Source organism: Hermetia illucens, chromosome 5 (assembly GCF_905115235.1).
Source record: "Hermetia illucens chromosome 5, iHerIll2.2.curated.20191125, whole genome shotgun sequence".
NCBI classification, from domain to species: Eukaryota; Metazoa; Arthropoda; class Insecta; order Diptera; family Stratiomyidae; genus Hermetia; species Hermetia illucens.
Genome location: NC_051853.1, coordinates 49,678,653 through 49,747,169, shown reverse-complemented (window position 1 = coordinate 49,747,169; position 68,517 = coordinate 49,678,653). Strand labels below are relative to the sequence as shown.

Below are 68,517 nucleotides of genomic sequence, written 5' to 3'. Positions count from 1 at the left end.
GTCTTGTACATTACTAACTGCAGTTGTGCAATTAGGTATAAAATGCGCATCCATCAAATGAGGAGAAGAGAAAATGTAAAATCCGGTATGGCGACTGGTTCGTACTACCATTTTGGGCAGCACGTCATCCAAACAGCTAATCGTGGGCATCTAGACGGCATGATGGTCAGGAGCATGGGTCCACCTGTTTCAGCTGCTTCACACCACTTCAACGGCGGGAGCAGATACCGCCGCTTGTTACACCGAAGATCCGTCGAGCGTTCCCCGCAATACGCGCACGTGACTGTACAGCGAGTTGCAGACCAGTATTCTTCTGCACCAGCATCTCCGCTGAAATTCAAGACGAATTGCAACGAACCTGAATAGAATTTTCACAAAAAAGTCCTTTATTTAGTCCGGCGTTCTCACAGTCTATGCACCTCCAGCAATCCTGAAAATTCCATCTCAAGTCAATGACGATATTGCATCTCGTTACTGCAATCAGTTGTGTATTGTGCTGCAGTTGCGGCTATCAGGTTGCACGGTTAGAGCATTCGCTTGCATATTATCGATTTGAATGACCGAAAATATTCACCATAGAATGCAATGGAGCTTTTCCAGGTCTCTCAAAGAACCTCAACAGACCTACAATGCAGGTTGGTAAGTGCAGAATTGATAATGGCTATTACAAGTTAAGAAAGGAACTAGGTGATGTTCCTTATACTGTCAATATTTTTATTTTCCTTCTGCATACAATTGTTTCGGAGACCACGTGCCTCCTTCATCAATGCTAGTACCTAATTCTCTAAATTGATGAAGGAGGCCACCTACTTCGTTTCTATATATATATAATATTATATTAACTGTAAAAAAACATGGACATTAATTTCAACTTAATGGCTATTAGTTTATCTGCAATGCCCCTCCTGCATAGAGCCCATGTTCACCCTCGAAATTGACGAAGAGCAGGTGAAGCGTAAATCTAAGCTCCGCACACTGTTCTAAAGTGATTCGTGCTTCATTGATGTATTTAATCCAAGAGGATCAGGACCGGAATCCAGTCTGCTCTCTGTCTCAGAGCGGATCCGCACATTCAAAGCGGGTCCGCTTCTTTGAGGTCTTAACGATCATCCCCTTCTTTCCCTCTCTGGGAAAGGCCTAGGAATCTCAAGATTTCCGTGAGAGTAAAAGTTTCAGTTCTACAGAAACTGCAGGTACAGCGAGCGAACCGAGCGACTTTACTCCGTTTGAGTTCGCTTATGGTCAAAATGATTTCTCTTCTGCTTGGAGAAACAATCCGTATTCGCATGTTACGGTGCCTAGCCATTTCATCTACAAAAAGCGGAACTTCATCTGACGTGATACCATTAAGAACTGTGTTGAAGTGTTCTCTCTACTTCTTCAGGTGCTCGACATCGTGCATGAGGAGTCTACCGTTAAAGTGCTTCACAGAAGCATCGGAAGGCTGGCGAACCTCATGTAAGTTCTTTCATAATGTGGTTTACACTTCTGAAATCATTACGTTCTGCGGTATCTCTTGCTTCCCTGATCTGCGTAATAACAAATTATCTTTTTCCACGATGGAAACTACTTTGGACTTCCCGAGATTCCGCCTGGCACCGGAGTTCGAGTACATTACGCTCGTCATGTAATCAATAGAGCCTTTAATCCCTTCCTTTCTTAAAGGGGTTACTTATTGTATCTACCCTCCGATCAGCAACACATTTCTCCCACTGAAGTGAAGATGAGTCACTATCAAATGGTGATCCCTTTCGAGAGGAATGTCAGCACCTCTCTGGTTACGCATATTCAGAAGACAACTTCCAAATCCACTGCCGAAGGCAAAGTGGTTAATCTGATTGTTCAAACCCAACCGACTTTTTGCTTATAGGAGCTCTGGGCTCGAACAATCTCCAATCAATGACGAAATGCTGTGGATGCAGAAATCTACAAAACTCCCACCGTTATCGTTACGGTGACCATCACAATGTCACCTTTTGGAAGCCTAAATTGCGTATAATTACTCATAGTAGGGTTCCTTTACCACTATATCGAAAATTTCCGTTAGCACATAGCACTGTGCAAGTTGATGCTCCTTAACCTGAACCAGAATCTTGCAGTCAGAATCCTTTTAGAAATCGACTTCAAGGTCAATAGAATGCGCCTTTCGGTAGCCGTCAAAAACACTAGGCCTGCTACTTCTGGGCTTTCCAGAGTACAAAAACACATTGCAGAAAGAAGGAAAGGATTACTCTCTGCAGTCCCACCATCTTACTTCTTTAAGCCCAGAATATTCAGGTTATATCGTTGAAATTTTTGCTCATTTTGAAAAAAGGCAGCATTCTGGGGACCTTCGATAGCGTTGTAGAGGAGCGTGCGTTCATTTCAGAAACCAGTCATAGTCTATTTTCGATAGCCAAAGTCATAGCCGTGAAGTCCGAGGCGTTGTTGACATTTCGGTAGCATTAAGTTTCGGAATTTGCTGATTGCTAGCCTACACATTTCTATTCCTTTAATCGCCTTTTTCGACAAGCAGGGAAGATTTTGAGTGTATTCTTAGGCCTCAACTCATACCTCACATCAGACAAAACTAAAAACTCCTACACGAGGTGTACTAGATGTAGGTACCATCTATTTTATGATGGCAGGCGTAGGTCAGGATGTCAGACCGCTGCCAGTGTTCAATTGGTTGACTTCAGTGCAGAACCGGCATGTGTGGAGTTCTTGATTAAGGCAGGCCTTGAGAGGATGCTGGTTGTTACGCAGTTGATTATGATGATCTGGTGCCTCTTATTTGTATATCTCCTTTTCATTCCATTGTGGAGTATAGGCAACCCACACAGTCTCTTCTTCCTCATTATTATGAGTCAATGAGGATAAAGGAGTACTTCAGTTTCATTATCATCATACTTAACACTACCAAGTGATAAGACTACGGTGGCTACACAAGAACAAAGACGAGGTTCGCCCAACCAGTTCAGCCATCGTACCAACGCTACCGCCGTGCCGTTTGTAATATTTACACAGTCCCATTTATTATTGTTTATATATTTGATTCGACATGGTTCTTAGTCTAGACACAAATATCACATTAAACACGCATCAAACCGTAAACATTCTCATTCCCTTCCACCACAGTGCATGTCATCGCTATATCTCCAGCGAAACATTAAACCATTCTATTAGAACGAACGTAGCCATTTTGGGATATTTTTGAAATTGCCTTTCGATGTGGGAAATTGTTGCTGCTATCATCTGCGGAATATTTACAGTTTCCTTTGGATGTCGTTTGCGTTTACGCTTAATTTTAAGGAGTATATCAATTGCAGTGCGGCTTCACGCGATTTAATCGTTGACGTGAAATTGAATTGAAAGGTAGGTCGGCTACGTTCAATTATTTCATTATATTCTCGAAAAACCTGTAGCGTAGCGCTTTTCTGTTGCTTGACGGATCAACTGCAATAGTTGTCGGGAGAGTTGTATTAATTTTCAATTATTTAAGTTGTTTATGAATGATTTTAAGCCTCGCGATTGATGAGTAAAGTAGGTAGTGTCTAAATGTTTGGATTAGAATTTATTCTAGTTTGTAGATGCGCATAAAAACGCAATTGTTTTCCTGATCTATACTAGGAAAGTTTTGAGAGGGAGAAGTGAAAGTACGTGTAGTTAGCAGATATTATGCTGTTTGTAGTCCCTGGAGCTTGCTCAACGTATTTATGGACTCAATTCAGAGTTAGTTCGTAAATAATATGCAAATAGAAGATGTTTTTGTCAGATTTCGTTGCTAGTAACTGTTAGAATATTATGAACGTCATACTCACGGTGGAGTAGATCTACTTTCAAGGAACAGTGGTGTCTTTACGTCATTGAGTCCTGCATTGTCGTGCAGGAGGGCCTGATTTATGGTATATTATCGTGTTTGATTTGTTGGCCGCATATTATTCCTTTATACGTCCTTAACAACTCCTATTTTCGTCAAAATATTAAATACTTTATCTAAGAATTGTTGGCGCCACTGAGAGGAGGCCATTACAAACTGTTTGGAGTTCATTTTAGCCGAGCATGCCGGTCAGCCATCAAAATATATTAGAAGCGCTAATCCTCATTCTCTCATAAAAGCTTATATCTAATATAGCAGCTATTGCTCAATTAACACGAGATAAATACGTCTTGGTAAAAATGGCATTTCGTCTTGTACAAAATGCATGATAAATGCAATACCAATCAAATGTACTTTTTTATTTCAGGTCCTATTGCTATGCCCCGCTTGAAGAACATTAATCGTGAAGCCCGACTCAACGCTGATGGTGTTGGAACCCGCGTCGGTAGCAGGTTAAAGGTAAGATCTGCAAGAAAACGTGATTTTGACACTAAGTAACGAATATTTGTTGACAATTTCCAGAAAGCAAAAATCGTCTTCGATCCTTCAAATAATAATTTGCCGAAAAGATCTACACGTGCATTGAGTATGTGCAGCGAACCTCCACGGCAAAGAGTGAATAATTTTACCGAAATGTCAAAAAAGCCAGAGAAAAGGAGTACATCGCCCCCGAATTTAGATGCCAATGTGATCTTCTGCTGTATGATTTGCGGCAAAGTGGAGCCGAAAAAAGGCAAGAAGCTCATAGCGTGCAAAGATTGCAATTACAAAGGTAATTTTTCAAGTACACTTTGAAGAGCGTTGTTAATAATTTCAACTTCTTCAGTTCACAGTTCATGCCTGAAAATATCTTATTTAAATCATGCGTTACTGGAAGAGCATTGGAGATGTGACAACTGTCGAATGTGTGTAGTTTGCTATGAAACCGCCGAAGCTGTAAGTTAACTTATATAACCTTACGATTAACGCATCTGATCGTATTTATATTTGTTTCCTAACTCCCAGGGTCCTTTGGTAAGTTGTTGCGTTTGTGTCGATGCCTACCACCTTAGCTGCCATTCTCCAAAACTACAGAAAGGCATTAACAAGTTAAAATGGGAATGTTCGAAATGCCAGAATATAGAGAAAAACACAACAAGTCGGAAACTTACAGCTGATTCACGGAAGCGCTTATCGCCAATCCCATCGGAAATATACATTGGAAAGAAAATTGCAAAATCCGACAGTCGTGAGAAGATTGACAGCAATAGTTCGGGGAAGAACAACGGTAACCCTGTGACACGAAACGATGCCATCCCCGACATATCGGATTGGTCAAGTGAGCGGGTATCGAAATATTTTGAAAAAGAGTTCCCCAATGAAGCGAAAAAGTTTAAAGAACACGACATCGATGGAGCATCTTTACTGCTGGTCAAACGATCCGATGTTGTGAGCGGGATGTCACTGAAATTAGGACCAGCGATTCGAATATACACGCGGATTGTGCAACTACAATCAAAATCAAATGATCCACGATTAACATGGATGTAAGAATCTAAGGTTAACAACTGCCTTTCCTAACGACTGAATACTACATGCTGCTGCTATGAATCCTGTCATGGGCTCTTTATTTTCCCCTTTTGTGACATAAAAATGGATCGAATTCTGTCTACAATTGAAAGTTGACAAATAAATGAGTTTTAAATAAACTATTGTTGTTCCTTATTGGGCTTGGTCTCACACTTTATGTAAATTAATTATATGAAATTCCATGCACTAATGATCATTGATACACAGCTACTGTACTGTACTTAGGTTTTCCACTAGGTGGGACTCCGGATATTATAATTTTACCTCACCGAAGTTCAATCAGTTGATTGGCGCCCTTGATAATCGTCATGCTTATTTCTGCGTTAAAAGTAAGGTTAACGCCCCAATTACCAGCTTTTAAATATTGGTGGGTAGGTAGGTAGGTATCAGTGGCCGCTCCGAGGAGCCCAATTAGTGTTTTGGTGCACCGTTTTGACGCCACAAACTCCTAAGACCGTGACTGTTGTTATGGGAGCAGGGAGGCAGAGTCCAGCCGGCTCGGATCTTCAGAGCCAGCCCGTAGCATTCACGAAGGAAAGCAGCTCTCCGACCCTACAGCCAGAAATCTCTCTGAGGTCCCCAAAGAATGGTTTACACAGTGTCCGCAGCCTGACTCTAGCCAGAGCTGGGCAATCGTAGAGAAAGTGCATGAGGGTTTCCCTTCCTTCTCCGCAGCTTCGGCAATGCGAGTTGTAGGGTATGCCGAGCCTAGCGGCATGGTCCCCTATGGGTCAATGCCCCGTGCAGACCCCCGTAATCTTGAATGTATTTGCACGCGTCTGGCACAGGAGCTCTCGTGCTCGGGCTATGTTATAAGCGGGCCAAATTCTCCTTGACTTGGCACAGCTTGTAAGCCTTCACCATCTCAGGCCCGCGGCTGCTAGGTAGTGCGAGAGACTCCGCTCCCGACAGCCGCCAGCGGAGCACCGACTGTATTTACTGCTAGTCTGAGGTTATCATAATTATCTGTCCCCGCACTTGTATTGTGCCGCCTCATTTTTTCTTCCCGAGCGCCTCCTAACATTCCCTTCATCCATTCAAATTTCCGCTGTAGTTTTGAATACGTTCTTCTGCCCTGTTCAGGTGTCTTCTACGAGATATTTTGCGGTATAGGAGTCAACCGTTACCTCAAAAAAAAAAAATCAAAAATGAAAAGAAATCAGGTCAATATTGTAATTGCTAGAATAATAAAATACCGAAGCTCATTAATAATTTATTAATCTTCACAGCTTCCCCAGGCCAGAAGATCCACTGTCTAAACTAACTGCCCAATTATTCAAAAGTGAACGCTAAGCATCTCTATTGCGCTTTGTGGGTTGGAATTCGAATTGAAAGTTGTTGTGTCGTCACCTAATGTCAAGTTTGTCACGCTCTGTCTGCAAACAAACAAGTGAAAATAAGGCTCATGTACACTGCCTTGAGGATTCCTGCTCGCATATGGTGATGTAAGGGTTTTGTACTTTATCCGGAATATGTGATGGGCAAAAAGAATTCTTAATTGCTATGCATTTCCAAGAAATTTTCTAAGTTCCAGGCTAATGTGCATATACAATAGAAAAAGTCGGTGAAATATGATCATTTGGCAGTCTTTTAATCGTTTTTCTAGAAACATATTTTTTAATTGTGTCGGTAATCTGTTTGCTCTTGATAGGAGTAGATTTCTGTTGTCGGATAAACATTGTTTTTAGATAGTTACCAAACACCATGCTTTTTTCCACATCAATTCTTGCGTAAGAACAATCCTGTAGTTTTGTGTGCCAGATGACATTGCACCTTCATCCTTATAGTGACCTTCCAAAAAGAATAATCGGATGATGCTAAAAAGAACAAATGAATCAAGCACGTTTCAAGGTTTGAAACCTGGTTTACTGATAATTAGTTTTTCAGTAGTTGAGACCTGTATTTTGGCTTATGTAAGTAACTTTTGAATCTTGTTATCCTTTTGAGATGTTGACTTTACCTTGTTACTCTGCTATGCAGTAGAGTGCTTTGCTGCAAAGACTATTCATTTAAAGCAGATTTTTGTACACATCATCGGGCTTAAAAATCTTAGGATTTCCATCGTAGCTGAAGATTGGTTTGAAATAAGATCGTGGCCAATATCAACAATTCGTAATTTATGATTAAATTTTCACACGATACAGATCCGATCAAGTCCAGTGTTTCTGATGGTCAGTTGGTCAATATTTCTCAATTTTTCTTTAGAAATAATGTCTAGAGACCTTTTCGATTCAATGCAGTCTATAGTTGTTTTCTAGGGCCTATTTGTGATCTTTGTACGATGTGCTTTGTATTCTAATCCCTAGCATCCTTGTGCTACCATACCGAAAGAAATATTCAAACTGTTTCATATTAACGATATAGAAATTGATTCTAGATAGTAAACTCGAAACTTCGATGGAATAACTTTCTTTTTTGGAAAGGTATATTTTACCGAACAGAATCTTATATCTTATATAATGATAGTTTGCATAGAACTTTTGTGTCAAAATCCAGTTTTTACCACTGAAAATTAGGAGAGCCCTGTGATATATATTGGCATTATATATGTAAAGTGTCATATGCTGCATCCAGATTTCAAGTTCAAAGCGGAGCCCGCACGGGCCATTTTGTCACCGATATTATTTTTTCTTGCTATTGACAACGTTTTTCGTGCTGCCTTGGCTGGAAAATTCGGAGGGGTTCTGTGGACAATATCTTTCCTGAACACGGCAGTTGTGCTGATAGTCTGTTCCCTGACGGATTCATGGCCCAACCAGCTCTAAATTTGGAGAAGAAGGCAAGCAGGATCGGACTGAAGATAAACATCAGCAAGCACAAGTTTATCAAGATGGCAGAGTATTAAAAGCATTGATAAATTGATACATTTCGATAGCTTTCTGTTAACTGCGGAATCGAACTAATGCCACTCGACGCATTAACAACGCTAAATCCGCCTCCGCTGTTTTGTCCAAAATCTGGAAAGGTAACTATGCAAGTTGAGATCTTCTTTCTGTGCTGTTATTTGGCAACTACAAGCGTCATCGTCAATTTCGAAAGAAAAACTTCGTCATCTTACGGCCCAGATGATGGACGTGTTGATCAGAACGTGGAAATGCTAACACAAATTGCGGAGTCAGTCACATACAACCCCATTGCGGGCTATGTCATGTAATGGAATCCTCTATTCTAGGATGGCCAATTAGTCGGTCGTCCTAGAAATACATGACATAGAACAGTGGAGAAAGATTGCAAGCTTCTTAGGAAGCCAACGAATGAGTGGAACATATCCCAGCAAACCGCCATCGATCGAAGCAACTACAAGCAGCACTGATAGTTAGTAGTAGGCAGATTAGGACTTATTCGTCAATTACTGTTGTGATAATTGGGTTACCAACTACCCCCGCATAGGTGAGTGGGGTATATAAGGGAAACCCATGTAGAGAGATTTATCATCAGTGCCCAAAAAATACAAAAGAACATGGCAATGAATGACTCGCTGCCTATAAATTCCAGGAGCCTGGAACACGGCAATAATAAAAAAGTATAATCTTGACCAAAAGCGTACAGAGCAGCATCAGAGATATGTAGACAAAAAATAGGTTGCAACTTTCATGAAGGAGGATCCTGCGTGAAAGCACAAAATATGAGTACATTATCAAACTCTAAAGCGACTCATTCAACTTGCAAAGCACCACTTGCATATTTTTTTAGAAGTAGATCGAAGTTCTAGGTCATGTCAAATCATCAATCATATCAAAACCTTTCTTGCAATGGTAACCTACTACTCCTGCTTCGTTATTGAAAACATCTACAACTACGGCACTGCTTTGGCAGCTGTTGACAAAAGGGATGAAAACCTATCGGTCAAGTACATATATTAGGGCTCGTCGAGCTCAAGTGAGAGGTTGTAAGCAAGAGCATTGATGCCATACAATTCGATCCTACCACTGAAACTAATCTGCGATGCAGGCATTTCATATCTAACCGAAGGGCCGGAACGCTCTATTAACTTCGCATCCATACCAGTCGAAGAACATTACTTGCAACTGGACAGGAAAGCATTAGCGACTGTGTATTCCTAGATTATTTCCTTCTATACGTTTTTGGACGAAAATCCCAATTCGTCACATATAACCATTGTTAAGCATTCCCCACCAATACGTAAAAACACTTCAGCCAACATTAGTGAGATTTTAACCAGACATACATGACTTTCTCACAGGCTTCAACTGCTGTTGCATAAGAAACGAATTAAACACCACATTCGCAACAGTTCCTCTACAAGGTTACCATTACCATTAGCACGATGGAGCTGTCATTTGAATCAATGCAGAAGGCAGTTTGAGGCGATTAACAACTTGTGAAATTACTCCAGCAAATATATCATAAATGGTCCACCGTGCGATTTGGAATCTACAATCGACGAGAATGTTGTATTCTCTCGCTAATAGTTGATACCATCAGCATTTCAAGTATTTCCGAAAAACGTCCTGACGTCTAGTAATCGTTAAAAAACAGAGTCAAGGTAATATAAAAAGACTCCAGACCATTATGCGTTGCCTCTGTCCTAGACGAAACTATCAGCCATTCTTTTTAGTAGGCAAATGCAATTATTGTCTGCTAACTACTGCAAGTAGTTTTAATTTCAAGTATTTCTCGAATGATATAGTTTTTGTTTGGACCTGCATCGGACATGCGCAGATTTGATGAGGTGCGCGTGAAGATGTAATTACCGCTAAACTTTATATAATTACATAGTAATTTCTACAATCTACTTCCTGTTTTTTTATGAAAAGCTATGTTACCTTCACCTCAGATCAGAGAATCATTTCACATTAGAATAATCAACCGGGATCATCTTATAGTCGGTTCAATCGAAATGGTTTCTAGTGTCCACTTGATTTGGAGCTTCTTGATTAAGACGCTTTAATTTTCGCAAATTTCATTTGGAGAACCAGCTAATAAAACACACACAAGACAATTAATCCAATATTTATATTTCATATATCATATTTATGTCAATGGTACTAATAACATTAGATTTAAGCTAAATCCATTTAAACTTATGCTGAAAACATTATAAAAGGAATGCAGTACATATATAATAAAAAAAAAAACAAAGTTTAATGTGTGTATATGTATATAAAACAATAAAAATCAACAAAATTCTAAAATAAGATTAAATTTAAAATACAGTCATTAAAGCTGATTCATTTATGTATTGAGTACAGATTTCACGCACTTATCATCATCTTCGCTTTCGGAAAGGAAATTCTTTTCACTTTCGGAATATTTTGGCGGCAATACAGCAAGCGAAGGATATATTGTTTTATCGTTCAAAATTATTTCATGAGAATGATGAAATTCATCCCCGACATTTCCTGTAATAAAGGGTAAAAATATGAATATTATTTTTGCGACATTATTAAGTGGGTACAGCCTTTAAGAAGACATTATCCTACTAAACTACAAGGAATGTTGTTTATTTGAAGAAATTCTAAATTAAAAAAAACATCCGCAGGAAAATATAAACGATTCCTGAACTACACCAGGAATGTTTTTTTCGATATAGGTTTATCACTTGCACATGATTATAAAGATAAAACTAAACCATAAACTTCAAGCTTTTTTAAGGCCTCTCTGTATCGTACTGTATTCATCGTCTCCCGCTGAGGCCGAAATTTGATCAAAATGACTTCTCTTACAGACCCAAAATATAGTGGTCATCAGTTTTTGTTCAAAATTTGAGGTTTTACATTTTTCACCAGATGGGGAATTGATGTGGTGCCAATACTATTGTGTTCATATCCAGTATAATGATTTAATCTCCGGTTACAATTCAAGTCGGTCAGGTCAAGGAACTCGCAATACGGAGGTTTTTCTAAGCCTCTGATCGTCATCAATATCCGTTTCATACGCTCGTTCGGTTCATAACACCTTCGCCACAATACTGGTTGAGGACCGACTTATTGCGTTCTTCAACACTATGGTTAATCCATTCATCTAGCCGAAGTAATGAACAAGTTGGAGTTAGAAACAGAACAAGTTAACCCATATTAAGGACAAAAAAGTTAGGAAAAAGTGGAATCAATCTAGAGAGAGGCAGCCGCCAATTGGGGAAAGGACGAATACGTGATCAAATCGCCAATGGTAAAGCGCACTCTCGGCAAAGGCCACTATATCTCTAGAAATGACTTCACCGTACTAATGGAAGTCAGAGTCACCAAGAAGTTCGAAACATAATAATAATAAAAATCATTGGCGCTTCAATCCATGTTGGATCAGGGCTTTGAAGTGAGTTAGAGCACTTCATTCAAGACCGTAACGGTACACTAGGAGGCAATGTGGTCAGCATTGCGTTCGACCGAGATTATTACCCTGATTTGACTCAGGTACTCATTCACAGCTGAGTCGACTGGTGTCCGACGTCAAATCACGATACAAATCCCACTGCCACGAGCGAAATTTGAACCGCGACCTTCCGTACGACAACCTTGCGCTCTAACCACTCAGCTATCCGGACGAAACATATGAAACCCGAAAATCCACTTCAGCCAAGGATAAAAGTTTGAATAACGATCGTGGCAACGAATTCAGCGGACTGCTCAAATAATTTTACCTCGAATTCTTCTTTTGTTCCTCCATTATTTTTCTTTCCCTACATTGTTCCTTTACTTTGTAATGAAACCCCTTTTAAGGTTTTGTGAAACCTTATTAAAATCGGTTTCTGTCTGGCTGTCTGTCAATACACATTTTTCTCAGAAATGGCTGCACCGATTGACACAAAGGAAGCGTGAACGCACGCGCATACAGTTGGTTACATTGCTCTATGTGGAACTTAGGGGGGTCTCCATACATATAAAAGGGGGTGTAAAATTTTGTGTTATCAAATTTAGTCATGCTGGGTATTAAATGAAAGGTTTGGAGTAGCACTCTGAAAGTCTGGAAAAAATCACGAAGCTGCAACTACATGGTCCTAGGCTTTGAAATACCCTCCAAACAGACATCTGCTCAAATAAATTTAATAATAATATATTGCTATAATTTTTACTAATCGACTGTAAAAACCCCTCCTTAAGCAATATAGGTTACAATATAAAGTATGATCCTACCAAGTTAGGTGGAAATCGCACCATTATTAACAAAGTTATAGTAGGTCAAATTTGCCGCTAAGTGTTAATTCTAAGACTGAATGTCAGTATTACCTTAAAGTGAGTATCCTGACATAATATATGCTTGCATTACGTGTAAGGAACAAATGTTCACTCACAAATATTTTTATCTAAGAAAGACAAACGTTCAGCTTCCGATTTGTCGACTTGTTTATAATTATAATATAAAAGCCAAGAACTAATTTGATAGGAAACAGTTGAGAATACACTGAAAAAGCAGACAAGCAATCTGTGAAATGTCGTACTTGTTTTAATAAATAAATTACCCTCAAAAGGATTAAAGCAAGTAAGTGCTAAGAATTTCAAGGCCACCTAGACAATTATCTCCAAATCCGCTACCAAGGACTTTCTGGTTAACTAATCAGGAAATTCTCAAAAACGTCTTTAAATACAAACTTTCCCAAATCCAACTTGTTCAGTATCGTCGGCTATCACATGATATAATTGGTAATAAATTTAAGCAATTCAGGAAGTATGCAACGAATTTTTGCCAGCCTTTCACCTGGGCGATACCTTTTAAGAAATCCGCTACAAAAAACCCACAGCAAAGATTATTTAGAAGTATTCCTTCGTGAAGAATGAGATCCACAACCGCTTTCACAGTCACCTACCCTACATAAAACTCAACCAAAATACAAAATATCCCCGCGATTTGGCAGAGCTGCCTCCGAAAAGAAGCAAAATCCGTGAATCACTTTTTTAGAGTCCACCGCTTCACACTCCATATGCGTGATTAAAGTTTTGAAGACCACCGATTAACTTGTCAAACCAAAAATTGTCGTAAAATTCAATCGGCGATCGGAATTGACAAAAGCGCAATTATGGCCAGATATGCAGTACACACTTGTGTCTGAAGGTCAATATTGGTGAGAAAAATTTCCTCCACTAAAACCAATTATCGCAAATTTTGGAGGTGTTTCAAGGCCAAGTACCGCGGTGGATGAATTGCACATCCAATGGGAATCTATGTCGTTTCAACAACGGATAACTTAATCTTTCAGTCGCTATATTTTCGACGTTCCACACGCTTGGTCAAACCGTTATTTATTTTATTTATTATTTATTTTCATTTCCAGGTTAGCTGGCGTATTGATCTTTCGTTAGGTACGCATGATTTCCCTTGTTTGTTTGCTTTCCCGGTTCCGGTGCGACGCATTGGTTAGGGAGACGTAGTTTTCCTTAATAAGTGCTTCAAAGAAAATGTTAGAACAGTGTTGCCGCAGTTGTTTCATAGATATTTTGAGAACTGGGTTGCGCCTTACATTTTTTTGCGTTGATAGATGCAGATCGCGGATCGTTTTCGACAAAAGGAGACAGTGTTTTTATATTGTAGGACGTAAATTTTGAAAAAAAGGTTTTCGTTTAAGTATTTTCTGCGGAGCGAAATAACAAAATATTGGATTGTTGAACGGAGAGGTAAATGACTAAAACTTCTCAAGGCACCACCGGAGAACTCAATTAACATACTATACACCAATTGCAAAATAATGTCTTCAAACACCATCAAAATGAACATTTTGCATCTGCGTAAACCTTATTTTCTGGATTTTACTCAGCAAGAAATCGTTCGACCAACCCCTTTTTGCCAAAATTTACTGCCTAAAAAATCAAAGTCGTTGACGTCGTCAGTCGAAAATGATTCGCGATCCGTAAGCATTAACCCAAAAAAAATAAATAAGGCCCCGAGGAAAGTTTGCATTCTACTTCAGATTGCGCCTGATGCAGTGCGAATCTCAGCATTTCTATCCTCATCCGCCTGTGGACGATTTTCGAAGTGATAAGAACGTGATTCAGTCACAGAAGCACTTTCGTGTCCGAAACGAACGAACAGTCGTTCAAGCGGACCAAGACAGGACCCAATACATATTCTTTGTGAAGCACTTAAGAGACATCCATGAAATCGAGCACAAATCCGCAAGCCTTCTCACATTCGAATTTTTTGCTAATAGCAGAATATAAATAGAATACAAACTGAAAAGTACGTGCCTCACAACTGCCTATTAAATAACTAATTAGGTGGAGATGTATTAATTGTTTAACGGGGGACCATTAGAGCGCAATTGGGGAAAAAAGGTGTATTTCATTCAACATTCCTGCGTGGGCAATGTCTTTTTGTTGACCTGAAAACCAACGAATATACTCACTCGCCGACGAATCAATGTGGCAATCCCATAGCGCAATAATAAACATTACAATTGGGAAACACCACATCCACCAGGGCATGCTTTCATGACCGAAAAAGTCCCGTGAGGTACTCGCTTGTCTTTCCGTGATAATAGTGTCAGTCACAATGGTTTCCTCAGCGTCGTTCTCTCCATCTTGTCTCAGAAACGATTCCAGCAGCAGCCAGTCGTTAGCATTGAGCGTCTCTGAATCGCTGGGTAACAGAACCATTCCCTTATCTGCAACAACAGCGTTTGATAACCATTGGAAACAATAGAAGCAAATCAGTAAATAATTGTTCGAAAAGAACTGATAAGAGAACAATACCTGATTCACCCATGAAAATGATCCAGTTATTGATGTAGGGGGCCTGATTCTGGATCTCATACATTCGGGAACACCCCGCGAAGCAAGCGTTGAGTCGCTTCTGTTGGTCATAGGCTTCGGAGCAGGCTGTGAACAAAGCAGTTACGCTCTCAATCCGGTATAATCTCGTTATCTTATCTGCGTGTTTATTCGCTTCTAGCTTTATGCGTTCGACTTACATGTTTTGCATTTCGCCTCATAAGTATCGATACTGGAAACTTTGTTTTGGTCCGACACGGACACCAAGAACAGGATATTGAAGTACTGACATCCCCTCTGGCAGTCTGCCTCCAGATCCTTGAGAATGAACACAACAAAAATAGTGAGAAAGTTCACGGTCATAAAGTGGATTGGGGATGGGTGTGTAATGAAGGATTCGAGTAGTCGCGCACATACCCTTTGCAAATCCTTGCAATTATTGCAAATATTCTCACATCGCGACGGTGACTTGTCAATCAAATTTGCGGCACAAACTACACCAGAAGCAACAAAAACCAGAATTATCCACGCAAACACCGGCGAGCCATTCATTTCTCACGTAGCTAATAAGAAAATGACAACTTTGGCCGTGGAGAAGTGAAATAGCGTCGTCTGACAGGCGAGAGAACTTATGTTTACAAATATATTTTCTATTTATTTACATGATCTAGTACGTTTGGGCATTAACTTGCGCTCTCGCGGTTTTCGGATAAAAATAACGAAAAGTTGTAAAACAAATTGCAAAGAAATGTAATTCATCTATTTTACGAGTTGATCGTTGCCAGTATGTTTTTCTTGCTTGCTTTATTTTCTCGGTACTTTCCCCTTAATTACAAAAATGTAATGTATTCAAGATACCTTGATATTTTGTTGGAAAAGCAGCAAATGGAATGTACTATGATTTTTCAAATGGCAGTTGGATTTTTTAGGCTTCAAAATTTTGGCATCTTAACGTTTTTGTATTATATGTATTTACTCACTAGACCACTCCTTTTTTGTTTGCTCTATTGCTTAAAACTCCACTTCCAACTCGGGTATTTATAAAGCAAGTTTGCGTGCAACTCCTCCTGCCCAACTTTGAATCACCCTATCTGCGGTACTACATGACTACTACTCCAAGCTTCAACGGTTCGGATAAAAGCTTTTTATCAATTTTTTTTCTAATGTATCTAATCTCGTCCGGATAAAGTCTCGCAGCTGTGGTGCATTGTTTTTGTTAGCATCTATGCCACTACCTTCGTCGGCTACCTACAGTCTTTTGACTTTTCTCATTGTTGTGTCATTAGCGCACTTGTGTCCGAATCAAGGGAAGCTGGAGTTTTTCCGTCGCAGTTACCATCGGTCTTTCCTACAGAATTTTGGACAAATGGCTTGGCGTTCGATGGGGACCGACAATGCAGATTTAGTGAATCAGTTGAAGAGTAAGATGAATTCTAACAGCTGTTTTGGTAAATTCCCGAAATTTGTCGAATGTTCCCTTTCAGACAATGGCGTAATCCGAACCGAGGCTGTGGCCCGGGCAATGATGGCAACCGATCGGAAGTATTACACCGTCCGTTCACCTTACATAGACGCGCCGCAGAGTATTGGACATGGGGTCACAATTAGCGCACCGCATATGGTAAACAAAAATTCTGGAACAAGAGACTTTTGTACTGATGTTGCCTCTTAATCCTACTGCGTAGCACGCCTTTGCCTTAGAAATCCTGAAGGACAAACTTGTTCCCGGAGCAACAGTCTTGGATGTGGGCTCCGGTTCTGGCTATTTGACTGCATGCTTCGCTCGATTCATTAATGCTGCAGGGGGTGGAGGAAAAGTTGTAGGAATTGAACATCAGCCCGAATTAGTAAAAAAGAGCAAGGCGAATATTGCAATGGACGATCCCAACCTGCTGGAATCAGGGGATATTATTTTAGTTGGTAAGTTTCACTCTTGGCAGGAGATGGACAGCAAGCAGAAAAGCTTACATTTTTCACCAATTAATTAGTTTATGAATAGCAACAACTGAATGATTACTATAAATTTACCACGAATGCTTCCCGCCTGTTCCTTTTGTAACGAGTTTCGGTTAAGCAATAAGCGACGTGGTAAGCTCCAGCCCGTTTTTATCGATGTCAGGTGCGACAACCTTTATGGCACTATCACGGGAGCAATTTTAACGGGTGCGATTATTATAATGGGGGTTTTGAAGGTGTGGCACCCACAGCGGGTTTGCAAATGATTACTCAAGTTCATTAATTTGTTTCTCTTGAAATAAATGATGAATAACAAAACTACTCTGTTTGCGGTAATTATTTCTATTTATGAGAAATTATTATTAAATAACAGGCAAAGAATGTTTTACATTAAGCTGTGTGTCATTGAGCCACCACTTTGCTCACGAGTGTAGTGCGATCAGTGTTGTCGAAAGCGAAAAATGTATGTAAGCTACTAAACGATAACATTATATAAACGTATCTTAGATTCAAGCACGAAAAAAGATTTTCATATCTACACTATATGAAAGTTCTAGTGGGGTGAGGCTGAAGAGCGCCCATCTAAATATAAATGAAACGATCAATGGAAAAGAATAAAACAAAGCTAAAAATCAATTGTGTCAATGCAGACCAATTATATCTCTGATATGAAAAATAAATCTCGCTTCAGATTTTAATCATCATCATCAACGGCGCAACAACCGGTATCCGCTCCCGGTTTTGCGCCGAGGTCCACCAATTGGATATCCCTAAAAGCTGTCTGGCATCCTGGCCTACGACATCGCTCCATCTCAGGAAGGGTCTGCCTCGTTTTTTTTTTTCTACCATAGATATTGCCTTTATAGACTTTCCGGGCGGGATCATCCTCATCCATACGGATTAAGTGACTCGCCCACCGTAACCTATTGAGTCGGATTTTATCCATAACTTGACGGTCATGGTATCGCTTATAGATTTCGTCGTTATGTAGGCTACGGAATCGTCCATCCTTATGTAGCGGGCCAAACATTTTTCGAAGGATTCTTCTCTCGAACGCGGCCAAGAGTTCGCAATTTTCTTGCTAAGAACCCAAGTCTCCGAGGAATACGTGAAAACTGGCAAGATCATTGTCTTGTACAGTAAGAGCTTTGACCCTATGGTGAGATGTTTCAAGCGGAACAGTTGTAAGCTAAAATAGGCTTTGTTGGCTGACAACAACCGCGCGGATTTCCTCATCGGAACTGTTATCGGTTGTGATTTTTGACCCTAGATAGGAGAAATTATCAACGGGTCTCAAAGTTGTATTCTCCTATTCTTATTCTTCCTGTTTGACCAGTGCGGCTTGATGTTGTTGGTTGGTTGGTTTTCGATGCTGACGTTGCCACCATATATACTTTTTCTTGCCTTCATTGATGTGCAGCCCAAGATCTCGCACCGCCTGGTCGATCTGGATGAAGGCAGTTTGTACGTCTCAGGTGGTTCTTCCCATGATGTCGATATCGTCAGCATAGGCCAGTAGTTGGGTGGACTTAAAGAGGATCGTACCTCTTGCATTTACCTCAGCATCATGGATCACTTTCTCGAGGGCCAGGTTAAAAAGGACGCATGATAGGGCATCCCCTTGTCGTAGATCGTTGTTGATGTCGAATGGTCTTGAGAGTTATCCTGCTGCTTTTATCTGGCCTCGCACATTGGTCAGGGTCAGCCTAGTCAGTCTTATTAATTTCGTCGGGATACCGAATTCTCTCAGGGCTGTGTACAGTTTTACCCTCGCTATGCTATCATAGGTGGCTTTAAATTCGATGAATAGATGGTGCAACTGTTGTCCATATTCCAACAGTTTTTCCATCGCTTGCCGCAAAGAGAAAATCTGATCTGTTGCTGATTTGCCTGGAGTGAAGCCTCTTTGGTATGGGCCAATGATGTTCTGGGCGTATGGGGTTATCCGGCCTAGCAAGATAGCCGAGAATATCTTATAGATGGTACTCAGCAACGTGATACTTCTATAATTGTTGCGCTGTGTGATATCTCCAGATTCTAAGGCTTTGTGTAAATGGCGCAGCTGGCAATAACAGCTATAAAATAATAGGGTTTTCGGTAAATTTCATTGTCTTATAGCTGTAATTGGGTTGCGACTCTAATAGTATCAACGTGCATAGTAGAAATGGTTATGCTGGTGCCAAATGGGAAATGTGTTTGTTGTAGTTGTAGCATTTTATTTTATACTCAAGGCACCAGTGCTTTGTTATAAATTAAAGAAGTCGTTTATCTTCGAGCCGATAATTCAAGCCTATTGTTTGAAAATTTATTTTTCCTAGACGATTTTTTCTTTAATCTGAAATTTGTGAAAATTACGTAGTGATTATTATCAATTAATCCGAATATCGACCTATTTTTAAGGTTCTGTGTGGAAAAAAACCGTATTAAAATCGGTTCAATGTCTGTTTCTCACACCCGATTTACTCGGAAACGGTTAAACCGATTTTTACGAAATTTGGTGAGAACATGTGGTCTGTTATGTTATGCAGGGAGTGGCGCCATATATGCGAAAAGAGGATTAAATTTATTCGTAGAATATGGTCACGTGGGATATCAAATGAAAGGGCTCAATTAGTACTTTCCGAAACTGATCTTATTTCTGATATGGAGGAAACTTAGGGGAGATAGGGCGCAGAAGGTGTGCCTTAAAAAGTGGAACAGATTTCGTTTTCAGAATCTACCCAACCGAAACATCTGGAAAAATCACAGCGATGCAACTATATGAAATCTAGGCCTCAAAATATATCCCATTTCGATAGCTGGATAAATAAAGTTAAGGGGATCATCTCGTGTAAAGGCCGTTTTTTCGCTTTTTCTAGAAATTTTTTTGTGAAGAACTGGATGGAGGTACAAATACGAATTTGTCATCATATATTTATTCATATCTTGAGTATGCACAGTAATTTTTCCAGCCCAATAGCGTAGTTCTTTATTGAAATACAGAGCAACTTATAAACCCATCTCCAAAAAAAGGTGTTTTTGTGCTGCCACGCTAGAGGGCGACGTGATCATTTCAAAGACAAAATATAAACGGCATTTTAATGTGCGGACTACAGTCCGCAAAGTAGTTTTATTTAAAAATATTAAAAGGTAAATTTTTGGTGCCTTATTAAACTTTTTTTTTGTAAATTTTGGTGTTTTCTCAAGGCTTCTTTAATGAAAAAAAAACTACCGAATGAATCGCAATTATCCTAGTTTGTGGACCGTAGAAATATGTTCTGAATAAGTCATGAACATTTCAAAGATTTCCGAACGAATCGAGTATCACTTTGCCCATATATTCTACAATATATCTAGACACAATTGATACAAAAAAAAAAATCTATCCTTCGGATCTGACACACGGGATGATCCCCTTAATACCAAGTTCTTCCCCGGAGAACAAAATTTGACATCAGCATAGACGATAATATAGGATATAATTCTGGAAAGCTTAAAGGCAATCCGACTATTATAAACACAGTTATAGAAGGTCAAAGTTTTGCATTTTAGGTAAATTTATGGCAGCCATGAATGACGTCATTATCGTCGGGGACGTTTTAGTTTTCCGTTTGTGGCTTTTTTTAGTTATTTACATTTCAGTGTCAATTACTAGAGATAGACACCCAGTGTTCGACAAAAAAATGTTTGCACTGCGAGTGTGAAAGAAAATCCAAGTTCAAAAGGAGGGGCTGGAGAATAAAGTTGTGTTTCATGTTATTTACACCTGCAGAAGTTCTGTTCAAAGAATATGGTGAAAAGGAAAGTTGAAGTTTTGAGGGAAAAGGTACGGACGAATGGTCCTGAAACATTACTTCATCAAAGTGCTCATAGAGTGCTTCTATCGTCTGAACAACGCAATCCTCGATAACCTTACACTCTTCTGCACTGACACTACCGCTTAGAAACGAAAAACTACCAATTCCTTTGGATGTTATGCATCTCTATATTATTACTGAGGGAGAATGGCGTGCAGTTTGTACAACATACTGGGGGTCAAATCTCTCTTCTTTTTTTCTTCGCACTGAGGGCGGACTGTCAGATCTCAACAAATTGAATTTCGACTCATCAGAGAAAACAACTCGCCTCCAATCGTCCACAGCGCAGTTATGTCATCCCAACGCCCAATTCAACCTTTTTTCGAGCATAGCCTTCGTTAAAATCGTTTTTTTTTATTGGTCTTCGAGCTCTGAGTTCTAATTGATTCAACCGACGCTGCGCTCTTCTCACACTAACTGACACATCTTTCCCTTACAGAAATTTACGTAATTGAGGAGTGGTTACAAATCTATCTCACAAGGATGCTCGCTCTAATGACCGCCTGGCCCGGGGAGTAATCACTTGCTTCTTCCAGCTCCCTTGTTTTCGTCCCAGACTGCCGTCTCTGGCATACTTTTTTAAAAAAAATCAAATACTTTCCTTAGAATAATTGATTTTGCTCCCTATTTCCTACTCCCGGGGTGATAATAACCCCATTCCCGCAAAACCAAAATACTCAACACTCAACTTTTTCCTTCCTGACATTTTTTCACACAAAATTAGGAGTTTCACTCTCTCCTTCCAAATCTCCAATCGAACTGATACTGAACTAAATCCGAATATGACAATCCACATTATTTAACTTTAAATCCCAAAACAGACATCATTAGGCGAGACTAAATTTTGTCTAGTCATAATTAAAACGATTTAATCATAAAAGTGTTGAGTATAACCAATATAATAAACATGTTTGTACCTGGTTACCAGCAGTTTTCAATTTAAGTACGTAACATATATATGTATGCTCTCGAGCACGGAGTAAAGTGGAAATGTGTGAAGATGCGTCAGATCTATTTTAATACGCACATATAATATATATACATGCATCGTCATGGGGTAATAGACAGTGGTTGTATGTGCATATGTGTATTTTGGCGTTTGGTAAAATATGACAGGATTTGGTATTCTTAACTATGTACGAATGGAAAATCGCGCATATAGAGTTTCTCACATAAGATAAACACAAAACCTTTAGGGACTAGGAGTAAATGAAGAACACTGATGCCAATATTCAGGCGCAAATGTTTTAGAATTCCGTTCGAAATAATTTTGGTATTCAATCGCAATTTTAGTATTTATCGAAATACAAATTTCGCCGTTCTAATATTAAAATTACTAAAAGTGAACAGACTTTAATTTTTAATTATCACCAAAATTGTTTACGTAACATATTCAATTTAAAGACAACGCAATTCGCATTGTTTAGCTCTGAGCCGTTCTCTCGTCGTTTTTTATTATAAAATTCTAAAAAAAACATGACATTCTAAGTCAATCAATCTGCGAGCAAAAGGATGTGACATATCGTAGAATTTGTACTGCAAAGGAAGATGCCAAGGTAGAGAGGAGGCGCTAAATTTAGCATTTCTAAATTTGGCGCCTCTTTAAGCTCTTGAGGCAGCAGAAACATCAAGTGAGAGTGCAATATGTCGCGGATCTTCCCTCTTGATCGCGTTACTCGGGACACGAGTTTTCTAGCTCCACAGGCGTACTTTTCCAACCCATTTAAATAAAGAAGACGTGAAATTTTTAATAATGACGTGAGAGGGACTGAAGCCCCGGAAACATTCAGAGACATCCATACACATGGAATCCTTTAGTGAAGCTGTACTCAGGTACGGGAAGACCTTCACGGTCAATTTTTCTATTTTCTTAGAGCTTTGGGTAGTTGGTTCAGCTTTCGTGGTTGATCTTGGTCAACCTGGATGATGATTTGGCAATTTAACAACTCCTATAAAATTTTCATCTCAACTATTGTGATCATTAACAATGACTTCTAGTGTGGGCCCTAAATTTATTAATTTCCACCAATATGAGCCCCCGAGAATAGCCTACTCTAATTCTAAGCTTTGTTTTTGTTTTGCTGAATGTTTCTTGGAATCGTTATTTTCGACCTCTGTCTGGAATAACATTTTAATTTTTTTTCATTTTTCCCGAAAGGAAGCGAAAGGGGTAGATTTATTAGTCGAAACACGGTGCCAATTGGCTTGCGTTTTTCCTTTTCCCTCTTCAATGTTTTATATACTTTTTGTTTCCTGTTTTGAAACGATTAAAGTCGCGTTTTCGCGAATTACATTTTGCAGTTAAAAATGTTTTATTATGTATTCATTCATCAATTTTAATGGTCGAGCAAGAACTAGCTTATTTAACTCACGCGATAAACTGTAATTACACAGACATCTGTGTATTTTTAGCAATTGTTTAGGCGGTAGCTTGAGGAGTCGTGCTTGGTGGGTATGCGCTATGATTCACTGATTACTGTTTGTTTGTTGCCTCCTGATAATAAGCACATAAGTTCCCGTTAATATTGCGACTATTAAATATTTTCTTTTCTAATTAGAGGGCGACGGGCGAAAAGGTTGCCTCGAATATGCTCCATATGATGCGATACACGTAGGTGCAGCTGCTCCTGACACACCCGTCGAATTAATTAATCAGCTGAAAAATGGTGGCCGGTTGGTTGTTCCAGTTGGCCCTGAAGGAGGCTCACAATATTTGGAACAGGTAAGAACAGTAAACAAACAAACTTGTGATTATTAATCATTCACTCACGAATTTGTTTCGCAGTATGATAAAGACGAGGGGGGAAACGTAACAAATCAGCGCTTAATGGGAGTTATGTATGTCCCACTAACGGATTTGCACCGATCTTGACTTTGGTTAGCAGCGAAAATACTATTTGTAGTATGCTTAACAGCAATTCTTGTCCTGCGTTTTACGAAACTTATTTAAGAGATGCATAAATATGGATATAAAATATATTTTTCTTTCGCGGTTCAACTATTGCTAGCGAATTTGCTAGTTAATTTATTTTTGCTTACAATGGAATAATTTACCAATTGTTTTTGATATTTTGGTAAAAATCTGATATTGTGTTCCAGGTAGTTTTAAAGATTGTGATTTATGTAAAAGAAATGCATATTCTGATTTGCTGAATGTCGCTATATATGTAAAATTGAAATCTATCAATTGCTTTAATACTGATTTGCCAGGTATCTGGATGTATATGGTATGTCAGTGAAATCTCAGAGGATCTAAATTTTGTTATATAAAATAATACTTTATAATATAATAACTTTATTTTGAAAATAATGATTTGTTCTTGGATAAATAATTTTTATTTTATTACGTTGCATTTGAATGTTAAAGAACGTGAAAGATCAGGTTTATCAGCTATCTCGTGATACAAGTGGAGCAATGTAAAAGTCCATAATAATATTCGCGTTGGCGCGACAATACGATTGGAGCAAGGCCTTGAAGTGTGTTAGAGCATTTCATTCAAGATCGTAACGGAACACTGCAGGATTACAGTAACTTGCAGCACGCTCGTTCGCCCGTGGTTATTACCCTGATTTGACTCAGGTACTCATTTACAGCTGAGTTGACCTGGTATCCGACGTCAAGTCACGATACAAATCCCACTGCCATCAGTGAGATTTGAAACGCGATCTGCCTTACGACAGCCTAGTGCTCTAACCGCGAAGCTATCCGTACACTTTGAAAAGTCTGAGCAAGTGCAAATGAACATGAGCAGACTTTGTTTTGCTTAAGCCTCGCAGAACTGGATATGAGTAATTTTGCAAGGGTTCCGCTGAGCACACAGTCATATCTAGAACTCTTAATTTCATTTTTCTCTCTTGAATTGCTATAATTTGTGTTTATAATCACTTTTTCTACAGCTGCCTCGGTGAGTTATTCATCAATAGATTCCAGACAAATGGATGATAATTGGATTGCAAGGTTCAGGTCGCGAAACTGTGAGTTATACCCTCCAGGTGTGAGAGGCTCTGCATTTTCTTATCTAAGGAACTTTTCTTACGTAGCAGTTTCATTTGTACGTAACTGAAAAATCAGTTTTGTACCATGATCTTACCGTCGCGACTACCGACAGCTCTGGGAGGTGAAAAGCTGGTAACCATCAATCTGGCTCAGTGAATTCTTCAATCGCGTCGTCGAAGAAAGTACAACCGTTCTAGTAAGGAAAAGAAATGTTAAAATTACGCTTTGGGTATTCTTGACAGCCATAATCGCGGTGTAGTTCAAATACCGTGAAGCAAATCGAGTTTATCAACAACTGCAAAGTATTCATGCATTACACATACCGAGGCTCATCAAGTATCACTTTTGCGCTTTTTCAATCATAGACTTTACCGTGGAACGCATAGCTTCGTAATAAGCAAGGTCAGTGTCATTCTTCAAAGCCCGAAGCTTTTTCCGCAGTGCATGCTTCTGGCGGATGTTTTTATGCATCTCCCCTGATAAAGACAAGTCTAGGTCTAACTTGTTGCTGAACAACTGCGGTATATATTCGGAAACTGAAGGTAACATTTTTGCGATACAAGAAGGGGTAGTACTCAAAATTACTTAAAATATGTAATAAAGGACCATCAAGCTTCTTCAGACATTTACCGGAGGTCTGGCTCATTGGAACACTTCATATCTGCATGTCCGGCTCTTTTCCAAACCGACTACCTCGAAAGACACAACGATGCCTTGAAAATAATACATCTCCAACTTACCCAGTAGTATAAATTTGTAGATACAGCGGTTAGTTACTACAACTACAATTCTGAACCAGTGTGAGAAAATCCAGGAAATAGTTTGTGCAACGATAGAACTATGCGCACGGACATAACAAGGTCATACAATCGACCAGATATAGTTTTAATAGATAAAATTAAAAAAAATGTCTATGTTATCGATGTAGCTATCCCACTCAATAAAAATATAGGAAATGCCTACTTAGAGAAAAAGCGTAAGTACGCGGACCTCGCCCTAGGTATCAAGTGACAATGGAATATAGAATCTCTGCACATACTCCCGATTATTGTTTCCAGCCAAGGATTTATACATATAACTTTGAAAGAAAACTTAGAAGCTTGAGACGGAGGGATTTATAAAAAGGTCATAGTGAGCGAGCGGGTGGAGAACGACCAGTGCAGAATGTGTGGTTCTGAGTTAGAGACGTTGGATCATCGCATTTCTGGCTGTTCTGTTATGGCACCGGTGCAATACACGAACAGGCAAAATGCTGTATGTAAGGTAATTCACCCAAACCCAGCTCACAAGCATGGGCTGATCACAGAAACATGTTCGGTTGACTAGAATGACCCGCAGACCGTACTCGATAATATTGTTTACAGCATGCCTATGATAGCATAGTCAGGGTGAAACTGTACACGGCCATGATAAGACTGACTAGGCTGAGCCTGACCAATGTGCGAGGCCAGATAAAAGCAGCAGAATTACTCTCAAGACCATTCCACATCAACAACCGTCTACGACAAGGAGACGCCCTATCATGCGTCCTCTTTAATCTGGCCCTCGAGAACATGATCCGTGATGTTGAGGTGAATGCAAGAGATACAATCCTCTTTAAGTTCACCCAACTACTGGCCTATGCTGACGATATCGACATCATGGGAAGAACGACCCGAGACGTACAGGCTGCCTTCATCCAGATCGAGCAGGCAGCACGAGAACATGGGTTGCACATCAATGAAGGCAAGACAAAGTATATAGTGGCAGCTTCAAAAACCAACCAACCAACAACATCAAATCGCACTGGTCAAACGGGAAGAATAAAGATCGAAGACTACAACTTTGAGACCGTTGATAATTTCTCCTATCTAGTGTCAAAAATCACAACCGATAACAGTTACGCACGGTTGTTGGCAGCCAACAGAGCCTATTTGAGCTTACAAAAACTGTTCCGCTCGAAACGTCTCACCATAGGGTCAAAGCTCTTACTGTACAAGACAATGATCTTGCCAGTCCTCATGTATTCCTCGGAAACGAGAGAAGAATCCTTCGAAGAATTTTTGGCCCCCTACATGAGGATGGACAATTCCGTACCCTACATAACGACGAAATCTATGAGCGATCCTATGACCGTCAAGTTGTGGATAAAATCCGACTCAATAGGTTACGGTGGGCAGGTCACTTAATACGTATAGATGAGGATGATCCAACCCGGAAAGTCTATAAAGGCAATATCTATGGTGGAAAAAGAAGATGAGGCAGACCCTGCCTGAGATGGAGCCATGGTGTAGGTCAGGACGCCAGACAGCTTTTAGGGATATCGAATTGGTGGACCTCGGCGCAAAACCGACATGGAGTTCCTTATTAAGACAGGCCTAGACGGAATACCGGTTGTTGCGCCGTTGATGATGATGATCATATACTGGGAACGGAAATACGTGGAGAAGAAGATGAACTATGCGTCACTGGCTCGGGAAATAAAAGAAATTGGCGCCTCGAGAGAGGGTGGTTGTAGTTCCCCCAGCTACCGGTATTGTACCTACGGCTTCCCTTGATATCCCGGTACTCTCACACAGTCTGGTTCAGACCATGCAGAATACGCTATTCTGCATACGTGTTCGATGTTGCGGGGAGTTCTCGACGGATTCTCCCATTGACCTATCACCGGCCACTACCACCAGAGCCCCTTTATTTTTTAGTAGGTAGGACCGACCGAGCCAAGATGTTTGGCATTTAGTGCTGGTATCAGATAAAATCCAGCCAGTGACGAGATTGTAGCAACTTGTCAAGATACGTCGCACTGCGTCCTAAAAGAACTACTATGTCCCATTACTTGTTATATGTAGTATATCTATTAAATATAGTATGCCGTTTAAGCCTATAACCGACGGGAGATTTATTATGTTCCCTACTTCCGAACTGTTTCAACTTGGCATCTCTTAAGTATTCTCCCAGGCGCCTCAACCTACTTTGCACAAGTGCTGAACATTGTCATTTTTATGGATGCGAAGTCGTGGGGGGGAAAGAGGAAATGTTGCATGCAATTCAATGAATTCTGCGGCGGTTCAATACAAAGCGAAGAAATAAATAGTTTTCATGTTTTGGAACCGCGGGTTCTACAGGGCATCAGGGCTTTCCAAAGCCGAAGTTGATATATTGACATTCAATATTTTTCATTGGAAGCAGTTTAAGGCATTGAATTTTGGCAAAATTTTCGACTTTCGAAGTCTAATTTTTTAATGTAATTTGGTTTATAAATAAAAAAAATACTCCAGTTGAGTTTTTTCCTAAAGCGGGATATGTTTTTAATTCGTAATAGTGTACCGAAGATCGGTGCCCGATGCATCTACGAGTGAAAAGTGTATCCCGTTTTAGAAAACAAGAATCAACTTATTTGTAGAGTAAAAGTGTGGATAAAATGGACAAAATTGAAATTGCAGAGGCTTCGTTATGCAAAGTCTGTTTTATTCCAACTAATCCAAAGTTTGTCTTTCTACAAACAAAATGTTTTAGAAATTATATACTAAATGAATATTCACAAAAATTATGTTTATATTATTGTATGTACAATTAAACATTGATATTTATCTATCTTTCTCGAAGTATCAGTACTTTGTAATCAAATTTCTATTTTATAGCTTCATATCCCACAAATAATACATTCGTTAATGCCTTGTCGGGCGAATCTTTGAACGCTACCAATAAACTTGAATTTAAAATGAAAATTGTAATGAGCGGTATGTCAATTTGTTGGCTAATGCGTATAAATTTATAGTCTACTATCAGTTAAATACTCGTAAAAAATATATTTATATCGCTTAAAACTAATTTATCATACGAGTTGATTGAATGCCATCTCTTTCGAAATTATTACAGGCCAATAATACCGTTCAATATTTTTTCATGTGCACTCAAATTCTAGGCAACTAGTAATACGACTAGGTAAAATATGATATCGCCAATTATGAATTGGAATCATATATCCTGCGGAGTATAATGTTATGATGTGCATTGTTGGGAGTGAAGTTTGGTTTTCACGTCGTTATTCAGGTTGAAAAGGAGTCGAATGACTGAATGACTGTCTTTTCATGTCAACATTGTCCATATGTATTTACAATCAGTTATTACATCTATCAGACTACACTAAGCGTTAAGTTGCACTACCTATTTCAACAGTTGCGACCTTCAACTTGCTTAAGGAAAACTAAAAATAGTGAAGAGGAAAAAATAATTTTTGGAATTAAGTCACATGTATCTTATATATTTATGTCATTCATTTCAGGGTAACGAAAAATAAAAAAAAAGCAAATCAATTTAAAATTATTAGAAAACACTTTTGAAGTCTATTTTAACTACTCGATTTTTCACCGTTATTATCCTTCTTAGCATCGTTAGGCAAATCTTTAATTTTCTCCATATTGTAAGAGCACGAGCAGTCAACAGAGTCTTCTTCCTCGGTAAAATCCTCACACTGAGACGCTGACTTATTGATATCAGTTGTGGTTGGCGATTCGGTGTCGGGTGATTCTCCGGTGAAGCTTTTTATTTTCATCTTTGTATCGAGATTCAACGATAGAGGAATTTCCATCTCGTCTGAATCGTCCATTTCGTTCTCGGATAGTGACAATGAACCGCCTGTACGTTTGATTCGTGACTTCGGAGCGTTCTGTTTTTGAAATAATTTCGATATCATTAGATGATCAAGCTTAATTGATATTTAAAATTTAAATCAATGGGGAGGAGGGAGAAGTCTTTCATGAAACGACAAATAGATAGACTTACCGAATGGAATGTCGATGGTTCCGATATGTAACCGTCGAATTCTTCGTCTTCACTGAATGAATACTTATCGGGATTCGTTTCGGGTATTTTACAGACGATTTGTGCGAGGTCAACAAAAGTGTATTCACTTAACGAATGCATTTGCTTTTGTGGCGGCTGTTTACTAAACCATTGGTTGAACCGTCCTAAACGTCCAGCCTTTGCCATTGTGTCAAAATAATTTTTACCATGAACATAACCAACATCACGAATTTCGTCAAAACTTCCAAAAGCCAATGTTTTGTATTTATCAATCGGAGGACGAATATATTCACAATAATCAGAATTTTTAACTTTCTGAGAATCAAAAAGCAAAAAGATAATGTCTTATTAGAAATCTATATGATACTGGTCTGAATTGCAGTGTTATTACCTCTAATTGCCGCACACACGATACATAAGCTAATCGTGACTGGATATCTGGTAAATCAGGTACTTTGACAGGTGATGTAAAAGGATTCCATTTTTTGTAGAGTAACCACCAGCCGGAGAGATCGTCGCCGTAATTCGTTAAATCTGTGTCATCTTGCGAACCAACGTCCACAGCTATAATGTGCTCAGCACCAAGATTCCGCATTACGTCGGCTGCGTTGAGTAATTTTGTGATTATGATATCATAGCGACATTGTTGAATATTAAAAATAAAAAGGGAAAACTTTCAGTGTGATAGCAAGGAATGTCAAAACAATTGTGTTAAAATAATTTGGGAATTTCTTTTCGTCCTATGTAATTAAGCTGATCTTTCCTTTTATAATCTTCTTATAATTGTATGATCTGATTTTTTGTAGTAGTGGAAATTATAAACTCTCCGAAGGTAACCGCCTATTCAGCAGCTACTTTGCGTCGCTAGGAGCTTTATTTTACAAAGAACTTCGGTACTATGACGCTCTAATGTTTGATTTTTTCTATACGTCGGTATAAAGTCGATCCTTTATGGGACTGCACATTATTTGCCGCGCTATGAACCAAGTTGTAGCGGTAAAAAACTTCGACAAAAACCACTTTTCACCCTTTAAACCAGCAAGCATTCCGCTGAATGTTTTGCACTTTCTTGTAAATTTATGCACTGCTCTATGTGAATTTTGTCACTGGAGAAAAGATGATTGAAAGTCCCAAGTCAGTTTAAGAGGGGAATGCAGAGTCCCTATAGCCTGAATGGAGCCCTAGGCATCTCAGATTCTAAAAGGGACAATTTTACTCATGTTAATTAAAAGCACTAATAATTCGAGTTGGGATTAAGAGTTCAGTCAATGTAAGGGGATACCGATTTGTGTGCTGAAAACCCGCAAATGTCTTGAGTTGCGTTTGTGTTGTAAAAATGCTAAATATGCCTCAAAGGTGGATACTAGCTTCTCAAACTCAAGCGAAAATTCCAGCACTACACACTGAACATTATGGGGTTAGCAGGGCAATCCTCTCACTCTTGCGGCATTGTATTATTGGACTCTGAAAAGCCTACCAAAACAAGTGTGAAAATGGTTTCCGGTAATCGCATCAGCAAGATGCGTTCCCATGGCCGAGGAACCGATATCCAATTGAATATCTACTGCCACATTCCGGTCCATCATCGTCAGTACAATGGTATGAACCAACGGAGACTTCTCATACCGAGGAAATTGAGGTTTTCCATGAGCAATTCAATGCTCAAAATGATGTAAACGACTAAATTGATTTTGTCGATTTTTAGAAGGTCAATTCCGGCAGCAAAAATGTAGAAAATATATAGCAAAAAATATTTATAAGTAAGGAACAATAAGGTACAAAGAACATAAAGAACGTGTTGACGGCTTCGAACGTCTCGGACCAGACACCGACCATTAACGTCAACTGATGAGTAACAAGTTAAGAAAATTATGGAATTAGTGCTTGAAAATCGTCGATTGACAACTAGAGAGCTTGTCGATATAATTTACGTCTAAATTGGATCAGTTGAAACACTCAGGAAAGTCAAATGTTTGGTGCTACAAACAGTCAAATTCTGTAAAAAAAGCGTCTCACATAGCATTCACTCTTGACGAGTTTTTGCTAAAAATTTCATTCATATTATTCCACAATCCTTTTCCTTACATCACTAAGCTCCGTTTGACCTCTGATTATTTACTCAAAAGACCGTTCCGAGAACTCCGCTTTGGATCTATTGAAGAAATTCAAAGTGAATCGGTGCGCGCTTTGAAGACTACCGGAAAAGGACTTTTTAACTTGGAAAAAAAAACGTTTGGGTGTGCCGGAGCGATACTATCCACCCGATGCACAGCCCTATCTGGAACGAGCGATGCGCGCGCTGGCCGGAGATGAGAATTCGCTAGAGAATTATTTTTTCCTACATGCGTGCCTAGATAAACTTGAATAATTGGTCGAGAGGAAAATATTATACAATTTACTTCTAGTTTTTCCAATCAATAAACATTTAAACATAAAATCGTGGCCGCAAAGAAATCGCCCCGCTCGGTAGTGTAAGGTGCTCAGTATCCACTCGGAGAAAATCATCGAAGAATCAACAATCGAATCTGGGCCGCCATTAAAGGAAGAATTTCAATACATCTAACGACAAACTTCAGAAATTCTAATTTGAAAGTCGCTCACCTTGCAGCCGAATCGAATGTCACGGCCACAACGATACTGAAAAGCAATCAATTGCATATTATATTCCCGTATGCGCAGAGCGTGAATACGTGCGCCTTTCTCCCTGCTTGTTTTTGGCATCCATACTTCTCGCCTGACGAGTATTATTTGCTTGATTCCGCCGCCCTGTTGCGGTTACATCGGTCATCGCAAACAACGCAACAATCAAATCAACATTAAAATTTAACGCAGACTCACACTTTGGCGTATGTATGCAGGGCTCGTGGTCTTTGGTTTATTTGTGTCCGTGCTCATTCAATGTAGAATGTCGCGTGAAAAAAAGGAGGTTGCGGGAAATTTGCATTGGCGGGCGTCACGACGGATACCACTAAGTTTAATCACGCGGTGGTCGGCGTGGAGGAATCAGTTGCACTCGTTGCCGAGCTTTTGCAGCTGACTCAAGGAACAGCTCATCAGGCGCAGGCAGTAAGTGAGACAGCCAAGCTGAACCACTGATGACGGCGGTGAATGTGTTGAGAGGGCGGTTCCGAACATATTCAACGCTCACTTCCAGAAATGGGCGAACTGATAGCTGCGCGTCGATATCTCAACCAGTGAAGCATGATGTTCAGCACCACATCAACACGTTGCCGACCTACACATTAACGGACTCCTCGAAAAAAATAGCGCATCACAACATCGCATCACTCCATCTACTCCCAAGCCCAATGGTGAATGGCGGCCTAGTGGAATTTATAGACGGTTAAATGCTCAAACGATTCCGGTACCCCATTCTACTCTTCAAAGACTTTGGACATTACTTAATAATAGACTAATCGTTTGTAGGTTCTCATAATTTTTGCACGGTTTAGAGTTTTTAATATGAAAGAGAAACTATTACGTTGAATTTCAGAACTGGTCTTTGAAGCTCACGATGGACAGGATAGGATACTAAATCCTTTTTGAATATATCGATACATGTTTCTGATCCGACTACAAAGATGACGAAAATTTTGTAGATTAAATTGTCGACGGCATGCTTTGAATGGAATTTAATTTTTAATACATTGCTGTTTTCTGGTTGAAAATGAAAAATTCTCCAAAGCTGGCTATTACAAGGGCCATTCCTTACCTCTCTTCAGAGAACATAGAGAGAGAGAGAGAGAGAGAGAGAGAGAAGGAAAATTGCTATAAATTAGATTATTGGATGTAGGATAATTTTTTTAGTTTTACATACTGCTAACTGCCCAACAACAACAAAATCCCCTTAAGGTTTTGTATAAAACAAAACCTTATTAAAATCGGTTTACTGTCTGTCTGTCTGTCACACGCATTTTTCTGGAAGACGCTTAGAGCGATTGACACTAAATTAGGTAGAAAGGCGGGAACTGTGAACGCTCGCGCATGCAACGAGTTACATCATTCTACGTCGAATTAAGGGGGGGGCATACATGTAAAAGGAGGGTGTACATTTTTTATTCACCAAATATAGTCATGTGGGTTACCAAATGAAAGGTCTAGATTAGTACTTTTGAAGGTCAGCCTTAGTTTTGTCATCTGTTGGAAAGGTGGGGAGTGCGGGGGGTCGAAAGTGATCATTTCTTTAACGGACCCATTCTTAGAAACTACCCGCCGAAAAATCTTAAAAAAATCAAGAGGCTGCCACTACATGGTTCCTAGGCTCCGAAATACCCTTCTGTTCAAACAAAGTTAATAATAGTATATTATTATTAAATTTTAGAAATTGGCTGCAAACCCTAGCACCAAAAAATGTTGCAGCATCGTAGACTATAACATAGAATATGATCCCAGCCATAGTGGAAATCGCACTATTACTAACAAAGATATAATAGGTCAAAGTTGTCGCTTCCTTGTAAATTCAAGGCTTTGAATATCAACATCACCCGAAAGTGGATCTTCGGTAAAAAATTCTTTTCCTTTCAAATAATTGTCCAAAGAGCGAAGCTAGTAAACATCTGTCTGTCAGGGAAGTACGGGGGTTGGACCAACTGCTGTCAACCTAACTCCGCCATCAAATATACAATAACACGTGAGTGAAATTCTGTTTTGATATCCATGGGGGTGTTTCGTTCTTCTTCCAATCAATTTCGCGGTGTTTAACATTTTTGTAAGGAATTTACTTTTCAAATCCAGTGAACAAATAGGAAGGAGAATCTTATGATTCTTGCCTATTCAGGTGTGAACTGCAATTATTCAGGTCGTGTTCCTTGTTGCTGAGTGATAACTAGTAAGGAACCCAAATTTAGAATTTTGCAGCATAGCCCAGGAATCGGATTCCTCTTTCTATAGTAGTACGATGTTTTTTGTTCAGCTATGAGTTAGTTTAACCTCCTTTCCAATGCCAATAACGATTCGTCGCTTCCAAGCTCTATTGAAATTCCATTCAAGACCTAATGGTACGAATAGGAGGGGATGTAGTCAGCGTTGTGCTCGCCCGTGATTATTACCCTGATTTGACTCACGTATTCATTCAGAGCTGCAAATGTCTCTGTAATTAGGCCATCTGGACACTAGCAACAGGTAGTAATGGATCGTCATCATAGATTTGGGAAAATCGGAAAAAAAAATTGTTGAAATTTTTTTTGTAGTATAGGGCTTACGACCCTTGATGATTCGATTGCGACCGTTTAAACAAACTATACAACCCTCCCTTCTCTCCTAAGTGGTGAAACACTAGGTGAAAAACACCGTGTTCGACGATATGGTGTTCTATCTTCTACTAAGAATGGTTTACAGTGAAAGCTTTACAGACACTTACTATACATCACTGTTAACAGAAATGTCCAAAACAATGATATTCGGAATAGAGATGTGTATGTAGATGTAAACCTGCTCTGTAGATCGTAATTTAGGTACATCAGTGTTAGGCTTAGTATCAATACAACATCCACTCCGAAGTCAAGCTTCAAATTGAAAAAGGATTAAGAACCGCAGTCCCCCGTAATACGACAATCTTCGCTAACCAATTCATCAGCAAAGACACACATTTATAAGGCAGCCATTCGTCTTGTATTAACATAGGAAACTGAGAGTAAAGTCGAGAGAGAGAATGATACAGAAAAAACTCCGGACATAATTGAAAGCTGCGACATTGAACCTAAATTCGCCTGAGTCAAAAGAAAGTCCTCCTGGATATTTCCCCATTAATCATTGTCATTCAATTGTGTTGAAAACAAAGTTCTCTTACACACTATCTAGATAAAGTTCATTGTCTTGCGGAAATGATGTCAAACAAGAAAGCTCCAAAGGATTGCTTTCATCAGAAAAAGTCAAACAAAATAAGTGCAGAAACCTAGAAAAAATGGGTGGCTTAGTTATTGAAAATGCTGTTTTCCTAGTCTACTTCCCGGAGATGCCAGATGGACATTTTACCCAATATTAGTGCGAATTAGGTTATGTTTTTTTTATATACAATCCTAAGAGCTTAAATCTACCTATCACAACTTAAGCATATCCTTAAATTTATTGTTAGTGACGTGAACAAAAAGCGAAGTCAATACACTTTCCCAAGTATAGATAATTTCATTAAATTCTCTATGCAATCTACTAACTTAATGCTACCTTGAGACTGAAAAAAATTTAGAACCATTTTTGTGCAAGTTATGGAACAATAACGAAAATGAGCAACATGCACTACACGGACAATACACACTGATAATCTAGAACTTTTGTAGCAAAGGAAAACTAGCAGAATGCGTTTTTACTAAAGATAAACATTAACCTTGTGACTAAGGAAGTCTTGCGAGTCTTACTTAGTTTTGAGTTAGTGACCTTGTGACGCCAATCTCTAATTGGAAAGGGTGGAATCTTTCAAAATATAGGGAATAGTTACTACAGCTTTCAAATCAAATTCAATGTCGTTCTGTAAGGCTAATGTTTACTAAACTAAGGGAAGCATGTGAATGCACAAAATAAATCAAATATAAAACAAATATTACCTGGCACATTATTAATGTAACAGCCATCTAATAACAAATGACCATCTTTGTAATCACAAAATGGAGGTAAAACTCCAGCTATTGTCATACTCGCCCGCACATATCGCCAAAGACACCCTGATTGTACAATTCCAGTATAAAAATGAATTTAAAAGAATTTTGTTTTTTGTTTTCGCAATGTGGCAACTTAGCTCATTTAGAATCAGAATTATTGAAATAAAATCTACGCGAATACAATCATAGTATGAAACAAAAATAACTGTATTCACAAAACAACGGTTCTGAGTTTTTTACATAAAATCATTGTTCAAATATATTTTGGAAATGGAATCGCTATCTATCGGGTGTCGGATCCATAGACAAGGCTTTGCCTAAATTCGCATGTTTTCCAGGTATAAGCATGTTGTATTCTAGCCCCACAAAAATGCAATGTACGCCTTCTGACTTTGTATTATGCTAAATTCACCGCAAATGTGAAGCTCCGATGAAGTTTTGAAGTTACGTACGCTTGTTGTTAATGGATAACATATATTGAAAACATTTACACATAATTTTAGCAATTGTTCAAAGTGCACAAGAGAATATTAACACATTGTCAATTACCTTCAAGGTAAGCATTAAGTTAGTATTACAGGACGTAATCTCAAATATTTGAAAAAAAGGAAGACTTAAAAAAAAGGGGAAACGCGTACCTAGATTGAAAATTTTTACGCATCGATATTTTGAAAATAGGACATTTTTACTATCATGAGAACGTTCGAATATATTGACTCTATAGATATTGTAAAGAAAAATCCAATTCTAGAACTTGAAGAAAAAGAAAGTTGGGGAAAATCCCTGACGATTGAGTACAGATATGTTCTATAAATTTACGCAAGACAGGAAAGCAAAATCCGTAAACAAAGACTCATAACAGTGTAAATAACATTCACATAAATCATATGCAATTTATTAAATGCATATGCTACAACAAATACAATCCATTATCATAGGATGAGAACAAATAAAAAATAATAATTACCTGGTAGATTATTACAATATCCTCCATCAAGTAATAGGTGTGCATCACTAGGATCGCAAAGTGGTGGCATGTAACCGCTCAATGACATTGAAGCTCTCACAAAACGCCAAAGAGATCCTTTATTTCATTTTCAATAAATTATGTTACTGTTTAATGCTTTTATAAATTATGTATCTAAGTTATTAGGAAGAATAACTTTATACGATTTTGCAAGATTTGATCACTTACGTTAGTTGAAAGAAAACTGACAACAGAAGGAAATCCAAAACAGAATATGTAAAAATCTCAGAACTATTGTTTTACACATGATTACTTCTTGTTTTCTATTGTAATTGTAGCAACAACGCCATGTTAGTCAAAAGCTTACATACATACCGTTCGTATGGGTGCGAGAACAACTTGCTGTTATATCAGTTGTAAGTGTGAAATATGGAATCCATAAGTCTTCAATATATATATCTCCGAATGTTTCGCGAATTGTTTGGTTGAATTCACGTCCCGAAAACATAGACGTAATTGGATATGTTAAATCTAGTAGTTGTCTACCCCATTGAGTCATTTTCTGAAAAGAAATCAGATAACATCTTTTATTACGATACAAAATCAACAGTGCTCAATGCATTTCAGTCTAGCTGTACGTAGAGAAAATAATGTCAACAATAGAATTTGATTCAATATTTTAGGGGATTGGATTTTGGAAATTTATTTCAGGTCATCCGAATTGGCAATGTTCCTGACATTTTAGCATTCAATAGCAGAAGAGTGATGTACACCTTAGCAACAAGACTTCTTACATGCAGACAGACCGTACGACTTAAAAGACGGTTAAGTACTTTGAGCGATGCCATTAAGTGTCTTTGTTTTCGGAGCTTGGGCTATGATGACGGTTGCATTAAAGATCCGTATACTCTCTAGTTTCTCCTCAGACGCTGACGCCATGTATGCTACGACGCATTCCTACGCACTTTTTTGTGGCTAGAGAATGCTTGTTTCAAAGGGGGCATTTATCCTTTTACCCTAACGCGGAAAGGACTTGGAAAATGAAAAAAACAGCTAACCGTGAATTCGTTATCATTGAAAAAACTTGTTAAAGTAATAAATATTTGATTGACAACGAAAAGTCGCTAAGCAAACACGAAAGTAGTTTTCGTAATAGACACCGTCATAAATCCGCACATCCTAGAAGAAAAACCAAAAATAGACGAAAAATGTTGCTATACCATGATCGTCTCGGGAACAGGGCTTTCGACCTTTATGTCGCTTCCAGAAACAATTGGGAAACTAGAGTCAACGTCGCCTGTTGCACACACTGCTGGAGCAAACATATATAGAATTCCTAACAGTTAGTTCCAGTTATTCGCGCTCGAATGTCAAGCGAACAAGTGTGTTGAGCTCACTTTTTGCCAACATTTGTAGCAAATGTAGTAAATTCTACAACTTATTAGCGCAATACCCATAATTAACCGCTTCTACCAATTCTACCGCAGTGTCACCGTACCTGGTCGTTGCGTCCTCGACGCTTGCCACCCGAAAAATATGCTTTGGAAAAAGTGGAATTCTATCATATGCTGTAATAGGGCATTCCCCCCTTCCCACGTAGCGACAGTACCCGACAAATACTGGTGGCGCACATACAGGATTTTATACGTGTGTTAATGGGAAAGACAGTGCGCATATCACTTCCCAAAACGGTTGTCCGCGGCTTACCTACCTGCTATGTTTATATTGACGATGTCCTCCTTGCATCTTCAAATGAGGGGCACCCCTTGAATATTTACGGAAAGTTTTCGAAGCGTTCAGCATGCTAGTAATGCATAATGGGAGCAAAAGATGTACAATATCCGGGATATCCAATTGACCAAAGTGGAACCAGACCGGAACAAACTTAGTCGAATTGGAGAGATATCTGGGCATAATTAATTTTAAACAGAAATTTCTACCGAACACCTGCGCCGTACTTAGTACCTTTCAATGCACTTAGGTTAAGTTACCGAAAAAAGCGATAGGGAATCCCTTGAACGGATGAAGGAAGCGTAAGTTGCTTTTGAGTTTAGCAAAAATTTGATCGCAAATGTATTGGGGTTTTACTCGTAGAAATTAAGCGGAGCGCAAAAAAAAATAAAGTATTTATGGCAGAGAACTCCTCTCAAATATTTCCCTACATCTTGAAGAGTAGGATTTCTACGGTACGAACAGAACCCAGACCGCTCATTTTCGCTTTCAATCGGCGCGAAGACAACGCGGCCCCCAGACATACACTCCTAATATATTGTGCAATTTTTCACAAGTATTGTCCATTCCGAAGGCGCACGACACATCATAATAGACGCCGTACTACGATCGGAAGATATCAATAATAATAATAATCGTTGGCGCAACAATCCATATTGGATCAGGGCCTTAAAGTGTGTTAGAGCACTTCATTCAAGACCGAAACGGTACACTACAAAAAAGCAAGCGATGACGGCTTTACGGTTTCTTACCAGGGCAGAGGCAAATCGTCAGACGCTGCCTCACCTCTGCCCTGGGAGCAGCGTGACCGTAGCGGCTAAGAAACCGTAAAGCTGTCATCGCTTGCTTTTTTGAAAAGTTTGGGTGCAAGCCCTAAGCGAGGGGTGCGTGGACCAGGAAAGAGGGAGTAAGTTGCTCCTCATTTGGTCTGGTCCAGCATTAAGTTGATGCGGACTTAGGACCCCATCATTCTCAAAACGGGTACACTAAAGCATGCTGTGGGAGGCAATGAGGTCAGCATTGCGCTCGCCCGAGATTATTACCCTGATTTGATTCAAGTACTCATTCACAGCTGAGTAGACTGGTATCCGACGTCAAATCACGATACAAATCCTACTGCCACCAGTGAGATTTGACCCGCGACCTTCCCTACGATAGCCTTGTGCTCTAACCACTCAGCTATCCGGACATATCAATGCGGTCACTAAATCGGTAAACTAAATCGGCGCACTACATCTCACAGTACACTGACCCAGAATCATAGCAAATCCTGCGCCAGGAAACTTCCCTTCGTTTACATCTTGTCAAGACCAACATAATTTACTGCGACATAGAGGCAGACATAACCAGTCCGAACATGACTTTTGCACCTAGGCGCAAGGTCTTTACCCTGTTCCATTTCACACCCAAGTGGGTGTATGACGATCAAATAGCTCCGCCGGAAATACTTGTGGCCAGGCATGAATAGAGGCATTGCAGGGTAGTTCCAACATTTGTATGTGTGTGAGTATGAGGTGGTGGTAGAGGCAAAACCTCTGAGCATTTAGATCCGAGTGGTCCATTATACTCGATTTCCCCGTCTAACGGAATATTCCGGATTCGTTTATGAATGGTAGGATTTCCGTTAGTGATTGTTATGCTATTCGCTGCATTTGGAGCACATTACCACCAAAAATCTGATGTCTAATGAGTTCATAGCCGGGCACTCACATGGAAAATATTCCCTGGATCACGCTTCCTCATTACAGGATGGACATGGATCATCTTGGAGAATTCCTATTCTGAGACAGTCAGAATTACAACACTTGCTTAGCATGCCAAACATCTAAGGTCAACAGACACGTCAAAAACGCACATTTACATTTTCTAGCACCAGACGCAAGTTTCCAGCACATTCAGCTTGACATTGTGGACCAGTTCATTGATCACATGGATTTATATATATGATATGATATGTCGTTTCATACGACTTTTATGACCGCTGATCATAACAATTGTCAATGCAACCGCTGAAACGATAACCGCAGATTTCACTAGTTTAGGTGTTTTGGAGCTTCGGCCACCATCAAAACATCGTGCATCACAGCTAGAATCAATATTATTAAAATCATTACTGTGATTCAATTGTAATCGGGCTTGGTGTGCCACGGACAGAAGCGCTTTCCACGGTACTTCTCGGGCAAAACATAACCGTCATATCAGGTGAATTCTTCGTCAGCGACGGCATTTCAGTCGTCGTCGAGCAGTTTAGGGAAAAACACATAAACAGAACCGTACTTATGCCTTATTCCTGCACAAAAAGTTGTTTATATGTACGCATGCCTTCGTACGCCAGGACGGAACTAAGAAATCCCTGCAACGTTCCAATTGCGTCCCATATCTAATCACAGTCCGTACCAACGAGCGATAGTGTTTCCAAATTTAAAAGCGGTTAAGAATAAGTTCGAATATGTCTGCACCCGCACGAATAATCAATACATACTCCGCTATCGCTGTTTTTTTAAAAGAAACTTATATGGCTGGACCTACTCAGGAATCCCAGCATTTTTTACAGCATGTTCGGAAATACAATTCATGCTTTCAAATGGTATCTTTGATGCGATGTTTCTTTTGAAATATGGTAATTTCATGCCGACGTTCAAAGTGCAATGGCAAGGTGAAGGTTGAAGTCTGTTAGAGCACTTAATTTAAGACCGTAACGGTACACTACAGGATTACAGTACCCTATAGGAGGCAATGTGGTCAGCATTTCGCTCGCCCGAGGTACTCATTCACAGCTGAGTCGACTGGTATCTGACGTCAAAACACGATACAAATCTCGCTGCCAGCAGTGAGCTTTGAACCGCGATCTTCCATACGACAGCCTTGTGCTCTATCCGGACACAACAGTGATAAATAAAACCCAAAAAAGTATTTTATTTCCGTGTGTCTTCACAGAAAAAGTAATGGTCAGTTTCTTGATATTTTTCATACTTTGATTCCTGATATTTATTGGTTGACTTGGAGGAGGAGCATGTGAGATACAGAATCCATGAAAATAGTTACCTGAACAAATTTTTTGTTCGTTTGAACACATTGTGCGATGCAGATTGGACCAAGCACCTACAGACAAAGTCCCCTACTAAATCGTATAAGCATGATGCACATACGCATATAGTCTAGGTTATCAAGGAGGCAACCGAACCAATTTTTAGATATTTGCCTGATCCAGATCTTCTAAAAAAGACAGTACTCCAAATCCTAATGAGTCGCTGAAAAAGGTCACATGGAGAAAAGTCCCAAAAAGCGTCTTGATATGCACTCAAATAAAGTGCATACAATTTGAATTAAAGCTTTTAGTCGTTTTGCTATCTTATTTATTTCCCTTGTAATGTTTCATCTCAAAATAATCTGTACCCACTATTATAAAATTTGATCAAAAGCATTCTCAGGTTTATTGTGCGTAAAAAGACAAGTGAATTAAATATTTATGGTTCCGAGGTTAGATACAATTCAACTTGAAGTCAGATCAAAAGAATTTATTCTTTCTTGTTATCATTTAATTTTCCTTCTGACGCGGTAGTGAAAGGGATTTCTGGTTAGAAAGTCATTCGAAAAATAAGGAGAATACGCCCATTCGTGATTTCAGCGTATACTATGCTGACGAGATGATGGGAAGCGTTTTGCATGGAACGATACCGAATATTGGCTTAATCCATGCAGCAAGCGAAGTCAAGAAGAAAGGTCATTACAAAATTAATAACGAACAAAATGTAATGACACTTTAATATTGTGAACTTTTTGTTGATTTTGGCAAAAAACTTCCGTTACCTCAAAACATTTATCTCCTAATATGTGGACGAATTATAAACAATATTTATTTTTCCTTTGTATTTTGAAGCCATACCGGAATAAAATTCAAAGCTTTTATTGAACCCAAAACAAAAAAAAGCTTTCACAAAACACACAATCAAACTTACCTTTGACCACTCTCTGGCCTTCTGTGTAACTGTTGTAATGTTTCTCTCTGCACACCACAATGCCCCCATGAATGCTCCGATACTCACTCCTCCGACCATGTCAATGGGAATACCAGCCTCTTGCATTGCTTTAATCATTCCTATATGAGCTGCTCCGCGAGCGCCACCACCTCCCAAAACTAATCCGACTGAATTACCAGTAAGCCACCGGGCCAATCTCGAAAAGTCCGAATGCATGTTAGGCTCGGACATCAGCACTCGACTGTAAAGATCGTTCTAGTGGAAAGGAAAGAAGAAATGGGTGGAAAAGGGTGTCCAAATTAAACTGAAATTCAGTAGAAATAAGTGGAATTCAGATCGATTGGTTCAACTTACAATTCGGTACTGACTCTTACGCGTAAACATTCGTTTCGGACACTGTATATGATGGTGATTTGTGACCCATGGGCGCATGTTCAACCATAGTATCGTGTTATGTGGTTTCGCGTTTGTTGCTTCTGGATGTAACAAAACAAGTTCTTTCTGTGTTCGCATCGCCAATCTGTCAATTTCCCTTTCGAATTTGCCTACGCTCGTGCTTCTATCACCAATTCCTACAATCAAAATAACGTCAGCTTGACGCATACAACGTTGTGTCCAAGCGCTAAGAGCATTATCGCACTGATACAATGTAATTATGTTCCTATCCTCCTGTTGAGCCAACCACGATGTTAATCGGTACTCGTTTTGGGATTCCAATATGGTTGGTCCTAATGCCTTACGCACTACGTCAGATGTGAGACGTAATGTAGGTCCTATGATTGGAAAATCATTATTGAAATGTGCACAAATTGTTTCAAATAGTTACTTACCAATGGCACATAGCGAATGATACAGTTCATAAGTGAAAGCAGTAAGTGGAACATCGTCGCCAACTGGAACCAATGCTACAGTGGAAAATTTATGTGTGACTGGGTTTGCTTCAAGCGTTGTAGCGCCGGGCTTTGATTGCATGCTACCCAAAATTCGGTGGCTTAATAGACTAATCAATTTTGTTACAACTATTGGATAACGTAGTTTTATAGCATTAAACAATCCCTCTGGGAGTTTTGCAATTTCAGAATCACGTACAGCCATTACAGTTGTCGTGCGGGAAGTTGATGTTATCATTTCAACCTGAAATGAGATTTTGGACGAATGAATAAAATCACTAGGTAAATAGATTGAACTCAAAATATCATTGAATGTGATGAAGAAGCGTATGTAGAACGGAAAATGTGATCTTTGTTTAGATTTATATTTAAAAAGCAAACCATGCTACGATGTTACTCACAATTCCAACTAAATCCCCTTTGCCGTACTCTCCAACTATCTCCTTCTTACCACTTGCTTGCGTAATCACTGATCGCATACGACCACTTAACACTATGTAAGTACTATCGCTATTTTCATCTTGTCTATAAACGGCTCGTCCAGACTCTAGGAATATCCAGTCAAGGGCGTAATCGCACTGGCGAACTAATGGCGAGATGCGGCGTATAGCACTGTTTGCTAACTCTAAGATGATATTCGGTCGTTCCCGCATAATTCTGTAACGCAATTAATATTCTATGCAACAAATCTTATTTATTAAATATTTGAAGTGAACGAAAAGATATAGTTGTTTCCTCCAACCTTATTTGAATACCTACTTATTATATATGATATCACGACGAATAAACGAAACTCGAGTATGGTGTTTCGCTCGTATAGTATACGAGCTAGCCTCTCCTGTTAAGACAGCAAGCTCGCCCACTAGCTCCCCAGGGTACACGGAGAAAACATGCAGCTCATTGCGGTCGGTTTTCTTAATTCCAGGGATTTCGCCCGTATGTTGGAGTACAGATAAACTCCCAGATAGCACATAATACAGGCATACGTCCTAAAAAAGTAAAAATTTACATCTCGATTAGTTGAATTCATTTCTCATGTCGCTGCTTACCTCAGAATTTCCTTCTGCAATAAGTGTAACGCCTGGCTCGAATTCTGCAATTTCCACATTTTCGTCCAGTAAGTATCTATCGCTGTCGTCTAATCCCAATTCTTTGAGTAAACTCTCAATTGCTGAGCTGAAAATAAGTTTCGTATCGATTTGATCGAGAGTATTTATTGATTGCTTTCGGGTAGATAGAGAGGCGATTGAAGGTGGTGCATGTTCTGAAAGGTCGGCTAGCATATCAGGACGAACTGCATCCGCTAATGAGTGTGGAACATTGATATCTGGTTGGCCTTTTCTATGACTAGGAGATATTTTGGTATTTGTAGGCTGCATCTTTTTCTGGCGATAGCCACTTTGAAACAGTTCGGAATGTAGTCCTAAATAGTTTCTAAGAGCTGTTAGGGTCACACGTTGTAGGCGAACCATTATGACTTGAAGAACACGAATCATTATATCCGGATTTTCATCAAATACAGGTTTGAATGCATTCATCGGTAAACGGATAACTTGGGAGTCTTCGATGGCTTTGGCAGTCACGGTTTTATAAAAACTTGGGTTACCCTACAAATGGAATTTTTTTATAATAACTACTTTTTGTGGATTGTGTCTTGTGTTAATATTTCCTCCATCATCTTACCGATAAAACATCAATAAAGCTGAGAAGTGATGTCACAGTTTCACCTTTCTTTACGGTTTTCAAAGATAACGTGCTCCCATCTGCATTGCTTATAAAAACGTTAATCACACCTGACTGGACAATAAATAAACTGTCATCGGGATCGTCTGAATCGAAAAATATCAGTGAATGCTCATTCTCAATAATTTAACAAAGATTCACTTACTAATTTTAAATAAAAATTGATTAGCTTCTAAATTTATAACTTCCGTATGTTTACACAGTCTTAAAAATATGGGTTTTTCGAAATGTCCAAATATGCGTATTCCCTGTAACATATACAGTGCGTCGGGAGGCACACGATCGCTTCCTTCGACAGTCTCCTCGAGGTATTCAGCAGGTGGTTCGACTGTTTTCAATTGCATGGGAATTGTATCTTTACGCAATTGTAAAATTTTCTTAGCAAAACGCATAACTGCTTTCCTTTTGCGTCCTTGACCACCATATACCTGCCCCGATACAGTTTTCACTTTACGAAGCATACGTCGACCGTAGAAAAGCATTTTATCGCGTTTGCGAAATCGAAGGCGAGCTGAATCTGCCGCTGATCTATCCACAAGCAACATAGATGTTCGAAGAACTCGTTCGTTCCAGCGACGCCATCCGTATAAAGTTGAAATGATTATTATTATCAGAATTGCGATTGTCATTGACCATAGTGCCTGTGAAAATATTGATATTGTTAAAATACTTTTCATATCTTTTGAGGGGTTAATTAATATTACGACAGATTTCTCCAAATTTTCATTGAAAAATTATATATGACTGTAGCAGTGAACACGATTTTCATAGCCTATCTATGAGAAACTGAGACTACTCCTATGGAGTTGTTCAATGGTTTCACGAGAGTTCATAAAACGGCGACATTTCATGTGGTAAAATGTCGCGTAGCACAATTTGTCTGAAATTTGTAGGTAACAATTTTTTCCCTGTACTTCGATATGGGTGCGATTCGGAGAAGGATAACTACGGCTACCATAAGAAAATGTTTTCCAAATGTAGCATATTAAGTGTCATCGAAGTCTTTGGACGATACAAACGCTTTACAGTAATGCAAATAGCAATTTTAATAGAAGCTATGAACTGATAATGTAGTTGAATCAATTTCATTTGGATCATAGCCGCTTTCTGAGAAAACCTGCATTAGTGCGAGGGCTGTTCAAAAAGTAATGATAAAGGTTGTAGGGAAGAAAATTAGGTTCGAGAAGGTGGTAATCATCATCATCATGTTCAGCATTATTTTAGCTATACCTGCAGTTTCAAGACGATTGAAGGTGTGAGACAGTTTTCGCAATACTTTTACAGTTCTTACTTCCGGTAGTTAAAATGGCTTATGGTCGCAGTGCCGGTCAGATAATGATGATAATTTTCTTTGATTCCCATAAACTTTTCTATCAACATGAAGCCCCTCGTGGTCAGACAGTCATGCCGCCTGTTCCAAACGGACGTAAAGGGACATCAACGAACGAAATTTTATTGCATCATGATTATACGACATCTTAGGTCGCTCTTACAATAGTCGAGCTTTTGGATAAACACGGCATTAAAAGGGTGTTGATTATTACTTGCTGGCTATCATGTTTTTTCTAACCAGATGCAATGGTCGTCTAGTATAAAAACTAATTGATTTTTCCAAATTTGAACGTAATTTTTGAATAGTATTTTGGTTCTGTCACAAAATTTGCTTCAACATTATATCATTAAGTTTTGTATTATACTTGAGGCGAGTAAAACCTTTGAACGATTCAAGCAGGCCTATGAGAACATTGTATATCAAAAGTCCAGTTTCTTCAACTTCAAATACTAATGAAAACGTAGAACACGGAGGACTCTTGTGAGGTCAGGCAACAATAAAAGTGGCTAGTTAAGTGCTAAAGGTTTATACCAAAATAGTTTGGAAAAACCTCACGATTGAGGATATTAAAAAAATCGTATGCTGATGTCTACGCTATCATCAAGAAAAACGATTTGGAAAAAAAATCGACTTACTCAATAAACTGCACCCCAGTACCGAGTTCACCCTGGAGATGGAAAAGGAAGCTCAATTACCTTTCTTGCATCTGCTATTGAGGATGAAACAAAAGAAATAAAACCTGGAAATCTATAGGAAATCGTCGGACACCAAACGAGTTAGCCCCAGGACTTCGAATTTCGCTCATCAGCACAAAGTAGCCTCTTTCAGCCACATGGTTTACCGGATGCTAACTCTTCCCATTTCCTCGGAGGGAGTTGTGAAAGAGACGAAGCATACTTTTGAGATCGCCAGATTAAATGGATGCATCGACAACATCATTAGCTTGATCAACAACGAAAGAGGACGCTCCAATCGCAACTGATCACCAAGCTGACTCCGGATCAACAGTCCAGACGGAGAATAGCTATGGAATTCAACGAATTAGCCCTTTCGGTGAAACGAAAACTGGAGAGATATAGTTTCTACGTCGTCTTGAGTCAAGTCAAAATCATTCTAAGATCGATCAATCATGCAATCGATCAAATGGCCAAGTCCGATATGTAGGAAACTTTATACGTAGATTACAGGAAAGTATACCACGGACAAACCAGAGAACGTGGGAACATGTTTTTCGGAACCCCTTAAGAAAGCAGAGTTGGCGGAAAAATGGGTGCAACGATTTTTAGGTCATAGGTACCGGCACATATCGTCCTAAATAACCACATGGTTTCCAGGAAGAACGTAAGATTGATGAAGCACATAAGAGATATAAGGAAATTAGATGTTGCTGATTTAAATTCGATTCATCTCTCTCAAACTGGTCAACAAGCATCTATATCAAGCCAAGGTTAACAAATTGTGATTTTTTTAGCAAAATCCAGATGTTTTTGTTCGTCAGACCATAGAGTGTTTCGAAATTCACGAAAAAGATTTCATGGACACGGGCAACGTGTTACGTCACATTGGCAAAATTCTCATTCACCGCAATTGAACAATGGATTTTGACGGGGGTTTATTGCAAAATATTAATTAAAGTAAGGTCAGTTGAGCATAAAATATGTGTCAAAAGCCCGATGAAGTTTTTACAAGGGCAGTTTCCAGAAATTTGCCAAGAATCAATGTGAATATCATGTATAAATTTTTGATGGTCAATGAGGGTAGTGTAATGCACTAGTAATCCGAACTTTCGGAGTTACAAATATTATCAGTAAATAAAAATTTCAAATCGTTGAAAGGTAACTACAGGGATTTTACCAACAAGACTATACATAGGAAGTTCAACTCCCGGTACATTCATAGACATTTTTGGAGACGGGAAAGTCTTGCACACGTTCGAGCGCGGCGGGAGTTACGCGTTAATAAAAGTTGCCTCATTATGTTAGCTTTCAAATGACATCTAAAAATGATGGCATTTATCATGGAAAATTTGGGAATTTAATGGGAGAAAACGATTTGATATGGATCAAATTCGTTAATTTGTTATTTTGGATGTAAACAATGGAAAATTAATGCGCCAAAACACTAGAACTACCATATTTCAGTGAATTTTCTTTATAACAAAGCCACGTTTTTCATATTCAATGGGGAATATTCCTAAATTTTCCATAATTAAGCCTACCATTTCTAGATGTCATTTGAAACCTAATATAATGAGGCCACTTTTATTATTTTTTAAAATCGATATAATCTTCAATATATATGCTATTGCTTGATCCGGTCCTCGACATATTTTTATATTAAGAAAAGAAAAAATCTTGAACTCATCAGACGCTGCCTTATCTCTGCCCTAGAAGCAACGTGACCGAAAGTGACGACAGGTTGTAATCGCTCTATTTATATATAATCACAAACACGACATGAGTCCGAACAATATTGAAGTGAAATCCGTCCTAAGTTCAAACCTACACCAGGCCGAAGTGAATTTTTTTGTTGAGGATGCTGGGAGTCCTATATCCGCCTCCACTTGATGACCGACCGGACCAAAAACTAGTGGACTACAAAGTGGTCCGTTCCGCCATCAAGTGGACTCAGGACTCCCAGTATTTTTAGCAAAAAAAATTGTATACTAAATTTCCATATGTTCATAAGAGTCATATTCAATATTTCTGTTGTGTTTTTTCGTCTTGACTGCTAAAACCGATTTTCCTGCAAGTATACCGCGATCCTCTTGCATTTGGCATATATCTTGCTAACTCCTACTCGTGATGGGTGCTTTTTCGGAAAAGATGATTCTAATGCAAGTGTAATTTCTCTTTAGGTGTTTGGTGGTGAGAACCGCTTCCGTCTTTTCCTCCACAAATTCCAATCCAGTGCTGTCTTCGTCCCCGTACGTTTGCCTCCGAGTCGAGCTACTTTAATCAATCCCCCTTGTCCTGCTGGAGAACTAGCTTGAAGTTTTACATATTATAACGGAGCAGAGAAGGGGGAGGCGCACATCGGCAACATATCTTGTTTCTTATGCCATTCTCTACCCGCGAATTCGGAGGTTGCACCCGGTTTTCGGCTTTAATGACTGGACTATTTGGGGAATAGTGCTGTATGTTATATGTAACGCACTTCAGTTGAGTGCGGTTTCCAGAAAAAATGCCCTAAGGTATGTTCTGCCTTCAGGGTTACGTCAGTTGACGCGACATTAATATATCGGGGATGGTGCTGATTAATGTCTTGGCATACGAGATGGCAAACATATGTAACCTAGAGTCCATGCCTCTTTTATCGCAGCAATTAAAGGTGATCTGCATAGACGAGAGGGCACCTAGCTAAAGTGAACTAACTCCGCCCCGTGATATAATACCTGACGGTGCTTCTACAGGACGGGGGAGAGGTGTGTTTTAGTGAGTAAAAATTCGACCCACTGGTGAATCCAGGCCAGCGTTTTTTAGAGATTTCCACCTCCGTTATCTGACACTGACCCAGACATTTGTCCATCGAGGGTGGTTTTACTGAGTAAAAATTGCCCACACTGGCGAGTTCAGGCCAGGGTCTTTAAAGATTTCCACTCCGCTATTTGACACACATCAAAGCATTTATCCATCAGTTGTCTGAGGCCGACAGACGTTGCTTTGGCACAAATTTTGTTTGAAATAGATATTTGTCCAATGTAGACACAGGGATTTTGCTCTCGCTTGTCTAAAACAAACACATCTATTTGTCTAAAGCAAACCTTTATCTGAGGCAGACATTTGACTGTCTGATGTCTGAGGCAGACGCAGACATTTGCCTAAACCGATTTTGTCTTTTCTTTATCACACCTTTTGGATAAGCTGTTTTTCCACTGAATCTTACAAATTTGTTCATCATTACCAGAAGGCAATTTTCAATATGGTTAACGAATTCTGGATTTAGATACATTGCCCTGCACCTCAGTCGTGGTGAGCCGCAAGATACCTTTTTTTGAAAGAGTCTTGTTATTGCTCAAGGTTTGAAGTGATCGATTGGATTTTGTTAGGAAGCCTTAGCGATTAGAGCGCTAGGCTAGGCTTATTGATGGGAGAAAGGTTTACATCGTAACTGGATCTCGGATATTAGTAGACTAGTAGACAGCTGTGCATTGGTGTGTACCTGAGTCAAATCAGAGTAATATTCACGTGTGGCCGTACCATAGTCCTGTAGTGTACCATTTCAGCCTCAAATGAAGTGTTCTAACACGCTTCAAAAACCAGGTCCAATTGGATTGTCGCGACAACGATTATTATTGGAGTTATGGAAATTTGAGAAAAGTGAATCTACAGATAACCTCAACGCTTCGTCAATGAATTCTTGGTCAAGGTACCTCGAAAAGGTATCTGAACTAGCAGAAGCCACTTACAACAATCCAAGCATAAGATTGACAATGCCTCAAAGCCTCAATGAATGGCTTTCGATGACTTTGGAAATGGAATTAAACGTAAGGTTGATAATCGCTAACCTTTCCTTTAATGCAGAAACATGGAATTGTGGCGAAGCTGCATCGATCTGCCACTTTCTGTGCATAAAATCTAAGTAAAGTTGGGCCACACTTCTATTCACATTTGAGACGCTGCCTGCCATGAAGGCCCATTGATCCAGGGAACTTGCTAGAGCCAAAGAATATGATTACGAATTGAAACACATGTTGCCCTCTGCCTCAAACCTATCACTTTACTTGAATAACACATTGAAAGCAAGTTCATTAAATAATTAATTGATGAGATTTATTGGAGAAAAGATTATGAAAATTTGATGGAGGTATAATTGCATTTGTGCTGCAAGTCGACATAAATACTAGTGACTTGAAAATATGGCGAGGCCCAATTATAATTAAGTTGCCTAAGAAAAAGTCTCTACTAAGGTAACGCAGTTAATCATCGATGACCTGTAGTCGTTATCAAAAATTAGCTCATTGAAAGTACAATGACTTGCGTATTCTGATTGTTTGCATTTCACTAATCAGCCATCGGATCAGAGTAGCAGGCACAAATCAAGCAGAAGAAAATTGGAATGGAAAAAAAGCATGGATTATTGAGAATTTGCAGTCGCTAGGGAAAATTATCAACTTTGATGGCTTGTTTGGCCTTGATCAATCTTAGTTCGATAGTGCCATTAAATTGTTGCACAGCGTAAACAACTCAACGAAGGTCACTATTAGCAAGTGTCTACGCCATCCACTTGCGTTACGCAAGTCCTAAACCACCTGCGCTATGGCTTTTCACCTCATGATCCTTTGCCGTATAGATGGAAGCTCACGTTTTAGGAAGTATTCGACCCGGAAGTTGAAAAGTCAGGGTATGTCAATGAACCTGACACTGAGAACTTTTGCTTCATTAAACACTAGATATTCACTTACGCCTTCCTTAAATCCTGACGAGATATACTGGATCCAGGCATCTGATATGACAGTGCCATAGTCCCTATATGACGATCGGATCAGCCCCACGATATCCATCTTGCCCGGGTCGAATTGCTTCTTTGTTCGAGGCGGCGGCGGCGACTGTGGCGGCTGCAAAGGTTTTTTGGCGAACGCTGAAGGTCGGCCTCGAAAAACTGTTTACTTCGCTCAACGACGCACGCAAGACGGCAATAATAAAAACAGCATTGTAATATTATTGTGAAGTTCTAGATGGGAAACAGACCACGATTACGGCGACAGACGAACACTCACTGAAATGCCAAGTTCTTTCGATTAATCACAAAAACACAACAAACACTCAATCCTGAAACTTGGCGAGTTTGGAAATCTAACGGGCAAGCATCGATTATTTGCACAACGAGAAACTACAAAATCTAGAATAATCTAAAGAAATTTCCGCAACTCGCCGATAACGAAAATATAAAACACTGAATTGGATTTCTCTGACAGTTCGTTCTATGGTTGCTCGAAGCGCTGTGCTCGGCGAAGTTTTGACGATTCTCCTCCACTTGACATTCGTCGGCAAATGTCGTATCTAGAAATACAGGAAGAAAAACAAACAGTGTGTGAAAGAAAATATGAGAGACGCTCTTAGAACAATTGGAAATGGGAAATGGCAGGTGTTGTTCCAAACACAATTTGTTCCACGGGGCTTTAATTGTGAACTGACGGCGGTAACCAAAGCACCCGCGGAATGAACGATAATTAGGAACACGTTGTGAATAGTGACGGTTGGTTGGAGTTTTCATTGCTAATAAATTGCTGTGTGTAATTTCTTGAACATCTAAAGACGTTGATCTCGAACGAGATCTTATTCTTGCCAAATGTGCTCTGCGAACAGGTAGGACACTCCATACTTTACAGAGAAATTACCTTCGGTAATATAAGAACCTCCACAAAATATAAAAAACATCATCATCATTCCTTCCATGTAAATCAAGAAAGGAAGACTGTAAATGCATCTGTAAATATTAATTTTGGCCATGATTAATTCATATTTTTGTGTATCCAATAGTCGTTAGCAATTTCCAAACCAGCAAACCAAAATTAATTGATTATCATTCGAACGGATTATAAACCTGTTTGTTTTTTGGACAAATTTGACAATAAAAGTTCTCTGTTGATTTTTATACTCAAAAAAAATATGAGAAGAAGACTTGGTTCGTCATTCCGGAAGCATTTAACCCTTCTTAACGCCTGTTTTAAAATACTTTATCCCCGATAATATCGGAACCAGAAAGATCCATAAGAGAGTCATCCCGTGTGATGGTCGTTTCTTGCATTTTTGGGAATTTTTTGTTTTTGAACAAAGATAAAAATGCGAATTTTTTACCATCTATTTATTAATATCGTGAGCATACGTAAACATTTGTCCAGCCCGATGTCATAATGGTTGATTCTTGAAGTCTGTCCAAGTATGATATCAAAATCATATTATATGATACTTGGCGATTTTATCAGTCAAGTAGGAACGGAGCCCGTATTTCAGTGATATGTCGGCTCCCATAACTTACATAAGAATTCCAATGATAACGGACGGTCGATTATTCATTTAGAACTATCCCACGAAGCGGTTGTTGTAAGTACCTGGTGTGCGGGGTCTACAAACATACATCGGCCTCTTCAGACGGAACAACCAAATTGACCACGTGGTGATTGAACGCTGTCACCTCTCAGCCTCAATGATAGGGGGACCAATATAGACAAGGATCACTATCTAATTAGGATAGTGCTACAAGTTCGAGTTATAACACCGCCTAAAGTCCCCTCTGACAATCAGGTAAGAGTGAATACTGAAGCCATCCACAACAAAGCATTTCTTAACACCTATAAGGGGGAATTGGATGCCAAAATAACCGTAGTCAACAGATGTCCTGGAGATGATCTTCACAATCACCTGAAGAGCATTATCATGGATACGGCCACAAATATACATAGCCCCAGCAGCAAGAAAAGTCGGAACGACTGGTTCGAGGATGAATATAAGCTAGCAACGGAACGGAAGAACACTGCATACCGGGCAATGCTGCACCCTCGAAAAACGTCGGGACGCGCAAAGGCCTATCACGAACTGTGTCCAGCGGAGAAGTGACTTCACAGGCGGAAAAAGGAGACCTGGGAGAACCAACAATTCTGTGAACTTAAGAAGTACAGAGAGCAACCGCACCAGGTGCGCAAGTTTTACCAACAAATCAGCAGGATGAAGTCTTATGCGCCTCGATGCTCATCCTGCTGGGAATAAGAGGGAAATCTTGTTTCTAACAGAATAGGAATATTGGAGCGATGGGTTGAGTGCTTTGATGAACTGCTCAACAACCAGAATGTCGGCGAGTTGGAGGTCCCGCCAACTGAAGACGACGGACAAAATTGTCACCACCAAGCATGGAAAGAACAGTCCGTGCAATTCATCGGCTTAAAACCCAGTCGCCAGGAGCCGATGGCATTATAGCCGAACTGGTTAAATATGGAGGCAACCTCTTCTTTTTCTTCAGCCTTTGTCCCGTTCACAAGCGGGGTCGGCTCGTCGTGATCGGCTTCGCCATTTGGCTCTATCGAATGCCTGATCTGGGTGCAATTTTGAGGCTTTCAAATCCCCATCCAGCGTATCAAGCCACCATTGCTTAGGTCTGCCTTTTGGTCGTTTACCATCGACTTCGATGTTCAGACCAATCTTTGCAAGTGAATTCTCGTTTGCACGAATTGCGTGACCATACCATCGAAGACGCCTCTCTCGCAACTTTTCCACGATCGGTGCAACCCCATAACGATCGCGGATATCCTCATTTCGGATGTGATCTAAACGTGTGACGCCACTAGTCCAACGTAGCATCTTCGTCTCCATTACCGCGAGACGCCGTTCATTGTCTTTTATGGTCGGCCAACACTCAGAACCATAGAGAGCGACTGGACGGACAACATTGCGGTAAATTTTAGATTTGAGACGTTCGTTGATACGTCGATCACAAAGGACACCAGTTGTGGAACGCCACTTCATCCAGGTTGCGTTAATGCGTGAAGCAATTTCATAACGCAGTTCTCCATTGGCTGATAGCGTTGACCCGAGGTATTTAAATCGCTCAGATCTGGGCAGATCACTGCCGCTGACAGTGATTGTGCCTGTTTCATGGGGATCGGTCGTCAAAAATTCAGTTTTGTTTAAATTCAATCTGAGACCGTGTTGCATGAGACGATCATTCCATTTTTGAACAAGTTGCTCGAGATCATTTTTGCTATCAGATGCTAGGAAAACATCATCTGCATAAAGCAGTGTGTAGGGCGCTGGACGTTGGATATCCCGTGTGACGGTGTCCATAACAAGGACAAAGAGGAGTGGTGAGAGGGCACTTCCTTGATGAACTCCAACAGAGACACGAAGCGGTTTTGATACACCCGCCATACTTCGAACTTTACTTTTCGGATCGTGGTAGAGCAATTGAACCCAGCGCACGAGTTCTTCTGGCACGAAGTGTTGTCGTAAAGCATACCAGATGAGTTCGTGTGGTACACGGTCAAACGCTTTCTCTAGATCTAAAAAGGCAATGTAAAGAGGGCGATGCTTCTCACGGTGTTTCTCCATGAGTAACCGCGCAGCGTGTATTGCGTCAGTAGTTCCGCAGTTCTTGACAAATCCGGCTTGATTCACGGTTATTTCAACGATTTCGCGAATACGGTTGTCAAGAATGCGTTCAAAAATCTTCATGGTATGGGAAAGTAACCGGATCGGACGGTAATTTGAACATTCTGCTGGACTACCTTTCTTTTTCCATATTGGAACAGTGGTACTTTCTTGCCAGTCAGATGGTGTTCTTCCTTCCTGAATAACCCGGTTAAAGAATTCACTCAGCCACGGTGTTGGGTCCCAGCTCTTCGCTTTCCAGAGCTCAGATGCGATGTCGTCAGGTCCTGTTGCTTTCCCCGATTTCATTTGTTTTATTGCCTCCTCGACTTCAGTTGCGCTGACTGGTGGAACTGCTCCAAATGTCGGCAATGATTGTGGAAGTGGAGGATGAGCAAACTACACCAATCGGTTTATCAATTGATACTGTGGGGGCACAGAGAATTAATGCCTGATGACTTGCAACAAGGCATTCCCTGTCCCATACATAAACAAGTCGGAATATCGGAAGCTCGCGCTTCGGGTATAAAGGTTTTGTGTTCATCTTATGTAAGAAATTTCAACGCACATTTTTCTATTCCTATATAGCTACAAATCCAACATAATCCTTCATATTTTTCCAAACTACGAGACATACGTACTTATTACAAGCATAGATATTACGCTCACCCACCACCCAAACAAACTGTCTATTTCCGAATACTGTACATATATATGCACGTATATAAATTGATTGTATCCATATTTCGGATTTACTTCGTGTACAAAAGCATATATATGTACACATATAGTACGTATATTAGATACGGGTGGTTTAATGTACAAATATATCTATTTGAATTAGACACTCGTACTTCATTAGCACGCATATACTATATACCTACATACAATAATTTTTTGCGACCCCATTCATAAGAATTCATTTCGTTATGCTATTGATGAATTGAAATGTGATATGACGTCATACAGGTTTTAGAGTGTACGAAATTCACAAAAAATGGTAAAGTTTCACCTCCTATAATAGTTGGATTTTCTTCAAACTTGACCAACTTGTGCATTATATTCTCGGTTACACCTATGCACCTATAATATTTTATACTCGGTTGCTTTAGCCCAATAAAATGTTATTAATCCTGTTATTCTAACGGACGAAGAAGTCCTCACAATTGTAAAAAAAGAAGAATTACCAATAACAATTAGCGACTTAATTTCTTCATCACATGTAGAAATATATATAAGTAACAATCTATGATTAAAGTACCAAACGTAAGAAATATCTGTCCACTGGTCATTGTACATCCAGTCATACATAATAATACAATGCCGGGTAAATTTCTAAGATGTGAAAATATACTATTATTAACTTTAATTGTGCAGATATCGGAACCGGATGTATTTTGAGGCCTAGATTTAGTAGAGATGCACCGCTGTAATTTTTTTCACATTTTTGGGTTGGATAGGTTCTGAAAACGAGACCTGTTCGACTTTTTGGGCCCTCACTCCCCTGTTTCACCTAACATCAAATATGGAACCAGTTTCGAAAATTGAACCCTTTCGTTTGATACTCCATATGGGCACATTCTGTGAAAAAAAATTTTGCAGCCTCCTTTCACATGTATGGGGAGCCCCCCTTAAACTTAACACAAAATGGCGCCAGTTGTTGCATTTAAGGGGAACAACAGATCACATATTCTTACCAATTTTCGTGATAATCGATCTAGCCGTTTCCGAATAAATCGGCTGTGACAGACAGACAGACAAACGGACAGACAGACAGACGGACAGACAGACATCGACTCGATTCTAATAAGGTTTTGTTTCACACAAAACCTTAAAAAGGAGATATCACACAGTGCAGCAATTATAGAGTTATCACGTTGTTGAGTACCATCTATAAGATATTCTGCGCTATGTTGCCAGGCAGGATAGCCCCATATGCCCAGAACATCATTGGCCCATACCAAAGAGGCTTCACTCCAGGCAAATCAGCAACAGATCAGATTTTCTCTCTGCTGCAAGCGGTGAAAAAACTGTTGGAATATGGACATCAGGTAAACCATCTTTTCATCAACTTTAAGGATGTTTACGATAGCATAGCGAGGGTAAAACTGTACACGGCTATGAGAGAATTCGGTATCCCGACGAAATTGATAAGACTGATTAGGCTGACCCTGACCAATGTGCAGCAGGATCACTTTTGAGACCATTCAATATCTACAACGGTTTAAGACAAGAGGATGCGCTATCATGCGTCCTCTTTGACCAGGCCCTGGAAAAAGTGATCCGCGATGCAGATGTTAATGCAAGAGGCACCATCATCTTCAAGTCCACTAACTACTGGCCTACGTTGACGATATTGACATTATGGGAAGAACAATCCAACTTACGTGAAATACAAAGTTCTGATCTTCTACCTTGGATTACCTTCAAATTGTGCATTATATTATGACTTATAACAATACTTCTATGGGGTAGGAAGTTATCCCAGAGACATGAACGGAAATGGCTTGATGTGACTTTGTGAAACCAAAGCGGCGCGGACACCGCGAACCAGGAGAGATGAGATGATAAACTTTGTGGATAATAATATGAATACTGCAACATGCCAAAGCCTCTTCGCTTCTGCTGGCAAGAAGGCTAACAAAGCTACAGGACTGTCCTTGTATGTTTATGGTGAAATATGTGGTATTGGATCAGCTAAGTGATGAAAGGAAGAAAATTAAATAAAATAAAATATAGGCAACTACTGAGACCATTCTGTTCCCAGGACCTAGTTACGATCATCTTAGAATACCACATTAATGGCGAGAGGAAAAATATCTTAGTTTCCTCTGCTTACCAACCCTATGATTTTTTGTGTCCCTCGTCGATACAACAATTAAGGTATCTGGTAGTGTATAAAAAATCAAGTGGTTTCGAACTCTTCATAGATTGCGATGCGAATGCTTAACATATTTGTTTTGGGAGTAGCAAATGCAACCCTTGCGTGTCCGGATAGCTGAGTGGTTAGAGCACAAGGCTCTCGTACGGAAGTTCGCGGTTCAAATCTCACTAATGGCAGTGGGATTTGTATCGTGATTGCCGTCGGACACCAGTCGACTCAGCTGTGAATGAGTACCTAAGTCAAATCACACCCACATTGTGTTCTACAGGGTTGTAATTCTGTAGTGTACCGTTACGGTTTTGAATGAAGTGCTCTATCACACTTCAAGGCCCTGATGCAATATGGATTGTTGCGTCAACGATTATTATTATAAATGTAACCCTGGAGGAGAGAAGCTATTTGATTTCACCACTTCAGCTAGTCTCCTGACTGCGAATGTAGGGTGCGCCGCTACGTTCGCGGAGTCAAGAAGAAGTAAAGTAATTGGTCTAATAATCTGCTCTTCAAAGATGCTAGAGTTGAGTACAGACTAGGGGGTGCTGGAGGGAGTCTCATTGTCAGACCGCCGGTACTTAAAATCAATGTGACTATTGCAGGCAAAAAAGCTATAATACAAAAACGGAATCCTACAAGTTTAATGAACTTCTTTGCAACAAAATACAGTTCCAGGCTACTAAAAATTCCTTTGGCAATAGAAGGCTAGTTGGAAATCCTGAATCGCGCACTTATAGAGTGCTCTGAAGAAGCAAACGCCGCAAAACGGTTCCTTGGTGGAACCGAGAACTGCATAAATTTAGGAAATCAACTAGATGAATTCTGAATAGTATAAAGGCAATAAAAATCAACACCGGTTAAAATTCCGCAACTCATAACGCGAATATAAGAGAATCGTTAAGTGCTCGAAACGAGACTTCTTTAGAACAAACTATGAGGAACTGGATAGCGAAAGAGAGTTTTCACGGCTATGTAGATTCGACCAAGTTGCACTCTCTTAGAAAACCCGATGGAATTTTCACGAACTTCAGAGTCGAATCTGTATAGCCTCTGTTGGAAGTACTCCATCCGGGACAATAAGTGACAGAAGTGGAAGGGGACAGTTAGCGGTTCCTGCAAATCTTTCAATACGAAAGTGTCGTAAGAGGAATTGGAAGACGGCAAGAGCGTCGGTTACCAATGAAAATGTGAAGGAGTGATAGCTGGTATACTGTCCTTTGAACACTTCAAATCACCTGGTATGATTGGCAACTATTTAGCGATGCAAAAGGAAGGTATAAAGAACGTAGAGCGACTGCTAAGAAATACTTTTCTAGCATGTCTTACTCTGGGCTATGTGCTTACCCCTTGGCAGAAGATTAAGACAGTCTTTATACCGAAGCCTAGGAAAGTTGACTACGTTTTTTCTGAAATGTTTGGAGAGACTGGTTGAACATCACACTTGTGGAGAAGCGCTGAGGTCGCACCCACTAAAAGAAAACCAACATGCTTACCACCGTTGAAGGTCCGGCGAATATGCCCTTCATTTTTAAGGTTTTGCGTAAAACCTTATTAAAATCAATTTACTGTCTGTTTGTCACGCGCACTTTTCTCCAAAACGGCTAAACCGATTCAAACGAAATTTGGTGGACATATGGGAACTATGAGATTCCGCGCAGTGAGTGACACAAATTTATGTGTAGTTTAAAGGGGGGGGGGGGCATGTATGCATGCAAAGGGGGTATGTAAAATTTTTTTAACCGTATGTATTCATGTGGGGTATCAAATGAAAGTCCCCGATGAGTATTTTCCGTTTAGGAAGGAACCAAAATGTGCAGGACTCATTTTCGGAAACTACCCTATCTCAAAAATCTGAAAAAATTAGGGTGATATACGAAATATGTCCCATTCCTATATCTACCCAAATAAACTTACTAATAGTATATTACTAACTTTTTGAAACTACCTAGAAAACCTCCTTAAGTTCATTCTAGGAGTACCGAGGAGTACCATCGTACATACTACTAAGTTCCATAGAAATCCGGCTATTACTATCAAAGTTATAACAATTCAAACTTATCAATTTCAAGCGAATTTACTGCATCTTAAGCCATGTAAGTAAGATGGCGAGATAACGAGAATAATTGACATTCGAGTAAAATATTAAAATTCCATCCATGAAGAATCTACTTCTCCCCAGCCCGTTTTTAAGATTTTGTGTGAAAACAAAACCTTATTAGAATTGATTCGATGTCTGTTTGTCCGTCTGTTTGTCTGTCACGCCCGATTTACTCGGAAAATGCTCAACCAATTGTCCCGAAATTTGGTGAGAGTATGTTGTCTGTGAATCCTTTACATATGGCAAGTGGCGTCATTTTTTGGTGCGTTTAAGGGGGCTGTAAAATTTTTTTCACAGAATGGGGTGAGTGAATGAAAGGGCTCAATTAGTACTTTTTGAAACTGATGATATTTTTGATACCAGCTGAAACATAGGGGAGTGGGGGCCCAAAATGTGTGCCCCAAAAATTGTAACAGGTCTCGTTCTCAGAACCTAGCCAACCGAAAAATCTGAGAAGAAAATGGTGCATCCACACGAAATCTAGGCTTCAAAATACATCCCATGCTATAGTTTGGAAATACACATATCAAGGAATATTTTGAATTAGAGGTATACGCGAATTGGAAAACGTGAATATACCTGAAGCGTCCAACTTCTGGTATTCCGACTTGTTTGTATCTGTTGTAGGTTAACTTCTTCACATTTGCTAATAATATGATATAATAATAATAATATAATATAATACCTTGTGTGTAGCGTATGAGGTTAACTATTATCAACACAGTGCTTTCCATCAAAATATTTGTATAAATGGCTTTCTAAAAAATAGGGGGCAATGGAATTTTTAACTATGTACCCACGGAACAATTATGCATTCATCCCCCCCCCCCCCCCCCACATATGGAAACACAAAACCTTTTACACCTGAAGCGCCTAGGTTCCGGTTTCCAGACTTGTTTCTGTTTTAAACATAGAGGATGCAATTCTGAAAAGCGAGTACGCGATGGGGGTGTTTGTGAACATTGAAGGGACCTTTGATTGTGTGCCGTTCCAAAAACTTTTTGATGCTGCCAGAGAGCACCATGTGGATGATATGTACTTTAATTAAGTGGATCTGTGCTATACTAACCCAGAGACTGTTGTGCCCTGAAGTGGGTGTTGATCGCTCCTTGATGACAAAAGCAACGAAAAGCTGCCCCAATGAGGTGTGCTATTGCCACTTCTGCGGAGTATGTTGATTGACCGAAGAAGTGAGATAAGAAACTTCTTTGCAACAAACATGTAGAGGTAAGCCTTTTGGCTGTGCAGACCGATCCTTTGCCTTGACTTAGGGACTTAGGCCTCATGAAATGTGAATGTGGAAATACGTTGCCATTATTAGGCAGATGTTCCCTCATGTATCCGTAGTGTCGTGGGTTAAGGTGAGACAGCAGAATTTTCGGGAAACAACGGATGGAAGAGCCGCAGAGAATTGGAAGCGTTATTGGGAGAACTGAATCCGGATTTTACAATGCCTTCCGATTCTCGGGTCTCCAAGCATTTGTTTGCTAGAAGATATAAATGGCTCAAAAACAGAGCAGATATCTGGAACAGTAATCTACTTCTCGAATAAGAGCGAGAAGTGGTGGTCCTTTGGGATAATATCAATAAATCCGGTCTTTCAGGCTGAAGTGTATACGATCCTATGGAGAGCGACCTGATTGATGAGCGGCTAAAAAGGAAACGTATCGCAATCTGCAGCGATAGTTAAGCTGCATTCAGGATGTTGGGCAGTCTTTCGATCTTCTCAAAAATCATTCAGAAATCTAAAAATCGTTTGAATTCCAGTTCTAGATTCAATACAATGGAATTACTCTGTATAAATGATCACTGTGGTGTAGAGGGAAATGAAATCTCGAATGCCTATGCAAAAGGAGGTTCAATTCCACCATGCCTGGACCGGAACCAACAATTGAAGTGTCAGTAGCATTGGCTAAGGCTGTTATCAAAAACTCTGAACAAGCTTCCCATAACGACAGGTGGCCGAGCCATAATGTTGCTAAATACACCAAACTTTCCCTGTCAAAACCAAACAGACATACTACAAAGTCTATCTTGTCGAAAAGCAAAAAGATTTGCAGAAATATTGTGGACATTCTGATTGGTGATGATTCATTAGCTGGGCATATGTTCAGAGTAGAGATTCTCTACAAAGATACATGCCCATTCTGTAATAAGGAAGAGGGATCCATGGAACATTTTCCATATGAGGGGCCTTTATGGACCCATCAGACATCAGATTTTTGGTGCTGATATCCTCCAGCCGCAGACGGTAGCATCACTTCTATTAACGGAAATCCTTTGATTCATAAATGAATCGCGGCGAGGGAATCCAGTACAATGAACCATTACGGTCCAAGTGCCCACAGGCTTTGCCTCTCCTCCACCTCATAGACACAACATACACTCATTTTTATAGTCGAGAGAAGAAGCACAGTTTGAACTCAACTCGATTGCAAGGCGGTTGGATAAGCCCGGTTAAATTTTGCATAAAACCACCTGTAATAAGTATCTGGTTTCTGGAGGGAGCCGGTAGTGATTCGCGAGTCTTGTGGGTGTATCGAATAGAACCAACTCAAGCTGTTGATTGTGGCTCCATTTGAGCGGAGTTACCTCATTTTGACTATCTGCAACCAAAAATGGGATAGTTGGCTTTGAATCGAGATTACCCGTGATTTTCAAGACAAATTTTAATATTTAAGGAATTGCATTTATGTAGACGAGGATTATCAGTATCTGTCTATTATCATGGTTTGACCTAAAACTGTTGCAGCAGAGCATGTTTCCAATGACGAATTCCACAAATTAGTCTCTTCTGGCTAATATTGCAGCGCCAGTTTTGATGACATTCTTTCCGGATAATGTTATTTGCGGTGAATCGGACATTATGCGCGCTTTGACATGAGCCTTGGAAGCGCCGAAGAAGGTTTCAGAGTATCTTTCATCAATGTGAAATTTGGAAAAGCGTGATATTCTCTGATAACGCCAGCATGATAAAGGGATAATTTACATTGAAATATTTTTAACGATGCTTTTGGAGGTGAATATTAATCGCTCAGATACTTGATCTTTTTATAATTCAGTCTTAGCAATTTTGAATGATCACTTAGCGGAGAAATCTAAGATATGCAGGCATATGTTGTATGCATAAGAAAATGCATTTTTTTGTAGAAAACACATTAGAATGATCTGATGAATTTTATGGAAATAAATCAGCATTTGAACGAATATTTTATCCTAATTTGATGAATTTTTTCATTAAAATTAATTCACCCGAAGGCTTGCTAGTTGTGAATAAAATCATTCTTGGGTAGAAACTTACCATGAAAATACCACGAGCTTCATAGAAAAAATGCTCGAAATAGATAATTTTTTTGGCCGGCGAGGAAAATAAAAAGATCCAAAGCAATACACAAAATTCTAATAAACATTTGATTACTTATTATGACCATAATGTGCACCTGTTGTATAATATCGGCATAAGATATTCGCATATCGACCGGTAATGAGAACACAAGTAGTGGAATATGGTTGGAGAGGATTTACGGGACTTTCTGAGCTTGAAACTTGCAAGAATATACCTGAAATGAATTTTATGGGGAATTCAACGTCGTTATTGACGTTGCACGTTGCCCCTGAGCCGAAAAAGATACTTTGTTGACCATATGTGGTGCTGTTGGTATCGAGAGCTGCAAATGATTTTTTTCGGGCCCCATGGAATTTAACGAGCAGATTGCAATGGACTTTGATGGCTTCTTTCATTAAGTGGCCAATATCATAAATGCTAATATGATTATGATTGCATTTTGCGTATCTCGTGTGAATTTCTCTACTTTTAATTCAAGATTTGAGGAGAAAATGTCTTAACAAGCCGCCGACATGTACATATAACTCGTTCGCGAACAATGTTCGTATTGGATTTGCTGTTTCTTGATATTTTTTATTCTTTCTTTTTATTCTGCTCTATTTAAACTTTTACAGTTTTCAATTAGAGAAATGTACAAGTTCAGAGTTGATTGATCATAAATCTCTACAAAAATGCGCTTTGAGATACGTACATATGTATATACACGTATTAGCGTCGATGATAGTGTCCATAATGTGTGAGATATGTCGTGGTAAACTTTCTAAATTGAGACATAAATTTTAATCGGTATAAGATTTGGTTCATTTGAACTAAAACAAAATAGTTTTTGTGAAGATTTTCAAGAGTATCTAAACAGTATATTGAAATAGTTTTATTCAAACATGGATTCAGATAATATGTGAGATTTGGTGTTGAATCGAATAGACAAATTAGCGGAAGATGTGAAATCTAAGTAGACTAGCTTTGGAAATTATTTAAAAAAGTGACCTCCAGATTTTAATGATTTTCACATTCAAGGTGAATGCCATGAACATGTAGGATTCGCTCATTAAAACTACCATATCACATGGCTCTCTTGATTGCGCTTTCCACTTGGCCCTCCTTCCCTTTTCCATTCCTCCCTTGCAAATCACGTTGTTAATTTCCTTGCCAATAAGCAGGATCCCGGCACGCATACTCAAAAACTGGGGCTGCGGTGAAAATTGTGCGATACCGCTTATTGTTCCTTTTTTCATTGCAATTTCTATTCCAGGACCCCAGCAATAACTTCGGGCCTGGGGGGAATTCCCCCTTTCCATTCCCCTCTCGTTAGACCTATCAATAACCTTATTAATGCTATGAGAATATGAAGAGGGAAGCATCCTCTTCTGAGTGCATACCTTCCTTATCGTCTCCCACTTCGGGCGCGAGGTTGATAAGTACAAATTTACCTTGATTATGTCAAAATTAAAGATCCCTTCTTCCCTTTAAGATGCAATAACTCTGGAGGGAGGAGGTAGCCGCCACTGGGGGAGACCTAACCCTTCCCCTCATAGTACCACATTTGCTTCATTTTCGAGAGTTCCAATTTAACTTTTTCCAGCTACTCTTTTATTGCAGGGACAGTCCCCCTAAGTATAACTCAAGATTCTCAAAATGTCTTATAGTCGCAGTCACTGCTTTATTATCGACGTAACCGACTGATATACACTTCTCATCAGCCGAAATGTGAAGGATATCATTATTCGTGATATTTCGACACCCGCAGAATAAAGTATTTCTTGATTTCACGATTAATTATGCAGCAAAGTCGCACAGCATTTTTCATGGAGTGACTTTTCGGTCCAAATAGTAACCAATTTTATGGAGTCAACGTTTGGCTCTAAGGAAATTAGATTGTTGGCATGCTAAGCGTCTTAGGCTCATTTTTCCCAATATTTTCCCAAAGCCTCTAAAAGACATATGGTACATAATGATGGTTCACCTAAAAGTTTACCCGCTTTAGGTACTAACATTATTTTCTAAAATATCTATGGCACAGATCTAGTCCTAGATTGAACAATCAGTTTAGGGCGTTAATCGATATGACTTCTTTTTAAAGAAAATAACAACTGAATAATCTTTACAAGGGGATGTATGACCACAAAATTTCGTCACTGCGATTCTGTACGCACTTCAATATTAGTTTATATACACCATAATTCAGGGCTCTCGTCTCGTCATATATATATATAGCTGAGATTTGAGGTACTTGTGAGCTGTGGGTGTGTCAACAACGCCTCGGATAGTGTCTTTCCATATAGTTACGACCTTTGGCTATCCAAAATGGATTCTGATTGATGATTTGTGGAATATGAATACACTCCTCGACAACATTATCAGAGCCAGAACTCGAGCGAGAATTCCAACGATATAAGTTGGACACTCTGGTCGAGCTGATCGGATGGCAGATACCCTGAGTAACCATGTAACCAGCAAACCTGAGGATAGGTCAGGTTCAACGTCAACCACTTATATGATCCAGCTATCACTCGACAGTGGGAGGGCTATCCTGCTGATCAGATGGCAGATACCTTGAGTAATCCGCCTGAGGATATCGCTGAGCATTGGGTCGCCATAAAAAATTATCTCTTCTCGGGTGCTACGCAGATGGTCGGCCACGATTCAAACGTGTGTCACAAGATGTGGCTGATTGCGGAATGGTGGAAGCGGATCGATGAATGAAAGGAATTGGAAGCTTTATTGACCACTGTAAGCGATGACAAGCCTGACGCACTTGAGCACTCAATTCTGTGCGAAATCCGGAGAAGTTCGACATAGTGTGCGCCGTGATAAAAGGGAATTGGTTTTTGTGCTGATCAGGAAAGCGGAGCGCATTGATTACAGAAGTGTATACCGCATCGCGAAAGAATTTGCATATGGTCACAAACCTTTCGATGGTTCTGTGAGGGACATTAATGATCGAGTCCTCAGCTACGGTTCTTAACTGTATGACATCAGGTGAAACTTCGCCTTTTTTTAATGAAATAGCTAGTCTATGCAACATGCCGAACTGTTCCTCCAAGCAGAAAAGGAATCATTTCGGTAATCGATGCACTGAAACGGAGTAAAGCCTCGGGGCCCGACGGTCTCCCCACAGAGTTATTTATCTCTGCCCCTGCAGTTACTGCAAATCGGTAGATTCCACTAGTATGGAAATTTTAGATATCCCAGAGTGTGGAAGATCAAGATTTCAAAGACGGACACCCGTTTTGAATGTGACAATTTGGGGGAGGAGGATATCTGGGTGCTCCTTGCCATCGTGTTAAAGAACGCATTAAAGAACACCTCGAAAGCTTGATCGACGGGGAGCAGCCTGGTTTCATTTTGGAATGCTGCGCGGAGTTTAGATCTTTAGTGTGAACAGGGAGTGTAGTTGGGGTGTATTACGCTGGAGGGGCATTCTGGAGAAAATAGTAGTTATTATCAAAGGGACATATGTTATCGTGGCGTAAAATGTTACGTCGTTCTGGTGGTCATCGGTGACATTCTTCGTACCGCCTTGTCTGTAAGACGTGGAGGAGTTTAACATCTTTCCTCAAACACCTCGACTACGGTGATGACATCTGTTTACACTCGTTTTTGAGATGCTAGTATGTCCTCATGCCCGAGTTTGAGATAGTGATTATTCGAAGCAAATCCCCACTTTTTCTTTCTTTTAGCTTTTCTTCCACTTATTTTCAACCGTCACATACTTTTTGTGCGGAGATTGGCTTTGGCTTTCTGACATTTGCACTTCCTTTCTCGGAATAGGGGACGACTGATACGTTAGATAATTGCACGTTTTGGGGGTTCCTCCTTGGAGATTTTTGTTTGTCCGCATGTTCTCGTTTGTACCACAGGAGTGGCTTTTGTTGACTACGAAAAAGTAGGGAAACTGTTTCAGCAGTTTCTCTTTAGTCCTCCTGCCAATTACTTCTCCTAATTACCTCCAGCTGCCATTCCTGAAGTGCTTCCCATGACTTCTCTCTGTATGTCGGATTTTATGACCCTAACTTGCGTCGCTGAGCGTTCACTTCGTGACGCATCCTTTCGTTAACGTCTTTGTTATCGTTTTATTAGCCATGCTTCATTTAATCACCTTTTTACAAGACATTTATGGGAAAAATTTAAGACTTGCGGTTTCGTCCAGGGCAAAGGCAACTCATCAGACGCTGCCTTACCTCTGCCCTGGGAGCAGCGTGACCGAAGTG

The 68,517-nt window shown here is 39.7% G+C and overlaps 4 protein-coding genes across 7 annotated transcripts; 2 read left to right on the top strand and 2 right to left on the bottom strand.

The window, feature by feature from the left end:
- The first annotated feature begins 3,219 nt into the window (after positions 1-3,219).
- Positions 3,220-5,548, top strand: LOC119657237 (PHD finger protein 10). 2 transcript variants are annotated; one of them, XM_038064051.1, is made up of 5 exons: positions 3,220-3,354; positions 4,227-4,318; positions 4,382-4,631; positions 4,686-4,795; positions 4,865-5,548. In XM_038064051.1, the coding sequence occupies exons 2-5, from the start codon at positions 4,238-4,240 to the stop codon at positions 5,387-5,389; spliced, it is 966 nt and encodes a 321-aa protein (XP_037919979.1). In that variant the 5' UTR covers positions 3,220-3,354; positions 4,227-4,237; the 3' UTR covers positions 5,390-5,548. The 2 variants fall into 2 exon arrangements, with proteins under 2 accessions (XP_037919979.1, XP_037919980.1); XM_038064052.1 differs by lacking the exon at positions 3,220-3,354 and adding an exon at positions 3,419-3,522.
- Positions 5,549-10,386: 4,838 nt separating this feature from the next.
- On the bottom strand, positions 10,387-15,720 carry LOC119658229. The gene is made up of 5 exons (XM_038065503.1): positions 15,508-15,720; positions 15,291-15,408; positions 15,073-15,198; positions 14,727-14,984; positions 10,387-10,791 (listed from the first exon to the last, which is right to left on the bottom strand). The coding sequence occupies exons 1-5, from the start codon at positions 15,640-15,642 to the stop codon at positions 10,625-10,627; spliced, it is 804 nt and encodes a 267-aa protein (XP_037921431.1). The 5' UTR covers positions 15,643-15,720; the 3' UTR covers positions 10,387-10,624.
- A 524-nt stretch (positions 15,721-16,244) lies between these two features.
- LOC119657790 (protein-L-isoaspartate(D-aspartate) O-methyltransferase) lies at positions 16,245-24,211 on the top strand. The gene is made up of 5 exons (XM_038064874.1): positions 16,245-16,511; positions 16,575-16,711; positions 16,776-17,010; positions 23,441-23,604; positions 23,668-24,211. Exons 1-5 carry the CDS (start codon positions 16,316-16,318, stop codon positions 23,752-23,754), a joined length of 819 nt encoding a protein of 272 aa, XP_037920802.1. The 5' UTR covers positions 16,245-16,315; the 3' UTR covers positions 23,755-24,211.
- Positions 24,212-28,305: 4,094 nt separating this feature from the next.
- On the bottom strand, positions 28,306-52,941 carry LOC119656885 (neuropathy target esterase sws). 3 transcript variants are annotated; one of them, XM_038063555.1, is made up of 15 exons: positions 52,817-52,941; positions 52,306-52,619; positions 45,714-46,209; positions 45,509-45,654; positions 44,875-45,432; positions 44,585-44,814; positions 44,227-44,482; positions 43,766-44,069; positions 43,290-43,708; positions 42,915-43,190; positions 37,600-37,786; positions 37,225-37,341; positions 30,056-30,267; positions 29,644-29,979; positions 28,306-29,527 (listed from the first exon to the last, which is right to left on the bottom strand). In XM_038063555.1, the coding sequence occupies exons 2-15, from the start codon at positions 52,402-52,404 to the stop codon at positions 29,210-29,212; spliced, it is 3,954 nt and encodes a 1,317-aa protein (XP_037919483.1). In that variant the 5' UTR covers positions 52,405-52,619; positions 52,817-52,941; the 3' UTR covers positions 28,306-29,209. The 3 variants fall into 3 exon arrangements, with proteins under 3 accessions (XP_037919483.1, XP_037919484.1, XP_037919482.1); XM_038063556.1 differs by lacking the exon at positions 37,225-37,341 and adding an exon at positions 36,204-36,320 and having other exon boundaries at positions 52,306-52,905; XM_038063554.1 differs by having other exon boundaries at positions 52,306-52,902.
- Positions 52,942-68,517: the final 15,576 nt, after the last annotated feature.

Bases quoted from the DNA above. Each gene is read 5' to 3' on its own strand.
- LOC119657237 (XM_038064051.1), top strand. From the start codon at position 4,238: ATGCCCCGCTTGAAGAACATTAATCGTGAAGCCCGACTCAACGCTGAT. The intron at 4,319-4,381 runs GTAAGATCTGCA...GACAATTTCCAG, and splicing joins GCGTCGGTAGCAGGTTAAAG to AAAGCAAAAATCGTCTTCGA. The intron at 4,632-4,685 runs GTAATTTTTCAA...CAACTTCTTCAG, and splicing joins CAAAGATTGCAATTACAAAG to TTCACAGTTCATGCCTGAAA.
- LOC119658229 (XM_038065503.1), bottom strand. From the start codon at position 15,642: ATGAATGGCTCGCCGGTGTTTGCGTGGATAATTCTGGTTTTTGTTGCT. The intron at 15,199-15,290 runs GTAAGTCGAACG...CTTTGTTCACAG, and splicing joins TGAGGCGAAATGCAAAACAT to CCTGCTCCGAAGCCTATGAC. The intron at 10,792-14,726 runs GTGAGTATATTC...CCTTTATTACAG, and splicing joins CCACATTGATTCGTCGGCGA to GAAATGTCGGGGATGAATTT.
- LOC119657790 (XM_038064874.1), top strand. From the start codon at position 16,316: ATGCCACTACCTTCGTCGGCTACCTACAGTCTTTTGACTTTTCTCATT. The intron at 16,512-16,574 runs GTAAGATGAATT...GTTCCCTTTCAG, and splicing joins TTTAGTGAATCAGTTGAAGA to ACAATGGCGTAATCCGAACC. The intron at 16,712-16,775 runs GTAAACAAAAAT...CCTACTGCGTAG, and splicing joins CAATTAGCGCACCGCATATG to CACGCCTTTGCCTTAGAAAT.
- LOC119656885 (XM_038063555.1), bottom strand. From the start codon at position 52,404: ATGGATATCGTGGGGCTGATCCGATCGTCATATAGGGACTATGGCACT. The intron at 30,268-37,224 runs GTAATTATTATT...TACTCAACGCAG, and splicing joins ATATTGTAATAATCTACCAG to CCGACGTAATGCGGAATCTT. The intron at 29,980-30,055 runs GTAATAACACTG...TTTGATTCTCAG, and splicing joins CGTGTGTGCGGCAATTAGAG to AAAGTTAAAAATTCTGATTA.